The 68,458-nt window shown below is 58.1% G+C and overlaps 2 protein-coding genes and 2 long non-coding RNA genes across 4 annotated transcripts; 2 read left to right on the top strand and 2 right to left on the bottom strand.

Annotated features, from left to right (window-relative positions):
• Positions 1-15,732: 15,732 nt before the first annotated feature.
• LOC114233897 (uncharacterized) lies at positions 15,733-17,233 on the bottom strand. Its single transcript, XR_003620083.2, has 2 exons — positions 16,966-17,233; positions 15,733-16,148 (listed from the first exon to the last, which is right to left on the bottom strand). It is a non-coding gene; the product is annotated as an uncharacterized LOC114233897 (long non-coding RNA).
• A 174-nt stretch (positions 17,234-17,407) lies between these two features.
• LAPTM5 (lysosomal protein transmembrane 5) lies at positions 17,408-41,715 on the top strand. The gene is made up of 8 exons (XM_008147968.3): positions 17,408-17,565; positions 32,397-32,490; positions 33,141-33,217; positions 34,482-34,610; positions 35,556-35,678; positions 37,692-37,787; positions 39,482-39,574; positions 41,217-41,715. The coding sequence occupies exons 1-8, from the start codon at positions 17,482-17,484 to the stop codon at positions 41,304-41,306; spliced, it is 786 nt and encodes a 261-aa protein (XP_008146190.1). The 5' UTR covers positions 17,408-17,481; the 3' UTR covers positions 41,307-41,715.
• A 12,659-nt stretch (positions 41,716-54,374) lies between these two features.
• Positions 54,375-63,791, top strand: MATN1 (matrilin 1). Its single transcript, XM_008147969.3, has 8 exons — positions 54,375-54,468; positions 56,139-56,485; positions 58,832-59,054; positions 60,104-60,229; positions 60,649-61,065; positions 61,836-61,988; positions 62,843-62,923; positions 63,506-63,791. Exons 1-8 carry the CDS (start codon positions 54,375-54,377, stop codon positions 63,553-63,555), a joined length of 1,491 nt encoding a protein of 496 aa, XP_008146191.2. The 3' UTR covers positions 63,556-63,791.
• LOC129150238 (uncharacterized) lies at positions 56,818-58,775 on the bottom strand. Its single transcript, XR_008556967.1, has 3 exons — positions 58,578-58,775; positions 57,275-57,572; positions 56,818-56,867 (listed from the first exon to the last, which is right to left on the bottom strand). It is a non-coding gene; the product is annotated as an uncharacterized LOC129150238 (long non-coding RNA).
• Positions 63,792-68,458: the final 4,667 nt, after the last annotated feature.

The raw sequence follows: 68,458 nt of genomic DNA, 5'->3' as shown, positions 1-68,458 counted from the left end.
GCTCTGCCCCCATGGGCAGGTCACTCCCTGCTCTAGGACCCGCCATTCATATGCTGAAAACTAACCCCCAGGGGGATAGTATTTGGAGGCGGGGACCTTGGGAGGTGATTAAGTGGTGAGAACAGATGCCCTCATGGGACACGAGTGAGGACAGCTGTCTATGAGCAGGAAGCCGGTCCCACCAGGCACTGATCTTGGACTTCTCGCTTTCAGAACGGTGAGAAATGAATGTCTGTGGCTGTAAGTGACCAGTCTGTGGTGTTGGTTATAGCAGCCTGAACGGACTAAGACTCCTCCTCCTTGAGCCTCAGTTTTCCCGTTTGTACAACGGAGATAATGAACCCTGGATTACTCGGGATTCTCAGTCTGGGAAGCACGAGGACACAGCTGGTCTCCGGTAGCCTCTCTGTCTGCCAGTCACTCTGTCTGTCTTCGTGTGTCTCCTGGCTTCTCAGTCGCCTCTAGGCCTCTCTTGTCTCTGCTTGTCTCTAGGTGGTGGCCTCACTTTCTGCTACGGCCCATGGGCTTCCCCGATGCGGTGAGTGAGGACGGGAGGGCCAGGGAAACAGAGAGTCTCGCCCAACACCCAAATGTAAAATCCCGGGGAAAGAGTCTGATTGGCTGGGCCAATTACTGTGGCCAATTGGAGATGAGATATTCTGATTGGCCAGGTCCAGGTCACATGTCCACCCTTATGCTTGGGAAGACTGTCCTGTGATTAACAGCCTCACCAGAGCCACTTGGGGTGGGATCAGGGCAATGAGCACCTTAAAGGAGCAAATTCATTGAACTCTCACCACAGTGACCCCGTTTTGCAGGAGAGGAAGTGAGGTGGGAGGCACACAGCTGTGAGCGGGGTGGCTGGCCTTCGCACTCAGTCTGGTTCCAGAGCTCCGGCTCTTCGTTCCCTAAGGAACCGCCCTCAGGGTGGAGGGAAGGGCTGTTGGGCAGACAGAGGCCTTCGTGTCCCTTCTGCCACCGTGGGACCCTTTGCTGACGCAGTAGGCGCCCGGCCCCGGGCGTGGCGTGCAGCGGCCATTTGGGATGGGAGGTCTCCTTCCCTTTCTTTGGAGAATCAGGGCCAACCTGCTTCATCCCCGAGGAACCAGGTCGGTGTGCCCAGCTGATGGGCTGTGTGGATGTCACCCCAGTCTGTAAAGCTCCGGACCACTGGCCCCTCCCCCTGCCCCCCACCACCCAGGAGAGAGGTCTCTCTCTCAGTGCACAGGGAGCCCCCCACGAGGGGCCTGGGGTCGGGTCGGGTTTGGAATCTGAGGACACCAGGCTCTCCTGGGGCACCATGCCCCCTCCCGGGCATCGCCTGCCTTCCCCCTGTGTTATCCTTGGAGCCTTCGGGTCGTGGGCTCGCTAGGGCTGGGGTGGGCCCCTGCTGGGTACACAAACACCAGCCCGCCACCCCGTGGCCCTGTGAACAAGGGGAGCCCTCAGCAGGACTCGATAAGGTTTCCAAAAACAAGAGAGGGCCCCTCTCACGCTGCATTCCTCCCTCCTGCTGGCAGCTGCTAATTTATGCTAATCAGATGCATGAAAACCCCAAGTCCCCAGTGGGTCCAAGGGGACAGGGAGGATCCAGCGGGCTGAGCAGAGGATGAAGGGGACCTGTGTTCCCCGGGCTGCCTGGCCCTGCCCTTCCCTGAGCCCCCAAGCGGCCCGGTTCTGGACGCCCCTGCCCTGCAGCCAGAGGGCCTGAGCTTTGTCCTTGGTGCCGGGGCCCCTGGGGAAGGCCACAGGGAAGAGGCCTTCGGGGCATGTAGGCTGCCTGGTGGGAAAGCCGGGTCCCTGACAGGCATCGGCTCATGGACTCCTCTCCCGACCACCCTCCCGCCTCCCACTTCCGGACAGGAGTCGCCGTGAGGATGGGGGCCAGGAGGGGCCTAGCGGCTTGTTAGAAATGGCAGCAGCTGGGGACAACTCCAGTGTCAGACCACCTGGGCTGAGCTCCTGGACTGGCCCCTGAGTACTGTGTGGCTTGAGCACGTTGCTTCTCTTCTGTGCCTCAGTCCCTTCATCTGTGAAATGGGGAGGCTCCAGTGCTCCCTGCAGGGTGCGGGGGGCGGTGAGGGGGGGGGCGGTACCAGGGTGGGAAGAGCCCAGCGGCGTTGACCATGACCGTTAGCAAACCCTATAGCGGATCCATCTGTCTGACTCTGAAGTCTAAGCTCATTCCAAGGCCCAGGCCTTTTCCCCCTCAGGGGTCTGGGGCCGAGAAAATCCCCGAGGCCCAGATCCGGTCCATCCCAGGCCTTTACCTCATATTATAGGCCCAAGTGCAGGGTGCTGGGTCCCTGAGGCTGACTCCTGGCTCCATTCTCCCCCCCCCCCCCCCCCCCCCCCCGCAGTGGGGAGCCCCAGGCCGTGGGAAGGGCACGCCATTCAGGATCAGGGACAGGGCTCCAGCGCCTGCTCCTGCCTCTTTGCCATCCTGTGGCCCGAGGGCGGCCTTCTGACTGTGAGATGGACCTGCACTTGGGGTGCTCTGTGGTCCCCACAGGGGTACATGGGCACTGTGTTCCCGCCTCTCTGCTTTGCCTCTACCGCCGGGACCGTTCTCCCTCCTCTCCTGCTTCCCGGGCATAGACCGGTCCGCCTGGCCCCCAAGGCCCATCTCCTCTGCCAAGCCTCCTTGGCCTTCTGGGCAGCCCTCATTCTACTCTTATTTTATTCATCCTCCCCGCCCCCACGTCACCCCCGCCCCCCATTCACTCAGTTGTCCTCCGAGTAGCACAGTGCCTGGCGCCTACAAGGCCTGGACAAACCTCCCTTCTTCTCTATGCTTTTATTTTTCCTTCTCTGGCCTCAGTTTCCCCATCTGCACGATGCTGGAAGGGGTGCCATCCTGAGGGTCACCCTTCTTTTATCAGGACCTCTGGCTGCATGCGGGGGCCCAGAGACGGGCTGGCGTCCTTGGGGTTCTGGAGCAGCAGAGCCACAGCGATCAGGTGACTCCGGGTGGCCCATCTGGGGGCCTGGGCCGCACCGCCGTGGAGAATTCATTTAAAATTTCCACGGAGGGATGGGCTCCAAGCCCTGGCCACGTGAGTTATTTTGGGACACTCTGACCAGTGCTGTCTGCTCTCACCAAACAAACCGGTCCCAACCGGCGGGGCCTGGAATCTCCCTCCCCCTCCTTTACGACCCTGCTGCGCTCCGTGGCCGGAATCTGGTGTGTGCCTTGGATTCCTTAAGCCCGGGCTGGGCGGAGTGGGCACAGGACCCTACCCTGTCCTGACTATTAATGGCGCTGTGGTCTCTGGGCTGGGCCAGGGCATCCTGAACCAGAGGAAAATAAAAATAAAGCAAACATAAACAATCCCGGTGTCACCCCTTTGTGAGGCCCCGGTGCGGGGCAGGCGTGCGATACAGCCCAGACCAGCAAGAAAACCACTTTCCTGTCAGCTGATGGCAAACACAGACACAGCACGAGAGGGGGAGACGCTCTGCAACTTTCCCACTAAGAGCGCTCAGCCCTTCCGAAGCTGGCTACGCTTGAGTGTCTGGGTGTCCTGGGGTCCCTCTCCCTCTTTGTCATCACTCTGCCCCCCCCGGCCAGGGCCTTGTACCTGCTGCTGGCTCTGTGTGGCCTTCCTAGCTGGCCTGGGAGAGCCAGAGAGGCCCCTCTGTCCTCCAAGTAGACCGGGGTCCCTGCAAACCTCCCAGCTCAGCATCTGAAAGACAAAGCTTTATTGGGGCCTTTGGTGTGTGTGTGTGTGTGGGTGGGGGGGGGGTAGGGGCGGGGGGGGGGTGTACAGTCCCTTCGCATAGGACAGCTCTGTGACTCGCAGGGCTAGATCCCCTGCATCCTGACCCCAGCAGTGAGGCAGGAGGAGGACGGCTCGGGGGGCTCAGACCTCCTTGCCTTTCTGTTAGGGCAGCAGCCACCGCGTCCTGAGCACCTGCGAAGTGCCAGGCCTGGTGCCCAGCGCTCTGCACAGTCTCGCGTCATGCCTACGACAACCCCGTGGGGGAGAGTGTTCAATTCAGGGGAGTGCCGGGAAACAGGCTCTCTGAAAAAGGAAACAAAACTAACGACAGCTGCTACTGACTGGCAGTGCTTGCCAATTTCCATGGTGTAAATACTTCTAGTGTGACCGATAAGGTCACTGAACGCAGTGAGGACATCTGTGCAGAGCGGCCTGCTCCAAGCTGCTGGTCTATTCTTATTCCTGGTTCACACATGGCGAGTAGCAATCATGATGTGCAAACTCGGGCGTGCGAGGACAGCAGCTTGCTATTTCCTGGACTGACCTGGATTTGCATCCGACGCCTTCACCCCATCAGGGATGGAGACACGGTCATCCTGCCATTCTTGGTCGTCCGGCCCCCCCGCAGGGTTGTCGGAGGTCTGGGGGTGTAGGGGGCGCTGGGACCCTGGGGAGGAGGGGCACAGTAGACCCTGGCGCTGTCATCCCCAGGCTTGTCCCTGTTCTATCTAGTCCTTGCAGGGCACTCTGAGTCCTCCCTCATTCCTGATCACAGCGTCCCTCAGAGCCACCAGCTCCCTGGGGCCATGTTGGTGCCCTGTGGGTACAGGGGCGGCATTTTACTACCCCTCTGGGCACTCGCCGTGGTGGGAGGCCTCCGGCCGCTGGCTCCGCCCCCTGGAAGGGCCATGTCCCTGGCCCCATGCCAGGAGGGACTCTGCTCTGACTTGGGTCCAGAGTCGTCCAAGAGCCGTCACCCCAGCCGGGCTAGGACCCCAGCCCCCCAGCTCTCTCCACTGCTCCTTTCGTCCCTCTCGCCCCAGCCCCCGAATCTTCCTGGTCTCCGGGGCTGGGAGGGCTTCTCTGGTTCCACATTTCCCGTACCCCGAAACTCAAAAGCAGCGCATTTGACTCCAGGTACCTGCGCTCTTCTAGGTTATTCCTTAGGACAGCAGCCTGCTCAGCGGGGGGCCGGGGCAGGGGGGCTGGGGGCAGGGGGGCTGGGAGGGAGAGAAGGGGACAGAGGAAATTCTGGGGGAATATTTCATCGTGCTATCCTACCACATGCAGGGTGAGTGACCCGCCTCAGGCCGTCCCGCAGGCCCGAGACCCACTGGCGAACCCAAGTCCCCGGCTCGGCTCCCTCCCGAAGAGCAGCAGTGAGAGCATCAGCGGGGCCCAGCGGGTCCTCTTGCAGATGCAGATGGCGGCCTGGGGAGGGAAGACAGCCACCTGAGGCAGAGCGGGCGGAGCTCAGGGCCCGCTGGGACCAGCGGCTGCTCAGAATCCCCGCGAGGCCTCTGAGCACCCGAGGAAGGAGAGACACAGAGGGCACTGCGGTGCCTGCTGCCCCCTTCGCCTGTGGACTCAGGCAGGCCTGTGCCCTCCCGGTCGTCCTCTGCTGGAGGGACTTTTCGCTTCCGGGGAGCCGGCCCCTGCCAGGCAGCCCGCGTCTCCTCCTGGCTTCTTCGGGGCATCTGAGCTGGGAACCTAGCGATTCACGACCCCCCTCCCCTCTCACACACACGGCGCCCTCTTGTTTCCTAACGATCTCAAGCATGTAGAGTGAAGCTGCAGAGACAGCCGAAAACGGCTCCCCTCGGCCCTCCGAGGGGGGTCGCTGCCATGCTGAACCCCGCCTGCGTGTGTTAGTGCCTCTTCCCCACCCACAGGGGCACCGGCGTTGGCACCTCTGTGACCTTCCTCACGCTCCCTCTGAGTCCCCTTCGTCCCAGGATCGTCCTTGCCCTGAGCTGTGCTGTCCCTCCAGTCGTGCAGCCGGACGGTTAGTGCTGCCGTTCACGGCCCTGACCCCGTTGAAGGGCAGGCCAGCTGCTCCGGAGGCCCCTCATTTGGGGTTCGTTCCCTCTGATGAGCTCCGAGCTGGGCCTCTGCAGCTGAGCGGCCACAGAGGGGCTGGGTTCCGCCTGCATCCTCAGGGGCCCCTGCCTTTTTTTTTTTTTTTTAATTTCTTTATTGATTAAGGTATCACATATTTGTCCTCGTCCCCCCATTCCCATCCCACCCCCCTCCTCACACATGCCCCCACCCCCCCTGTTGTCCTTAGCCGCTGGTTAGGCTCATATGCCTGCACGCAAGTCCTTTGGTTGATCTCCCCCTTTACCCCCACCCTTCCCTACCCTCCCTCCGAGGCTCGACAGTCTGATCCATGCCTCCATGTTTCTGCGTCTGTTCTTGTTCATCAGTCTATGTTGTTCATTATTTCCCCTAGATGAGGGGCCCCTGCTTTGAATTTGCTCCCCCTCCTGGCAAAGTTCCCCGGGACCCCTGGCCTGGGCCGGCTGCCGGCTGCCCCGCCGTCCAGTGCCCCATCCCCCCTGGCCACGCGGAGGCATGGCAGGAGGCGCTGCGAGACAACGTGAGCAGTGCATTCCTCCGCAGACTTTTCTTCCATTTGCTCGCTTATTCGTGTCAACGTGGCCTCCCTGTGCCCTGTTTCAGTCAATGGCTGATAACGTGTGTTGTCATTTTTTATTTTGATGCTCAAAGGGGGCTGGCGGGAGCCCCTTCCTGCTGGGGCGTGTCCCCCCGTCATTCTTTGAGTATTGCCTTGTTTTGTGGTAGGAAAAACGGGTTCTGGGCTAATCTTGTTCGGTCCCCGGCCCAACCCTGGAATTGGCCATTTCTTAAAGGAAGGGCCTAATTTTAAGTTTGCCACGCGATTCCCAAATGAGGTAGAACATACAGTTATTGTACCGTGTGTGTGCATGTGCGTGCGTGTTATAGGTGTGTTGGAAGAGTTTATTTATGAAGTGCAACGTTAAAAAACACCCCAGACGTTTTATAACCGTGTTTGGGCAGCTCTTGTTTTGAAAAAAAAAAATACACTGGGCGCTTTAACAGCTGGGTGTGGGTGTCGTGGGATGTGCCCTGGGCAGCTGGCGGCGGCTGCCTCGCCCCCGGGCCCGCGAGGCTCGTGTCCTCCACCTGGCGCCTGCGCCCCGGCCAGAGCCAACACCGCCCCGCGCGCGGCCAAGGGCAACAGCCTGGGTCAATATTAGCTCGTGCAGAACAGGCCTGAGGAATGTGCGCTGGCCCGCGGCCTCTGGGCGGGGAGCGGCCTCAGGAGCTCACAGGAGCCTGATGCCACTGACCCAGCCGCCCCTGTGCAGACGGGGAAACCGAGGCTGGAGGGTCAGGGACTTGCCCTGGGTCCCAGTGTGAGTGGCAGGGCCAGCCATCATTTGTGTTTTCCTTTTATTTTCTTCGGGGGTCTGTGCTTTTGCCTGCGGCTCCGGGAGGCAGGCCAATGAGCACTGGCCTGGGAGTCGGGACCCCAGGTCCCAGGCCTGGTCCTGCCCAGTTCTGCGTGCAACTCGGGGATGTTACTGTCTGCCCCTGGGCCTCCTTCTTCCTTTATCTCAGGGATCCCCGCTCCTTGCCACTGTGCACCCCGGCCTCTGGTGCGCCTGAGCAGCCATTCAGGTCCTCACACTCCACAGTCGCCAGGGGCCAGGTGGAGAGGGCGCGTGTGAGGTGAGCCGAGCGGGATGGCAGGGAGAGTGAGGACTGTGGCGCGTTGGGGAGCGTGCCCGGCACGGCACGAAGGCATTCGAAGTGAAACAGCACCGAGCTCAGCGTACCATGTGGCCACAGGAAGCTCTGAGAGCTCGCAGGCCCAGCTGGCAGGAGGCAGAAAGACAGACCACTTGCCATTTCTCCTTGTCACGCTGTCTCCCACACCGGACCCCGGTGGAGTGGGGAGCCTGGCATCCAGGCCTAGGGGAACACCCCCAGGGTGCTCTGAGGTGCGGCCCAAGAAGCCGGGAGAGGGCCCAGGGGCACTAGGAGCCGCACGGTCCCTCTTCGAGCCGTGGTGCTGGTCCAGTGGAGGCTGCTTCTCAGGGACGTGTGCATCGCCCGCCCACCTCCTCATTATCTGTGGCTGCCGGCTTCCTATCGCCCAGCTCCAGCTGCTTCCCCTCCACGCCCCTGCCGCGACGGAGAGGTCACTGACCGCCAACCGCTGTCCACACCCTGACACCGCCTCCCCAAGGCCCTGCAGTTCTCAGAGAATCTGAGAACCAGCTCCTACTCACGCCAGGCCAGCACTTGAGTCCCAGCTCTGCCTATTCTTGGCTGTAGGATCCTGGGCAAATAACTCAGCCTCTCAAAGCCTCAGTTTTCCCACCTGTAAAATGGGAGAGGGAGGCAGTCCAGTCTTGCAGGGTCACTGGGTTGTTGTGAAGGTAAGAGGGTGTCCTACAAGGCAGGGGCTCTGTACACACCTCCCCTCTCACCCCCATCTCCCAGCTCCACCCAGCACGACACCTGGCTTCCTGGATCTGTACCCTTTCCCTTCCAGTAACCCAGGTGGCCTGTGGGCAGGTATCTCAGGGTAGCCACCCTGTGCCCAGCCTCGCCCCTGCTGGGTAAGTCTCCACTCCTGACCCAACACACAAGCAGGATGAAGAAACGGCGTAATCAGGGCCTGAAAAATGGTACAAACCAGGACACCTAAGTGTCCAGAAACAACAGCAGAAAAGTTCTAGAAAAAACATTGAGGAATATTTTTATAATCCAACATTTTAACAGATAGTATAACTTAAGATATCAATAAATTCAAGCACCTTTTTGAAAGGTACTTAAAAAAACAACAACCACCCAGCAAATCAAAGGCTAAACTGTGTGAAAATACTTACCACTTATAGTACTACCAAGAGGTTTACTTCTTTAATATGTAAAGAGCACCTTAAAATCAATAAGAAATACCTCACCAGCCAAAAGGGGAAAAAAATGGGCAAAGTTTGTAGAAGAGGAAATACAAATAGCTTCTAAACACATGAAAATATTCTTAACGTTGCTGGTAAGACGAATTAAACTGCAATGCAAGCCACTTTTCATCTATCGTACTGGTCAAGATAAAAAGGTTTGATAACTCAGAGTGTCGGTGAGGATGTGGGAAACAGACTCTCTAACAGGGCTGGTGGGAGTACATGCTGGGTACAACCTCTGTGAAGAGCAATTTGTCAGTAGTCTTTCACATGCTAGTAATTCCACCGTTAAGAAACTTATCTCACACGTGTACTCAGACGTGAGAGTGATGCACATACAATGAGATCAACTGCTGCTGTGTTTGTAATTGCAAAATTGGAGTTGGTCTAATACGCACTGGTTAAAATTCACTCAGTGATGAGATAGCCACTCCAAGGAAGGCTATGCAGCCATCACACAGCGGGGGAGCACTCTGTATGCACCCAAACGGGACAAGCTCCAAACTTGTGTAAGGTATGCTGGCGTTTTAAAAAAACGTATTTTTTTTTATTGGTTTCAGAGAGGAAGGGGAGGGAGAGAGAGAGATAGAAACATCAATGATGAGAGGGAATCATTGGTCAGCTGTCTCCTGCACGCCCCCTACTGGGGATTGAGCCAGCAATCTGGGCATGTGCCCTGACTGGGAATTGAACCGTGACCTCCTGGTTCATAGGCCGACGCTCCTCCACTGAGCAACACCGGCCTGGCTGTGCTACCGTTTTCGGTAATGATGGTATAACGATATGTGTGTGTATATGCGTCAAAACCTCGGGAAAGAAATACCAGCAGCCAGGTGTTAGTGTTGCCCCAGGGGAAGCTGTTGGACTGGGTTGGAACGATACCAGTTTTTCACTCTAGATCCTTTTGTGTAGTTTCAATTTTATACCAGGTGCAGTCGTTACCTATTCAAAACTAGCTGTAAAACATTGACTGGCAAGGGCACTGCTTCACCCACAGGAAGCAGGGCTGATGGGAGAGTCTCAGGCATCAGGGATGGAGGGGCGGAGAGGGCAGAGCAGGTCTGCACCCTGTACCTACCCCAGCATTGCTTTTCGGTCCGGAGCAGCGTCAGGAGGTCCTGTGGGGGGGGTGGAGACCATGGAGGCTTCAAGCCTGAACCCCAACTCGAAGTGGGCCAACCAATTCACCACTGGAAGCCTCAGTTCCTTGGTCTGTAAAATGGGGACACACCCAGTCCCATCACAGAGTTAAAATGAGACCGTGCCTGTGGAAGGCCAACCCTCCACGGGTGCTCTGCAACCCCTGGAGGTTCCCGGGGATGATGGGGGCCAGTGAAGCTGCCCCTTCCATTTCCCTGGACACCATCACTGCCCTCCGTCGTTCCTGGGAACCCCCTGGGGGGCAGGGCTCAGTCCCACCTCCTCGAAGGAGCACAGAGCCGCGTTGCTGAGCAAAGCCGCTGAGGGGTGCGGTGGAAAATGTCAACATCAGATTAGCCCGATGGGAAATAGCACACTTCGCCAACCACAAACACCCCCACGTTTCCCTCCAGCACAAGGGGGTTTTGGGGAACTGGAGTGGGCCTGAGGCTGGTGATACCAGCGACACCTTCAGGTCTAGTACCCCAAACCCTTTTGGCCAAGGTATTGGGGTGGGGGTGGATGGTGCCCCTGCAGGGCTCTGGGCTCGTGGCTGCCCCCCTACGTGGGACCCGGAAGATCTTAGAGAAGGTCTTGACGTCGATGGGGAGGGGCAGATGGTGCAGCCCCTGATCAGTGGTGCCCAAGAATGGACCCTGCAGGCTCTCCGGAGCCACGGGAAGTTCCTGAGCCAGCCAGGGCTCACTCAGAACCAGCCTTTAGCGGGTGAGGTTGGCAGGGGGAACGGTGATGAGCTGGGGAGAGTAGATACCTCAGAGGCCATGTACCCAGCGCCACATCTTCATCGTCTCACTCTTCACAGTAATTCTGCAAGAAAGGCCGACCTACTGTTACGCCCACTTTACAGATGAAAAAACTGAGGGAGCCGGTGAGACTGGCTCTCAGTCACACAGCTTGCCCTGGGCAAAGGTGGGGTGTGAACCCCGGGTCTGTCCCTGCCAGGGTCTGTGGACTTCCCCTACACCTGATTCCTGTCTCACGGAGGGGCCCACTATTTTTAGATCACCAGCTTCATTTCGATTATTCTTTTTACTAAGAGGCAGAATTGGTACCCCCGTCCCTGCGATGCTGTTACTAGTCTTGTGACTATTATTGGCTGCCGTCTTACCCAGCTGGGTTTTGGCCGGTCACTGGGGCTGCCACCTGCGGACCAGCCTTGCTCAGCCTCTAGGCCCCCCTGACTGTGCAGGAGGCCCCCGCCCAGACTTTTCTGAGTGGGGGCTGGGATCTAGCGGGCACCCCGCTCGAATGGCAGCCCTTTGCAGGCAGGATCTTGGTCTTGTTCCCCGCTCTATCCACACGGCCTCGCACGGGGCCTGAACCACGGTGGGGGCACAATAAATGCTAAACGGGGAAGTGAATGAGCAGCCACCTGTCAGATTAGCATGTCCACCCTCTACTCCCCGATGAGCACCCTGGAATCGACCCAGCTTCCCTTGACCATGAGACCAGGGACTGACCTGGGCCTGGGGCAAGGGGCAGCTGGGGTACCCGGAGCAGGGCTGGTGGCCCCGGGACAGCAGGAGGGTGCCGCCCAGCCTCGTGGCCCGGCTTCTCAACCTGCTCAGGGCCCTGCCCAGTGCTGGCAGGCAGAGCACTTGGCCACAATCGGGCTCTTCAGCCTGCAGCTGGCCAGGGACAGACCTTTCCGCGGTTGGTGGAGATTTATTGGCGGCGCTGAAAGGTTGCAGTCAGGAGGCCGGGCTGGCGGAGGGGCCGCCCGGCTGTTTACCCAGCGCGGAGGAATCTGAGGGCAGCAACGCCCCCGTCAGGCTGGAGGGGCTCCAGGCGCTGGGTGCAGCTGCTCAGGAGAAGTAACCTGCCTGGCCCGGGCCTGGCCCAGGGGACCACTCCCTGATGTTACAGACAGGGAAGCCGAGGGCGGAGTGCGGGCGTGCTTGTCCCCAGCCCTGCAGGGGGTCTGTTCTCCAGTCCAGGCCAGACCCGGCTGGAGGCGGCGTGGGAGCAGCGACTGGGAAGTGGCACTTGCTGACCTGCCCTTGTTCATGTGGGTCCTCGCTGACTGCCTCCCCCACCAGGATGCCCCCCGTGAGAACGGGGGCCTGTCCACCTTGCCCTCTGCCGTGTCCCACGCGGCTGACACGGTCCTCTTGCTGAATGGACGGATGAAGGCAGGAGCCTAGGTCCGGTTCCTTCTCTCACCTTGCACATGTCCCGAGGAAGGGGGTTCAGAGCCGGAGCAGAGGCTGCATGAGGCCATCAGCGCCCCCTCTCTGTCTGTCTCTCCCCGCTGGACCCCGAGGCTGTGGCTTTCGTCCTCATGCTTCCCCAGGGGCTGCCGCCTCCCCGGGCACTGTGCCTGCATTCCGGGCAGGAAGAGGGGCGTTAGGACAGAGGGTGTAGGCAGGCACCGCTGATCTGTCCATTGTCAATCCATCATCAGTGGGGGTCACCGTAGATTTCCTAGAAGTCCCCGGATAGTGCAGTAGTGGCGTGTTGCTTTCTTTCTTTTTCAAACCTCTCTCAGGGACAGGGTCCTCAGCAGGCCTCTCACGTTTGTTGTTCGGTTGTTGTTGTTTCTCGTTGGTTCAGTAAAAATCCCCGCTCCAGGGGAAATGCCCTGATGAGGTCATCCTGCCCGCGGTGCTCACGGCAGGTGTGCCGCTGCGGGGACCTGGATCTCAGGTTCTTTCCGAGGAGGGTTAGCAGCTGGCAGCAGGGAGGTGCTTCTGGTCCTTCTGGTCCTCGCAGCAGCCTGGGCAAGCATGGCAATGCCCGCTCCAGAGCGCCAGAGCCAGGCAGAGGCCGGGCGGGGCCGCAGCGGGAGGGGAGGGGCGTGCCCAGCTCCGGGGTCAGCGCTCTGCTCCCCACAGACAGCGCCCGTCCTAACAGGTGCCATCACTCTATGGCCTCCTGCCCAGGGGCCTCTGCCTTCATTTATTTATTTTTCTTTTTTAAAATATATTTTTATTGATTTCAGAGAGGAAGGGAGAGAAAGAGAGAGAGAGAAACATCAATGATGAGAGAGAATCATGAATCGGCTGACTCCTGCACGCCCCCACACTGGGAATCAAGCCCTCAACCCGGGCATGTGCCCTGACCCAGAATTGACCCATGACCTCCTGGTTTATGGGTTGACGCTCAACCACTGAGCCACGCCGACCAGGCGCCTCTGCCTTTAGAGCCACGACAGCATGGACAGCCCAGTATAAGGCACGATGTGGCCCTGGGGCAGCGGGTGACTGCTGAACACCTGGCCGAGAGGCGGCCTCCTTGATGGGGTGTCGGACAGACAGCCTTGGGGGCCCTGCCTGCCTGGTGACTGGCTGGTTACTGGAGGGCCTGCTGTCCCCAAGCCCAGGCCTGTGGGCCGTTCTTGCCAGGCTGACCCTCTGAGGGACGGGAGAGGAGGGGAGAGACCCCGAGGTTTCATGCTCAGGCTCCAGCCCCTGGTGGGCACACGAGGTTGGGGGCAGGATAAGGGCAGGGAGTGCGGTGGGATTCCTCATAGTTCCCAGGCCACAGCTCCAGACGTCAAAGGTGGGAGTGAGGCGGGGAGGGCGGCAGGAGGGAATGCCAGTGGTCTGGCGGGAAGCTGGACCTCCGGCCTGAGCAAGGTGCAGGGGCCCCCAGCAGCTCCAGAGGGGAGAGGCCCGGAGCTGCCGTGGCGGCCCCGCTCACACGCCTCCCCAGCAGCTGTCCCCGAGCAGGCCCCGCGGTCTCCTGCTGCTGCTGATCTGCCGTGTGCCCGCCCGGTGGCAGGTCACTGCCCTCCTGGCCCTGCCAGGCACAGCTCAGCACCTCGGGGCTGCCTTCTGGGCTGGGCTGGGGCAGTGGAGGCCCCGCTGAGCTGGGAGCTGGGACAGGGCTGAGCCGAGGGTCAGAAACAATCGCAGCAGCCGTCAGAATCACACGCTCCTGCTGCCGCGGCCCGACTCGGAGCCAGACCCCGCTCCGGGGAAGGACACAGGGCTGTCCAGCTCTTTGTTTAAACCTGAAACTTGGCCGAGTCGTGGGTTTATTTTTACCTCCAGGCATGTGGGTGAAGAGGGAAGTTCCGGGCATGCTCTGGCTTAACAAAGAAAACTTGTAACTTCCTTTGAGGCACAGAGCTGTCTGTGTACACGTGCATGCGCCACAGCGGCAAATCACCCAAGACAAACAGCCAGCATGATGGTCTGTCATGATTGAAGATGCTTTCTTGGGTATGCACATCACTCCTGAAGTCAGTGCGTTTTGAAAGCCTCCTTGGTCAGAAGCAACAGTTAGGAGGACAGATTCCTAAGCAATTCCGCTCCGTCTGGCTGTGACCTTGGAGATGGGGAACATTTCCTCCGAATTATCCTGAGGACGTCGGGAGGTCTGAAGTTTCCAAGGGTCCACCACTTAAGAAAGAGAGTTTAAAAAGTAGCCCTCAGGAGTTCAAGACGTGTCATTTGTCACGGAAGACGGCAGAACAGGAGTAAGGGGCATACATGGTGCTGTCCCCCTCCCGCCCCCCGCAAGGGCATTTTCTTATTGAATACTCACAGACCATGAGATGGTTTTATCCCCACCCTACAGAGGAGGAAGCTGAGGCTCAGAGAAGCCCACAACTTGTACAAGGTCACACAGTGAGGAGGTCAAGGGCTGTGCTTCTCAGGATGGGTGGGGACTGTGGCTTCCGTGGGGTGGGCTTGGGCTCTAGTGTCAGAGGGACCTGGGTTCCACTATGGATTCTGCTGAGGAGATGTATGAGTCTGCCGTTGCTGCTGTAACAAACTAGCCACAAATCAGTGGCTAGAAACAACACAAATGTATCATCTTATAGTTCTGGAGGTCAGAAACCCACAAGGGGACTCACTGGGCTAAAACCATGGTGTCAGCAAGGCTGCGATCCTTCGGACAGGGTAAACACCTGCCTTCCTTTTCCAGCTTCTACAGCTGCCTGTCTTCCTTGGCTGTGGGCCCCTTTCTCCCTCTTCAGAGCCAGCAGGTTCGCCTCTTCTGATCTCTATCTGACTCTGATGTTCCCACTTCCCTCTTACACGTACAGGGACCCTTTTGACTACATTGGGCCCACCTGGATATTCCAAGATAACCCCCCCCCCCCATCTCAAGATCCTTTAATCACACCTGCAAAGTCCTTTTGCCAGGTAAGGAAACATATATTCACAGGATCCAGCCATTTAGATGTGGGTATCTTTGGGGGGTTCTGTATTCTGCCCACCACACTGGTCTTGGTCAAGGGCCTGGCCTTTGGGATAACAGCGATTCCTTTCTCAGGAGGTTTGGAAGAGGTGAAAAAAGAGGACTGGGCTTCCGTCCTTAGAAAGCGATGGAGGTCGCCATCAAGGGACCAGCTGTTCTGGAGGCTGGTGACCCAGCAAGGAACAAGTGATCTGTCAGAACTGTGCTTCTGGGAGGGAGCCGGCCTGGGAGATGTCACTTGCTCAGGAAGAGGCTGTCCTCATGGTCACTGGCCCCTCCTGGAGGCGTGGCCTGGGACTGCATCAGGCCGATCTGGGTTTCAGTCCCAGCTCTACCTCCCTCAGCCTGAGGGGGGTTGGTGGGAGGGCAGGGAGGGGAGCCGGGTGGGCCAGGAAGGGAGGAAACAAACAAGCTGAGTTTGCACATGACCTCATTTCATTGTCACCAAGGTGGAGCTTCTGCCTCTGTTTTGCAGGTGTGGAAACAACAGCTCAGAGACATCAAGCATCTTGTCTGAGATCACACAGCGACCGCGAGGTTTCTCACCCACCAGGATCCCTACACCCGTGGTGCCCACTCCCCCTCCATGGCTGCTTGCCGCACCTGCCTGCCTCCTGGCCTACGGTGGCTGTGATATTTTTCTTTAAATCAATTTATTGCCCCCCCCTTTTTTTTTTTAAACTTAAATGCATCTATTTTAAAATGAGACCTTATATTACTCCCATACATGGAAAATCACGGAGTTCATGAACGGGGTATGTGTATTTTTAAGATGCACATTTAAACGAATCTGCCATCCCTAGGCCACATAAAACAATCTCACAGGCCAGCAGTGGGTGTTGACCTTCTCTTGGGGAACTGGCTCCAAACCTGCTCTGGTTTCACCAAATCCTAACATTACCAATGGCTATCATTTATGATGGCGTCCCACTGTCAAGGGGCTCTCCAGCACAATGGAATCCAGGCTTCTCAGCACGCCCTCTTTCCTCACTTCCAGGCGCTCTGGTCCCGGCTCTTGGGCAAAGTAGAACTTTCCTTGCTGCATCGGCTGCGCAGCCAGAAGGGGGCCAGGATGTGAACCTAGGCCGTGAACATTGGAGTCCAAGCGCTGAACCATTGCACTGCACCACCTTCCTACAATATCTCGTTTCAGCAGAGCCTACGATGAAAAATGTGCATCAAGTAGGGAAGGGATCTGCAGGAGCCCCGTGCTGGCCTCAGGGGCAAGCAGAACGTTTTGATCAAGTGCACCAGACAAGTTTTGTGGATCCAGCAGAGAAACTCCTGTCCAGGGAGGGAAGCTTAGAGATCTTTTATATATGACCTCTCCTGAGGCAGAAATGATGGGCGGCCGTAGTGGCCAATCCCAACTCCAAGATCTCATGTGTGGGCGGGACTTCATGGTAGGCCCTGCAGGGTTCTCCACCAGAAGCCTTACTTTGCAAGTGAGCTCAGCATCTGGGCAGAGCAGACTTCCTACAGGCATTTTGCAAGCGCCTCACATTCCCTTCCCTTATTGTAATATGGATCATTTATCACCCGAGAGGGAGTATAAATCCCAGTGCTGCTTGCCTAAAGTCATGCTTTATTAATTTCAACCTTTTCAAAGAGTCAGGTGGAAAAAAAAGCCCTGATTGCATGTGATCACTGGGGGCTTTGAGCCCACAAGGGAGGGGGGTTTCCCAAATTGCTGTGAGGCATTAATAACCCAGCCGTAGGAAGAGCCTAGCTCCAGGGCCTGACACACAATGGGTAGATTTGCTTAGTGATTATTCTTCTGTTGGGGCTTGGACATGGCTCAGGGAGAACATGCCTCTCTCTGAGGGTGCAGGGAGGCTGGAGGGGCGGCCTCTGGAACCGTGAGCTCTGGTCCAAGTCTCCATTCTGCCACGGGCTCCTGTGTGACTTTGGACAAATCCCTTCCCATCTCTGTGCCCCCCGGTTCTTCATCCGTAAAACAGGGACAATGACAGTACCTCCTTCAAAGTGTCGAGGTGAGGATGAAAGGGTTAATCCGGACGCATGCTTAGAAGCAGGCAGGAGTGAGTAGATAATAGTTATTTTTGCAGCCTTCCAGCCCTGGGTGTGGATTCTGCCACCAGCATGACCTGCTGTGTGACTTTAGGTGAATGCCTTGATCTCTTTGGACCTCTGTTTCTCTCTCTGGAAATGGGCTTGGTTACAATTCCTGCTTCTAAGGGTGGCGATGAGCATCCGGCCTGCGGGCCGGGTGAAGCTGCTTAAACAAGGTAAGGCAGGTGCAGGGTCTGCCCTTCCCGGGAAGCCCCCTCTGGGAGGGGCAGGGGCCAGCGGCCTCCCAGGCGGGCGGGGGCCCTCCCCAGTGGCCCCGCCCCATTGTGACGGCCTTGCCCCTGCCTGTCTGAGGGGCAGGAAGGAAGTGAGGAGGGCAGCGGCAGCTTCCCCTTTTCTGTCCTGCTCCCGGAGCTGGGCTTCTTCCCCCTCAGTGCCTCGGAGGAGGGGACAGCGGCACCATGGCCCCCAGCACGGCCGTCCGCCAGACTTGCTGCTGCTTCAACGTCCGCATTGCCACCACCGCCCTGGCCATCTACCATGTGGTGAGTGTGGGCGTGCCCGGGGGGCCCGAGGGAGTGTGTGTGTGAGCGAGAGAGGGGGGACCCCTGGTCTCCTGAGCCCCTCCAGCTGGACGGCCGCTGCTCTCCTCCTTTCTGTGGGCTCCTGCTGGGGTGTCAGCCTCCCTCCCTGTCCCCTGGGGGGAAGGGGACCCTGTAGCAGCCGCCTGAGCAGAACAATGGTGGAAGGAGGGGTCCTTGTTGCAAGATAACGTAGCTCACGTTCCCTCTGAAGCTCAGTTTCTCCCTCTGTAAAATGGGACAAGAAAGCAGCCACAAGGTCAACCGGATGCGCACGGAACCCCAGAAGGGAAAGTGCTCTGGGAGCCAGGACTCTTGGGCGAAGCGGGGCTGGGACGGCTGCCAGGAGGTGGGGCCAGGCACAGGCATGGCTCCCCTCTTCCCCGCCACCGGCCGGCTACCACGGGGCATCTCTCTCTGTGCTCCTCCTGGAGGAAGGAAGGAGTCCTCTAGTTTACAGTCGGCCAACCACTGCCTTCTCCTCAGGAAACCTTGAGGCTAATGGACAGGGGGCTTGCCTGGCTCCGTCTCTTGGGGGGCATCCCGAGGGGGGAGCAGGCCCAGCGGTTCCACTTTGGAGGCTGGTGTGCACCTGCCCGGTGTGGAGCCTTGACTCTGGGGGAGTCACAGCCCCTGGGGCCAGTGCTAAGGTCTGGGGCTCCCCCTCCCCCTCCTCCTCCCCACAACTCCGAGCCATGCCCGGCCCCCCAGGCCCAGGCGCCGTCCCCCCAGGGTGACTCATGGCCTGTGGGGAGCAGTTCTCTCAGGAGCCTTGGAAGGGCTTCCTCAAAACCAGCCCGAACCCATGGCTGTGGTGGCTGCGCTGAGCTCAGGCCTGGCTGCCTCCGCTTCCTGTCGAGGCTGGCAGGCCGGGCGGGTGCGGGAGCCCAGCCTGCGAGGGGTGGTGATGCTCTTTGGTGAGCACGGCCTCTGGATCCAGCGTCCTGGGTGCACGTCCTGCCCCCCCCCCCGCCCTCCCCCCTCCCCCCACTTCCTAGCTGTGCAGCCTTGGGCTTCTTGCTTAACCTCGTGGAACTTCAGCTCCCTCCCCTAAGGAAGGGCCATCACTTGTGAGGGGCACAGGTGTTACCTCCGGGGCAGTGCCTGACGCAGGCCGTGCCTCCTTGTGAGCAGGGTATCGGACGGGGAGTGTGCTGGCTTGGGGAGGCGCTCGGAGGCCGCCCTGCCTGGCTTCTGCCAATGACGCCAGAGTGATTCAGAGAGCAGTGCCAGGCAGCGTGGCTGTCCCCACACCAAGTCCCACGGCCCCGTCAGCTCTGAGGTGGCCCAACGTTCTCGGCAGATCAGTGTGGTTCCGCAGAGGGGGCCCCGTGGGGAGCAGGCCCCCCGGTCCCTTACCCCCGCTCTGCCACCAGCCGGCTGTGTGACTTGGACAAGCTTCGCTCCTGGGCCTCAGCTTCCCTTTGTAAAATGAAGGGGCCGGGGGTAGGGGGTGTGGACCGGCTCTGAGGTCTCAGACTCCAGCACCTCCGGGGGCCGGGCAGTCATGGGAGTGAGTGTCGTGGGGCAGCCGGACCTGCGGGGGCCTGGGGGCCTGTTCCGGGTCCGCTCTGGCAGCTGCTCGCCGTTTCCGCCCATTGTTGCCATGAAGGAATGTGGCCCTGGCAGGGGCTCTCCTGATGTTTAGAGAAGCAGGGAGCACGGGCTTTGATGTCTTATCTTAAAAACAACAACACCCCTGTGCAGGCCAAGCCGAACCCACCTGCCGGCCGCCTGGGCGGGAGGCTGCCCTACAAACTCTGGACTCTGTGATCTCAAGGTTTCTTCTGAGGTCCTCACCTGTACGCCACGTCAGTGCCGTGACACACATGACATAAGTAATATCAGTGCCTCCCCACAGAGCAGGACCGTCTGTGGGCAAACGATCAAGGGGACCTCTTGGAGGTGGTGTCCTGGGCAGGGGTATAGAGTTCCGTTGTGGGGGGTGTGGGTGGGGGAGAAGGGGTGTGCCGGGGTGTGGAGGCCGAAGGACAGAGGCTTGTGCAGGTGACACTACACAGACCCGCCTCGAAGCTTCAGGTTGGGGAGCAGGAGGTAGGAGGGGCTGGGAGTGACAAGCGAAAGAGCCTGGACTTTCACTGTTGATGTTTTGGGCTGGAGAACTCGTGGTTGTGGGGACTGAGCTGTCTGTTGTCAGATGTTTGGCAGTATCCATGGCCACTACCCACAGGATGCCGATAGCACCCTCCGGTTGTTAACCAAAAACATTTCCAGACATTGCCAGCGTCCTCTCCGTTGAGAAACACTTTATGGTGTGAGACACGGGAGACATGGGATGCTCGAGAGCAGGAGGTATGAGTTTAGAAGCCTGGAAACCGTCTGTCAGGCTCGAGCAGCCGTCTCTGGGCTGCGGTCCTTAGTTGATTCCAGTGGGGGGCGGGGGTCATCCTCCTGCCCCCTCTGTGACAGGGACTGGGGCTTCTCCTGTGGCAGATGTGCTGTCAGGGCCTTGAACATCTGGATGGAAAAAGAGAAGTCACCGCCCAGATGTGTCAACCACCAAGCTCGTCTTCATCTGGAGCCAGTCAAGGGTGACCGACCGCCCTGCGTATTGAGAGCTATTCGTGGACTTGGGCCTCTGGGGAGGGTTAAATCGGGCCCTTGGTGCCTTGGGTCGGCGTTACACCCTGTGGAGTCACAGGGAGCGTTATCCCTGGAGGCCCCTCTGGTGTCCGATGGCTGGAGGCCCTTCCTCAGGGTTTCGCTGGGTTTGGGTAGAAGATTCGCTGGGTCACAGATGATTTCTAACCCAAATTTGCGCAGGTAGGGGAGTGAGAGGACTTTCTTAAGGTGGCCACGTTGGTCCTGGCTTGTCTGGCAACCCCATGTACGCCCCAAGTCAATGGTAGGAGGTGGGGAGCCCTAGAAGGTCCTTCTGCCCAGATGTATTTCCCTCCCTGACCTTGAATTCCATTAGAAGTGCATCGCCTGGGGGAGAGCTCACACCTGCTGTGATTCCAACCCTGGAGCAACAGGATACGGGCAAGGAGGGGAGGACGCGCTGGCCCTGGTCGTCTCTGGGTGATAGGATTGTGAGCTGATTGTTCTCTGCTTTTCTCTATTCTCCACCTGGTTCCGTGGGCATGACTGCTTTTAAAAAGAACCTCTTTATTTGGAACGGTTTGGATTTACAGAGCAGTGTTGAACAGAGTATCGAGTTTGTGTACACTCCACACCAGGCTTCCCTTATTGCCAACATCTTGCATTAAGAAGGCACATGGGTCACAGTTGCTGAGTTGGTATCGCCCCCTATTATTAACTGAAGTCCGTCCTTCATTCAGATTCCGCCGCTGTCCCCCGATGCCCCTTTTCTGTCCCGGGAGCTCCTCAGGCTCCCTTGTCACATTGAGTCCTTAGGTGCCTCTCGGTTGAGGCGGTTTCTCAGGCTTTCCTCGTTTGCGATGACCTTGACAGTGGTGAGGGTACCGGTGATGCACGGTATCGAATATCCCTCAAAGGGGCTTGCCTGACAGTTTCCGTGTGGCTGGACTTGAGGGACGTGCTTTTGGGAGGAAGACCGCAGAGGTAAAGCGCCGTTCTCAGCTCATCATCACATCACATCACATCACATCACATCTCTGTTGACCTTGATCCTCTGGCTGAGAGCTGTCAACAGTCTTTTCCACGGTGCAGTTACTGTACCGCCCCCTCCCCCCTTAGTTCTCGTGGGAAGGAAGTCACTGTGCACAGCCCACACGTAAGGAAGGGGGAGGTGTGCTCCCTTCTCGAGGGCAGCGTCGCTGCATAAATTATTTTATTTAAAAAAAATATTTTATTGATTTTTTTACAGAGAGGAAGGGAGAGAGAGAGAGAGTTAGAAACATCGATGAGAGAGAAACATCAGTCGGCTGCCTCCTGCACATCCCCCTACTGGGGATGTGCCCGCAATCAAGGTACATGCCCTTGACCGGAATCGAACCTGGGACCCTTGAGTCCGGAGGCCGACGCTCTCTCCACTGAGCCAAACCAGTTAGGGCTACATAAATTATTTTAAATTCCTCATGGGACATTTGTTAGTTCTCCTCATTTATTATATAAATAAAGGGCTGATTTATGTTTTTATCAGCCCGGCCTCCTGCATATTTATTTTATACTTTGGGTTCTAATCCAATGCTGCTTTGTTTATTTGGCCGCTCGAGTGTACTACTTTTTAAATTGGAAAAAAAAAAAATAAAGCAAAGCGGCCTCTGTGATGTCAAGAGTCTCTAGTGAGTACAGATACATGTCTTCATTTCTCACGCTCGGCCCCAGGCCAGGGCCCAGGCCTGACTCATTCCTGGCCTCTGCCCTCCAGGGGTTCTTAGTCCGTAACTGTGACTGTGACTTTGATGGATGACAGCGCTGGTTATGGGGTGCAGAGGACGGGTCTTAACCCAGCCCCTGGTGGAGGGTGGGAATCAGGAAAGGCTTCTCGGAGGAGGCCTGAGGGCTCACTCTGAGCAGGACTTCGCTTGGGTCAGTTGGGGAAGAAAGGGCGTGCCAGGCGAGGGAACAGCATGAGCAAAGGCTTGGAGGTGGGGAGACCCTGTGACGCTGGGACGTTATCAAGCTGGGCTGGAGGAAGGGGGGGCTGTGAGGAGGGTGGGGGAAGCCGGAGAGGTGACCAGCGGTGGGACTGGACCAAGGCCCTCGCTTCTTCCAGGCTTCATAGCTAAAAGGGTGGACCTCTAGCCCAATTCTCACATTTCACAGAGGAGAAAACAGAGGTCCAGGAGGGTCCCCAACTTGTACCAGGCCCCCCGGAGGTGGAGGGGGGGTGAGCAGGGCCTTGCTCCAGGCTGTCACGACTGGCACACAGGTGTGGGGAGTAAGCCCGACAGTGAACAAATGAATTCTTTTCCTGGCTCACGGGCCGGGGGCGGCCAGGTATTTGGATGCCCTTCATTTCTTCTTGATGGTCCAGCTCACATGAAGCTTCCGCCTCCAGGAAGCCGCCCCTCCCACCCCCAGGTTTTTTTCTTCTTTGAATTCCAGGGGCTCCTCTCTCTGTTCCACTTTGAGACAGAAGAGATCACAGATGTGTCTCCATCACTTACTCTCCATGTGACCTTGAGCAGGCAGGCGTCTTTGCTGGCCGGGCCTCCGTTTCCTCATCCATTAAATGGGGCCAGTCGTCCCTGTCCCAAGGGTCACTGTTTCCAGGTATTACGCTGATGTGGCCGCAGGGGAGTGGGCGGCGGGAGCTGGCAGGCGAGCGCCCAGAGTTGGTCGTCAGAGCGGACCACAGGGGCCCCGCTCCTTTTCAAATCTCAGCTGTTTGGGGCCTTAAAATAGGCCCCAACGGTCAGACGGTGAAAGCCCCAGATGAGAAGCTGTTAGATTCTTTACCTTCACGCCCGATGCCCCCGTGTGGGGCGAGAGGCCTTCACGCCCGATGCCCCCGTGTGGGGCGCGAGGCCTGGCTCTGTGGGCCCTTCCTGCAGGGCTGGGGAGGCGGGGGGGGGGGGGGGAGTGGGGGGGGTGTCTGCCTCTCCCCAGCACCGTGGCTGAGGGAACGAGTTGTGCTCCTCACCTCAGGGGTGTGTGTCCCACCGTCTAACCCAGTGGTCGGCAAACTCATTCGTCCACAGAGCCAAATATCAACAGCACAACCCCTGAAATTTCTTTGGAGAGCCACATTTTTTTAAACGTAAACCTCTTCTAACGCCACTTCTTCAAAATAGACTCGCCCAGGCCGTGGTATTTTGTGGAAGAGCCACACTCAAGGGGCCGAAGAGCCGCATGTGGCTCGCGAGCCTCAGTTTGCCGACCACGGGTCCAGCTTATAAAACGTTGGCGGCCCACGAGGTGGCCGGACCCACGAGGCCAATGGGAGAGGCACGCGGGGCCCACTGAGGGCAGAGGGGGCTGTCCGTGCTGCCCCAGGTCTGCCGGGCTGAGCGACGACGGTCAGTCACCTGTGTGAGGGGAGCCAGGGTGCCCAGCCCCCAGCCTGGGCCTCACCCTCTCCCCGGCGACCTGGATCTCAGGCCCCAAGGAAGGGCAGGGAGAGCTTCTGGGAATGGCAGGCGGTGGTGGTCCCAGTCGTCGGGGTCGCCTTGGTTGGAGGGCCTCACGGCTGTCAGAGGGCCTCCGCTGGGGGAGGCACCAGCCTGGGGGAGGGCCCTCCTGACGCAGGGGCTGGGGCCTGCTCAGACTGGCCTGCGGCTGGAGGGCAGGGCCTGGGGGCCGAGGTTTCTCGGTCACCACCCTGTCCCCGAGCTCCCAGGAAGTGAGGCTGTCATTTGCAGCCAGGGCAGTGGTCTGGAACTAGGACTTGGCTCTGAGGTCACGGTGAGGCCTGTGTTGGTCTCCCAGGGGACCCTGCCTTGACAGAGGGGGAAGCGGGGTACAGAAGGCCTAATGAGGCGTGCAGCTGAAGAAGGAGCTGTGCAGAGTGGGGCCTGCTGGCTCCCTGCCCTTCCAGTCCTCAGCCCGCGGCGGGGCCAGTGTGTCCCTTCCAGCCTCAGTGTCCTCCCCTGTCAAATGGGGGTCAGCGACCATGACCTGCAGAGCTGCTCGGAGACTCCAAAAAAAGCAGGTGGCCGACACACCTGGCACCTAGTGAGCGCCCCACGAAAGGCAGCTGCCACCAGAGCCCCCACTCGACAGAGGAGGAAACTGAGGCTCAGAGCGGCCGGGCTCTTCTGCTGCTCCAGTCTGTGGTGGGGGAGGGTCAGGGGTGGGGGGAGCGTCGGCTGTAATATCCGGGAGCCTCGTCCCAATCGCTTTTTTCTGTTAAACCATCTTTGTTGAAGTGCAGCTGACATGCGCATTGCATCGGCTTCAGGCCCTGGGCGCAGTGATTCTGCGGGCCGTGCCTCAGGATGGGGCCACCGCGATGTGTCTCGCACCAGCGCTGTCACCGGGTGGAGTGATGCTGATGGTGCCCCCACCACATCCCCGCGGCTCGCTCCGTTTACAGCTGGGAGTTCGCACCTCTTGTTCGGGGAGCCTGGCTCTTATTAACACGGAGCCCTCATGGGAAGACAGGTCTCCATGTCCCCTGCAAAATGGGGCAAATAGTCCTGATAGCAGAACCTGCCTCCCAGGACGAGGCGAGGGTGGAAGGTGGGAGTCGGCGTTCCGAGGAGGACCTGTCCTCCCCGAAATGCTCAGCTGTGAGAGCAATGCTTATCATCATGGGGGCGGGGGCGGGTTTGCTCTGAATGGGAATAGGGAAGTCATGGTTCACCGGGACAGATTGCGGGGTGCGGGTCACTTCCCCAGAACCCGAAGAGGAGGAGGACAGGGGCTTAGGTCAGGCCCCTGAGTGGTGCCCATAGAAGGAGGTTTGATGACGTACACTCCGCCGCCCCCCCCCCCCCCCCCCCAGCATGCGGAGGCCCCTGGAAGTCATTGGGCAGGAACTTGATCCTCCACGCCTGCTCCTTGCCATTTTGCCTTCTTTCATCGGGGCAGGGCCGGAAGGGCAGAGGCCAGAGGGCAGAGGGCATGCCTCGCTGACCTGCAGCAGGCCCCGCACAGGCTGTCCCAGGAGGCCCTGGGCCAGAGCTGGCCGCTCCCTGTCCGAGTGCTTCTGTCCCTGTTCCCGGCTGCAGGTGGCGCACAGCGGTGAGCGTCGTCCACGCTGTGAGCTCTGCGGTCGGCGGGCCTTTGCACGAGCTGGCCTGCCGCCCGAGCGCTTCCCTCCTGTCGCTGCCCGCCCCGGAGTCACGCCTTCAGAAAACCCTGTGCCCCCCAGCATCTCCCACATCCTTCCACCGGCCCAGCCACACGGCAGCTACCGTTTCCTGGCCTACTGTGTGCCAGGCACATGGATCACCCCCAGTCACAGCTCCCCGAGGGAAACTTCTTGCAGTTTCCTGAACCCATCTCATCCGCGTTTGCTTTTCCTCCTGCCATGCCCTCTGCCTGGAGCACCTCCCCACGCCCTTTGGGAGAATCGTTAGGACTTACCACCTCTCAGAAGCTGAAGGCCCCGCTGTCCCTCGGATCCGAGCTCCCTGCACCCACCCCCTCCCAGGGCGGCTCGCGGCTGGAGGCTCAGCCCCAGGGTCTGACCCAGAGGAGGGGTCAGCCACTCTCTATTTTATTTTACTTTTGTAGACCTTTTATTGATGTGTCATTGACCTATCATCAGCACACATCTGGATGAACTTCAACAGAGTGAGCACACCCGTGCAACCTCTACCCAGATAGAGAAATAGGATAGGACCAGCACCCAGAGACCCCTAATTCTGCCGCCCCCACTACCCTGCCCCACTGACTCCCCCCAACACGCGAGGCTCTAGGCTACACAGGGATGAGATCGCACACACATGTGCAGCTCTTTTTCTCCGCAGTGTGTCTGCGAGCTTCCCCCGTGTTGCTGTGTGCAGCGAGCGGCTCATCCCCCTGCCCTCGCCCGTCAAGTACTTTGCTTCACGGACATAGAACAGTGCACTTGCCTGTTCTGTTGGGGGTGGGGATATGGGTTGTTGCCAGCTTGGGGCAGTTACCAATAGAGCGGCCACTGCACGGGGACCTCTACACACAAGTGCTTTTGCGGGCCAGTCCGTCCCCTGAATCTTCAACTTTGGGAACAGACCTATGTCACCTCACCCACCCTCACCACCGGTCTACTAGCCGGTGGAGCCTTCTCTCTGTTCTGCAGACCGGCAGGCGGAGGGGACAGAGATGGGAGGACAGTAGGCGGCAGCCCCAGCGAGGAGCGGGCTCTGGGCAGGTGGGATGGCCTGGCTGGGGCTGCAGCTGAGCCGCGGCTCTGGGAGGGGGCGTCGCGATGGTATCCGGGCTGCTGGGGATGTGGTTGGGGAGATAATGCTGCAGGGGAATGGCCCCCACCCGTGCCCCCTGATTAGCTGCGACAGGAAGTATGGGGTGGGGGCGGGGAGCTTCCTCTTGCCGCTGATGCGTCTGGTTCTCTTCTCCTCCTTCCAGAAAACTTGGGGGGTGGGGTGCACAGGGAAAACAGGGTGAGCCTGGGAGGTCGAGAAGACTGAGCTCCAGGCTGAGGTTGACAGTAGCAATGATGGTGGCCTCCGTGGGCAGGAGCCCTGCAGCCCCAGGCCCCCCAGCGGAGGGTCAGGCTGAGGACAGGAAAGGGTGTGTCCTGGGGGCCCGGTTTGCAGCCTGCGTTATCTGCGGGGGACAAGCCCCGCCTGACTCCAGCTCGACCTCTGAGAAGTCACACACAGGCCCCGCTCCCTTCGTGGGAAAGTGGGGGGCCATCGACCTCACAGACTTGTTAGGAGGCGGCAGAGAAGTTCACGGACGGATTTGTGCCCTCGCACCGCGGGCACATGGCGGGGGGCCCCCTGAGGGCTGTCTCTGTCAAGTGTAGCCCCTGAAATCTCAGAGGGGGGTGTCTCCGCCGGCTTCTGAAAGGCTGGATCCTGCACCCCAGGAGGTCCAAGAGAGTGGGCCCACCTTCTGGAGAGGGAAGTGGCAGTTGAACCCCAAATGAAGGGGTCCAGTATCCCCATCGTCTTCATCACCACCCCCATATCCTGATGTCACCACCCCCAGCAGCAGCAAGGCTGTGTGTGATCACGGCAGTTAATCGCCACTCACCGGCATCACCTTTATCGCCACCAGCGTGGCCACATCCACTGTCACCTCTGTAATCACCGCTCACATGATCGTAGCTGTTACCGCCACACCAAACCCAGCGACACGCAAGCCGTCCCCACCTCCCAGCCCGGCCACCACGGCCGGCCTCACCCGACCAGACTTCCTCCACTACATTCAGCTGTGGCATCGCGTCCCCATGGTCGAGGCCATATTCAGGAGTGCCCCGTCCCCCCGCAGCCCGATTTCCCTCTCCTCCCACGAGCCCCTGCCCCTGTTTTTCAGCTGAAGCTCTCGGTTGCTTCTCAGAGCCACCAGGAAGACAGACAAGCGTGCCCACTGGCCACTGGCCCGCTGCTCAGCTTGGGGAAGTTGTGCTGGCGATTGAGAAAGAAGGAGCAGGGTGGGGGTGGGAGTGGGAACAGAAACCAGGGAGAAGCAGAGAGAAGAGCTAAAAAGGGGAATGGAGAGCGGGGGTGGCAGGGAGGGCGGTTGGCCAAGGCCAGGACTGACTCAGTCACACAGTCTGAGCCCTGACGTGGCCCCGGGGGGAGGGAGGCTGGTCCTGGCTCTGCAGCAGACTTCCCTGCCATTGTGGGCTGCTTACTCCTTCTCTCTGAGCCCCGTCTCCCCACTGGGGACCACCTCAGGGAAGAGGCATTCCGCCCCAGTCCCTGGACCTGCACTGCCAGGCGCCAGGCCTTCGCACATGATATTCCCTCCTCCGGGAGTGCGTTTCTCTTTCCCTGTTGGGAAACTGCTCTTTGTCCGGCAGAAGCATCTCAAGCTTTTCCCGTTTGTGGAATCCTCCCTGAGGCTTCCAGACAGCGGGGATCGCTCCTTCATCAGGGACCCTAACGCCCTGTGTGTTCCTTGTCATGGCTCTGAACACACTGGTCACTTGTCAGTTTCCCCTGGGGACTGTGACACCTGCCCTCCAGGGTCGTGGCTTACCCAGGGCCTGGGCGTGGTCTGTGCTCAGAGAGTATTTACTGGAAGGGGAAGAATGAACACCCACACGGTTCACGAACACTGCCCCACAGTGCTGGTTCAGGGCGTGCTGGCTGTCTGTCTGACTCTGCGCCACCTGCCATTCGACCGGATAGTAACCTTATAGGGCAGGTCCGGTTATTACACCCATCTCCCAGATGAGGGGACTGAGGCTCAGAGAGGTTAGTGGTTCACTTAAGGGCCTAGAGCTCAGCTTAGGCCCAGGACCATCTGATTCTAGCACCCTGTTCTTAACCACATGATTTCACCATGTAGAATTAGGGACTAGTGAGAGGGAAGACGCTATAATGGAGGAACAGTGAGTGGGTGCGTGAGTGCTGTCTGCCTGGGCTTTGCAGGAGAGAATCCCTGTTCCAGGAGGGTGTGGGTCACGGCCCAGCCAGGCCCTCAGAGCTCAGGGAGAGGGCAGTGCTGTGTCCTGGTGGAAACCGGGTGAGGGTAGCAGGCATGGAGGGAGGTGAGCAGAACGGAGGGCCTGGGAAATCGGGGCTCCTGGGTTTTCCAGGCCTCTCCCAGCAAATGCTGTAGGTAAGCCAGGTACTTTTCCGAAACTGCAAATGACTTGGTTCCAGGCTTGGGTGGAGCAGCGAGGGCGGTCGGATGAGCAGGGTGCAGCTCGGGGCTGGAGCCTGGGTGCGATACACCACAATTTGCAGAAGTTCCACTCCCCTGACTCTCCTGTGCTCCATCGTCCCAGTGGCCTGGGTGCAAACGGGGTGACTCTGCTCGTTGACTCGGGGGGAACACTGAGGCCAGGGAGGAGGCAGGACCTGGCTAGGCTAGGACAGCAGTGAGGCTGTGGGGGAGGCCCCCCCGTCCTGCCGTAGCTGCTATGTCCTGAACTCTGAGTCTCTGGGGCTGGGCAAGGATGGGCAGAGGGTTGGTGGGCCCTGGGAGCACAGGTACCCGGGTTCAAATCCCAGCTGGGCTGCCTGACCCAGAGCATGCGATCCCTCTCCTCTGAGCCTCCACTTCCTCATCTGTAACTCTGGGAACACATTGCCCTTCTTGTAGCGTTTGGCAGTTTGTGGTGCGAACCTGTGAGTACTGATCTGAGCACACAGTCGTTGCTCCATGAATGCCGATTTCTCGCTATCCCACCTAGGTTGCGGAGTCTCCTCTCTTTCTCCTGGATTGGGGACGGGTGCCTGTGTGGAGGGTTAGGGGTCCGCGGAGGGTCCGAGGCAGGCCCTGAGGTTGCCTGGGTCTGTGACCTGGGGCTGGTGCTTGCCCTTTGGAGCCTCAGGGTTTTCACCTGGTGAAAGGGGACGGAATCATCTCCTCCCCGTACAGGAATGCCGAGGAGGTGAAATGGGTGAGGTTGGGGGGCTCCCAGGGTGCCCCGCTCTGGTGCTCGCTGCTGCCTCTTACGCAAGCTGCGGGAGGGACAGGGGACTCCAGAAGGAAGAGGACACGGGCATCCCTCTCTGACTCCACGGAGGCGCTGACATGAGAGAGGGGACGGGGAGCAGGCCTCACAGAGCCAGGAGGCTGGGGGATGCTGGGAGGACCGTGAGCGGGGGGTGAGAATCACCCTCTTCAGCCTCAGTTTGAATCCTGGCCCTACAGACTGCAGACCGGGGAGCCTGGGGCCTCTCTGAGCCTCACTGTCCCCATCTTTGAAGTGGGGGTGGGAGGATTAAGCATAGCCCCTTCGCTGGGCTGTGGGGGGACCATTGGCATGGTGTGGGTGGCCCACTGGCCCACAGTGGAGTCAGGTTGTACAAATGTCCCTCCCCTTCCTTCAGGAGGGGTGATGGGGTGCTCATGGCAGGACTGAGGCATGGTGGGAAGGCACCAGGACGGCACCGGGAGACTTGGACTTCGGTTCCATCTGTCCCCAACTTGCTGTGTGTCCTTGGGCAAGCCACCTAGCCTCTCTGAGTTCATAAAACAAGCAGAGGGAGCTTATAAAATAAGGGGACAAAGGCTCTTTCCCGCAACGGGAGGTTGAGGTCGTCTGACTCTGAGCTTCGTCCCAGATCTCGGACAAGCCTGGATTCTCGGGACTTCAAAACGCGTCTTGTGCTACACCTGGATGGGGGACGGGCGTCTCCGTGGAAAGTTAGGGGCCTTTCTGAGCCCGGCTGTGACTCATCTGTGCCCTGCCTGCACACTCCCGGGGACGGGGAGCTCCGCTGGCACCTCACCCCGCAGGGCCCTGTTCCCGGTTCGGTCCTAGACTGAGCTGTGGTCTGCCTCCCTTTCTCTTTCTTTCACTGAAGGTGAAACTGGGAGGAGAGGGGTTGAGGAAGCGTTTTTCTCTCAGGGCTGTTTCTTATGGGTGCCAGCCGCCGGCCCCACCACGTCTGCCTTCCGCTCTGGGCTGCTCTCACCTTCCTGGTGAAACAAAGCCTATTTGGTTACCCAGGTGGAGGGGGCAGCGAGAGCAAGCTCACGGCCAGCCCCTGGCACCTGCCCCTGGTGCTGCCCGACCAGCCCTTGTCAGCTCACATGCATCCCTTAGAAATGAGCCCAAAGCAGGTGATGCTTGCTGAGCCCCAATTGCCAGGCCCCAAGCTCAGTTCTTTGCAAACACAACCCAATGTCTTCCTTACTGGATCCGGTGATTGCCATGTGCCGATGAGAAAACGGAGAGGCGAAGTGACTTGCCCAAGGTCACACAGTGACCCGGATTCAAACCGGTCTCTGCCTCACTCTGGAGTCCAGCCCTGCATTACTCCTCTGTGTTGCCCCTTTCTGCCCCACTGAACAGGATGTAATGTGGCAGAAAGACCCACCGAGACCTGCGTCTGAGCTAAAATAACCACAGTCTGCAGGGGGGAAGCAGATGGTGGTGTTGCGTTGCCTGTCAGCTGAGCATGAGTTACCAGGGCAGGGCTGCCTAGAAGCCAATCTAAACATAAGCCGTATTAATAGAGGTAGGGCACCTACTTCGAGGGAGGAGATAGTCTTGTTCTCAGCGTGGGTGGATGGTGCCCAGAGAATTGTGTGTGACGGAGGAAGGGCAGAAGCCTGCACAAGGACACAGACAGAATATTCTGAGTTCCCGTGGCTGGAAGCGTTTGAATAGAGGCTGCATGGCCAGGATTCCTGCATTGGAAGGCGGAGGGCATGGACAAGGTGCCCCCTAAGTCCTTTCATTTTTTAAAATATGTTTTTATTGATTTTTACAGAGAGGAAGAGAGAGGGATAGAGAGTTAGAAACATTGATGAGAGAGAAACATCGATCAGCTGCCTCCTGCACACCCACTACTGGGGATGTGCCCGCAACCAAGGTACATGCCCTTGACCGGAATCGAACCTGGGACCCTTCAGTCCGCAGGCCGATGCTCTATCCACTGAGCCAAACCGGCTAGGGCCCCCAAGTCCTTTCAAACTGCAGTTTTGTGGCTGGACTTCGTCAGTTGCTTGGGCCACCTCAATACTCACGCCCATCAGATGTGCCCCTTCTCCATTATTCTCTGCCGGGGTCCCCTGAGGGGATGGAGTTCATTAGTCTGTCCATCCATCCATCCATCCATCCATCCATCCATCCTGTCATCCATCCATTTATTCACCAAATAAAACCGCCAGAGCAGTGAACAAAGAGACACAGAAGCCTATAGGCCAATGGGGATAACCGTAGTAATGATAGAAAACAGACTGAGTGCTTATGATCCACCAGCACTGTGAGTGAATTCCATCCCATTGGCCCCCCTGCAGCCCTGGGGGGCAGGGATTGTTATTGTCCTCATCTGGCAGGTGGGCCAGGAGGGGCGGGTTGTGGAGGGCACCCCAGGGGACTCGTGGGTCAGATGCTCCCAGCCCTGTGCTGATGACTCTGTGAACTTGAAGCTCTCTCCTGCTCAGCTGTCGTGACTAAGATCCCATGATGACCAGGGCCTGTTGTTAGAAAAGACCCAGTCTCAGCCCCCACCTTCTCTCCCAGGCTGCCCTTCAGCAGTCCCAGTTACCCCTTTAGTGAGAACATGGGTCTGAGGGCTCTGCGGGGATGTTCTCAGTTACTCCTCATAAGAGCCTCCTAAGGTGGCTGCTCCAGTACCCTCCTTTTCCAGAGGGGGAAGCTGAGGCCCAGAGAGGTCACTACCTTGCCCAAGTCACTCAAGAGGAAGAACCTGGATCATGAGCTTGCACAGGCCGCACTTTTAGTCAGGATGCTCTTCTGACCTAACCCTTCCATCTCCTCCAGGACCCTCCTCACAGGCCCCGGCTGGCCCTTGGGGAGGGAGAGGGCTGGTGGGGGAGCGTGCAGACCCCGGCTGACTCCTGCTCTGTTCTGCCCCCAGATCATGAGTGTCTTGCTGTTCATCGAGCACTCCGTGGAGGTGGCCCACGGCAAAGCCTCTTGCAAATTCTCCCAGACAGGCTACCTCAGGATTGGTAGGTCCCGGGAAGAAGGGGAGCAGGGAAGGAGAGGGGATGGGGCCCCGGCTGGGGGCAGACTGGCTGAGGTTTGAGGTCCTGCCACTTCCCCTCTATGAGCCTCAGATCTTTCATCTGCAAATGGGACGATTCCACCTGCCTGGCCCAGGTGTGGGAGCGGACAGGATGGCGCTTTGCAAACCTAACCAGCTTAGAAAGGTGACAGCAGGACTCCCCTGCCTACACCGCCGATGGCTGCCCATCGCACTAGAAGAAAGTCGTGAAACGCAGCCCCTGCCGACCTGCTGGCCACAGGGGTCCTCGAATCTCCCTCTCGGCTTCCTCCGGGCTGGGCCCCTGCCTGGACGCCTTGTCACTCAGCTCGCAGGCTGCCCCCTCAGAGGCCTTCCCAGTCCTCGTCCTAGTGAAGGCAGACCCCAGCCTGCCCTCCCCCACCTCAGCCGGGACCCCGTGTCATACCCTCTGTGTCACCCGAAATGCTATGTTTGCATCATTGTAGCCTCTTAAGACTGAGAACTACTGAGGGTAGGGCCTGGGCTTTCTTGTTCCCTGGGCTCCCACACCAGTGGTTCCCAAAGTGTGGCCCTTGGAGCCCGGCAGGGTTCCCCGGGCACCTCTGGTCCCTCACTGCTCTCCTTGCCTTTCAGCTGACCTGATCTCCAGCTTCCTGCTCATCACCATGCTCTTTGTCATCAGTGTGAGCCTGCTGGTCGGTGTGGTCAAGGTGAGAGCCCTGAGGGGGAAGAGGCATGGTGGGGGGGCAGGACTTGGGGAGCCCCAGCTGCCCTCCTACCCCCTCCTACTCACACCCACTGGATGGGCAGAACTGGCTGCTGAGACGGTGGAAGGTGGGTATTTTGGGAGACCCCACCTATACCCTAGAAGTCATCCCTGGTGACCCACATCCTTTTATAATGCAAATGGAGGCAGGGCATTTCGGTAGAGGAAGAGCAGTTTGGAGGAGTGAGGAGCGGGGAGAATGCAGCTGTGTAAACCAGAGAGGAGCCAAGGCAGAGGGGAGAGTGTAGACGCGGCCAGCTCAGTTCCATCAGTGAGCAGATGAGACAGCGAGGCTGTGGCTCAACCTCCTGCAAAGAGGAACCACCTGCCCCTCGGCCCCAGGGAGGCGGAAGCCAGGACCGGAAGCAAGGCCTTTCTGGGCAGACAGTGGCCTGGCACCCTCAGGGCCGGGACAGGGAGCCCCGGGTGTGGTGCCAGGTTGGAATGCTTCCACCTTGCACGAAATGTCACCCTCGCCCCCTGGCTAATGCCAGCTCCCAGCCCTGCCCCCAGGGATGGGCTCCCCCTGGTTCAGGGTGGCGCCCGGGTGCTTATGCAGAAACGCAAAGGGCCCAGCGACAAAAAGGAACCAGGCTGTCCCCGGAGGCTCTGAGACCAGCCTGGGTTGTTTTGGCCACCTCCGGAGTGATTTTAGACAACCACACGAGAAACCAAAAAACCACCCTTTCTGTGATCTGGTCCCACCTGTGGCTTCCGAGGCGGTCCAGGCCCCACAGAGGTCACTGCTTTCGGTTGAAGGAGAGGGAGCTCAGCGCCAGCCTCTCCCCGCTCAGGGCCTTCGCACTGCTGGCTCGTCTGCCTCCAGTACCCTCCCCCTTCCCATCCTTCCACATCTACCCGGTGCCCCCACCTCCAGGAAGTCCTCTCGGATCCCTTCTCATCTGTACAATGGCCCATCCTGGTTGAGCTCCTGAAAGGGAATCGAGTCGATCCTGCTCCTAGAGCACTTCCCTGTGTAGATGGGGACTGTTCTGTGTCTCCGGGACACCAAGGCTCCTGGCATTCAGGGCCAGGGTCTTGCCGTCTCCCCGTCCCCAGAGCCTCACTCAGGGGACGGCATGTGGAGTCACGTGGGATGGGAGAACTTGGGCTGGGAGGGAGCTGCCGGCGAGTGGGCGCAGGGGGACATCAGGCTGCACGGGCAAGTGTGCCAGGGACGCCCTGACCGGGCCGGGCCTGCCTTTCAGAACCGAGAGAAGTACCTGCTGCCCTTCATGTCCCTGCAAATCATGGACTACCTGCTGTGCCTGTTCACCTTGCTGGGCTCCTACGTGGAGCTGCCTGCCTACCTCAAGTTTGTTTCCCGGAGCCGGGCTGTGAGTACCCAGCCCCAACCTCGGCCCACCCAGCCTGGGGCGGTGGGAAGGGCTTAGGCAGAGCCAGGGAGCCCCCGGAGCCCCTTCCTAGTTGGTGACCTTCAGCAAGTCCCTGGGTAAAGCGTCCCAGAGTTCCTTGTTCTGTGAAATGGACCTGGGATTCCCACCTGCTCACTGAGCCCCGGCAGCACTGACCGAGGACAGGGCGCAGAGGTGCTCACACACGGGAAGCACGCAGCGCGTGCCCGCCGGGGTGAGTCCACAGCAGGGGGAAGGGCGCAGGCCCCCCTCCAGCCCGCCCTGCCTCGTCCCTCCTTGTAACCGAGTTCTAAAGAGAGAGGAAGACGGGTAAAGCCACGCTGAGCGCACACCGTGGGATGCCCTTGATGGCTGGCACCACTCGCTGACGTGGCCCCCCAAAGCTGCTTTCCACACTTTCCCCACAACACGGGGGAGCTGGACTGTGGAAGGGCCCTGGAAAGGGGGCCAGGACCCTGGCTCTGGTCCCAGGGTCTGCCACCCGCCCTTGGCGTGAACCTCTGAGCCATGGGCATCCATTTTTTAAAAAAAATATATTTTATTGATTTTTTACAGAGAGGAAGGGAGAGGGATAGAGAGCTAGAAACATCGATGAGAGAGAATCATCGACCAGCTGCCTCCTGCACACCCCCCACCAGGGATGTGCCCGCAGCTAATGTACATGCCCTTGACCGGAATCGAACCTGGGACCCTTCAGTCCGCAGACTGACGCTCTATCCATTGAGCCAAACCGGTTTCGGCCATGGGCATCCATTTCTTTCTGGGTACAGTGGACTAGAGGGCTGCTGGACTCGGTCGCCGAGACAGTCTCTCAGGCCGAGGGCCCTCCACGTGCCCCAGAGTCCCGGGGCCGCCGGTTGGGGGTTAACTGTGGCCTGTCTCCCTCCTTGTCTCTGTCCTCCTAAGCACTCCTCCAAGGTCCCAGTGATCACCCTGCAGCTGCTGGACTTCTGCCTGAGCATCCTGACCCTCTGCAGCTCCTACATGGAAGTGCCCACCTATCTCAACTTCAACTCCATGAACCACATGGTAAGTCTGGGCCCAGGGCCCACTCCCGTCGCTGGCCGTGTGGCCGTGAGCACGTGGCTTCCCCTCTCTGTGCCTCAGTGCTTAGGCTGGGCTGGAGTGGAGCGTGGGAGGAGGATTCTTTTATGAGTGAGTTATTGAGGGGTAGTGCTCAGGAAGAACCTAGAAAACGGGGAGGGAGGCAGGTTAGACACAGGGAAGCAGCCAGGCAGACATGTGGCTTTCGGGGTAGCCCTGCCCCGTCCCAGAGGGAGCCCTGCCGTGTGAATTGCACCACAGAAATAATACTATCTTCTTGTTATTGCCTGGCCAAGTCTCCCCAAACAGAGTGACTTAAAGCCATAGCCGATCGTTCTCTCACACAGCTGCTGGAGAGCAGGACTTTGGGAGCGGCTTAGCTGGGTTGTTCAGATTCAGGGTCTCTCATGAGGTCCCAACCGAGATGGGGTGGGGCTGAGGGCTTGGCTAGGTCTGAAGGACCCCCCCCCCCCAAATATGGCTTACTCATGGGTCTGTCAGCCCTTTACCTCAACCCCGCAGCCTGTGTACCTTTGATAAGGAGCTTGAGCTTCCTCATGGCATGGCTGCTGGCTCTCTCTCCCCAGTGAGTGTCTGAGGGGCGAGCAAGGAGAAAACCGCTGTCTCGGAGGTCACACTCACCTCCGCCACCTCTGTTATCCAAGAGACGCGAGGCCCTAGGTCTGGCCCACACTCGAGGGAGGGAAGTGAGCTCCGCGTTTTGAAGGGGGGAGTGTCAATGAATGTGTGCTCACGTGTGCACATGCCAGAGAGCAAGCATGTCAAACTCAAAGGCTAACGGGGTCAGATAAACAAGGTGTAAGTTTAGGTGGGCCGCAAAAAATACAAAGGCTTCGATTTTCATAGAAACGTAAGTTTATTTCGATGGAGACATGCTGAACACAAAGGGCTGAAATAAGTAAGTAATCGTTAACATAAAACAATAGAACATTTTTTAAAAATATATTTTTATTGACTTCAGAAAGGAAAGGAGAGGGAGAGAGAGAGAGAAACATCAATGATGAGAGAGAATCATGGATCGGCTGCCTCCTGCACACCCCCTACTGGGGATCAAGCCCGAAACCCAGGCATGTGCCCTTGACCGGAATCGAACCTGGGACCCTTCAGTCCACAGGCCAATGCTCTATCCACTGAGCCAAACCAGCTAGGGCAAAACAATAGCACATTTTAATAAAAATTAATATTTTTTCTTGGACATTAACTTACCAGACATGGAATAACGGCACAAATTAATAAGTGTAACGCAAATAAACGTATTTTTCTTGTTCTCCAAAAGCGAAATATTTCCTGTTGCACACACCAAACAAATCAGTACAAGACTAACGACGTGGCAATCGGCTGCTAAAATATTCACCCTAGTGTTAATGGAGAGAAATGTGCGCCTGCGAGGAAGGTGCGGAAGGGAAATGAATGCAGCACGATTACGGCAATCAGTCATTAGCGAACAATGTAGTTCGTTATTAATCATTATGTATAACAGGATGTTGTAAAAATTAAGTTATGGCATTTTTATTAAAACGTTTCTTACATACCGTTATATTGGCTGGGCCTCGAAAATACTCGTAGTGGGCCGCGGGTTTGACATGCTCACCGTAGAGGCCATCCCACTGTGAGCAGTGACCTGGCACCCCTGAGCCCTGCTGTGAGCTGCCCCTGGGGGAGGGGCCATTCCCAAGTGTTCAGGACCAGGTGGTTCTATCAGCCAAGCCTGCTCTGGAGGAGGGCCTGCCCACCGCCAGCAGGGGTGGGGGCCCCGCCAGGTAAGGGCCATCGGGCCGGCAGGGGCTGCATCTGCTTCTCTTGGTTTGCTCCCCGTCACAGGGGGCTGATGGTAAGTAGCACCTGCCTCCCGGGGCCCTTGCAGGATCAGCCAGGGCAATGGCTGTGCCACACGTGTTCCTGCGTGTGCGGCAAGCAGGTATGTCGTTCTTCCACGTGTGGCCAGAGGCACTGACATGGCCCCCGAATCTGTTGCAGAATTACCTCCCCAGCCAGGAGGAAATGGCTTACAACCAGTTCGTCAAGATGATGATCATCTTCTCCATCGCCTTCATCACCGTCCTCGTCCTGAAGGTGAGCGGCGCCTGCTCCGGGGCTCTGGGAGGGGCGGTGAGGCGGGTGGACTGTTTGGAGGCGGGAGGGAAGTTGTCTTATTCTTCTCTGGGGTGGTCAGACCCAGGGGACAGAGTCCAGTTCAGGTCCCAGTCCCTAGAGAGATGGTGACAAACAGGAGGATGGAGAGGCAAGAAAACTCTGCCATCCGAGGGGGACACGGGAACCAGGGCGATTTCCTGGGAGAAGAGGTGGCTCCAGGGGCACACGATCACAGTCCCCAGATTCTGAAAGGACCCTCGCCGGCGGGGGCTCTAGAGGCCGCACTGTGGCCCGAAGCCCCGGGGAGGCTGACGTTGGCTCAGCGGAGGAAAGGGCTTTCAGAAAGCTTCTGATCGGACGGTGAAAGCAGCACACACTCAGTGAAGGACCCTGGAAGCTGCAGAGGAGCAGGAAGAAGGCGAGCGGCCCCTCCTCGCCGCTCGGGGCCAGCCCTGCGAGGCCGGCACTTCCTCCCTGCGTTTGCTGCGGGCGGGTGTGAGCAGGCGCCGCTGCCTCCTGTCATCAGAGGCCCTGAGCGTCTCGGGCCTCACCTAACCCACCTGGAGACAGAACCGCTCTCCTCGTCACCTTTCCTCAAAGTCCACGCGCGTTAGTGAGGAGCACCGAGAACCTTCCGGAAGGCTCGGAGGAACCAGTGTGGCGGTTTACAACTTCCCAGCCCCCACCATACAACCCCGTCCCCCGCCCCTCTCCTCCTTGGATGGGGGTTCTCTCTGGGCCCCCTCACTCTGCCTCACTGGCCACCCTCCACCTATGTGATTTTTCCCTGGCCCTTCATACTTCATTTTTTTTTTTTTTTCCATTGATACTTTTTAAGAGAGAGTGGAAGGGAGGGAGGGAGGCGGGTAGAGAGAAGCATCGATGTGAGAGAGGTACATTGATTGGTTGCCTCCCGCACACTCTCTGACCAGGGCCAGGGCGTACATACTTCATTCTTTTAGAATTCATTTCATTGATTTGTGCCTCCTCTAAGTCCCCATCATGAGACTCCAGGAAGCAAGCGACCTCCCAGCGGACAGGACCCGCTCTTCCTCCTCAGGAGGCAGAGAGGGAACTGCGGGCGACTGTGCCTTGCGTATGCCCCTGGGACTTCACGCCCCACCCCGGGAGTCATCTCCCCAGTTCTTACTTCAACTGCCAAGAGGAAGCAGCTGCTTACAACACCTGACAGGGTACACATCTGTACATACAGGTTTTGGGCACTCACAAACATGGCATACTGCTGCTCCCACTGGGTTGTCATCTGCTTTAAAAAACAACATGTCATTAGCAATTTTCAAACAGACCTTTCCCGTGTGAGCTCTGTCTCAAGACGAGTGAGGCCATCTCAGGAGGTAGTGAGCTCCCCGGCCCCCGGGGTGAACAAGTGGGGTCTGCAGGACTATTGGCAGGGGGCTGGAGGGTGGCCCAGCAGCTTCCAACAGCCCCTTCCTGTGCTGAGTCTGTGGGGTAGTAACAAGGGGGATACCTGGAGTACGTAGGACTGGCAGGTGAGGCCCCCCTCAACCAGAAGAGGGGTCTGAGCAGCAGCAGCAGGATGCTGCCTTCCTGGGGTGAGCTGGGGCTCCCCAGGAAGCGCCAGCACCTGTCTCAGGGCTGCTGGGGCAGTGAGGAGGGTCAGCATCGCACAGCCTGACCTGGGCCTTTTCCAGGTCTACATGTTCAAGTGCGTGTGGAGATGCTACAGACTCATCAAGTGCATGAACTCAGCCGAGGAGAAGAGCAGCTCCAAGATGCTGCCGAAGGTGAGCCTGGGGGGTTTCGGGGAGCGTTGGCTCTGCCCCTCACTATGTCATTTGGGGAAGTCTCTCTCCCTTGCCGTGCCTCAGTTTCTCCACTTGTAAGATGAGGGCTGGACCAGAGAAACTCTGAAGATCTCTGAGAATCTAGGGTTCTTTCGTGCAGGCATGCATCCAGTACTTCCTGCCTCTCACTCTCTGTTGGCCTCATTTCCAACCCTGGGGTGTAAAGAAAACGAAGATGCCAGCCCGTTCTAGAGGAGGGTGTAGACACACGTTCCAGAGTGAATCAGACACAGACATCTGCTCACAGCTCAGTGTGCTGGGCAGGGGCAATGGGAGCAGAGGAGGTGGCTGGTCTCATCTGGGGTGTCAGGGAAGCTCCCTGGAGGAGGTGACATTTGACCAAGTCTTACCCTGTCGGCTGGTCGAGGTTAGCTGGGAAAGGTGCACTTACAACAGCTGGTGTGAGAAGGGATGGGGAAAGGGCAGCTGGCTTAAATGGCTCGTGGCTCACTGTCCTCATCGGTGAGATGGGCATTGTATTAGTCATGACTTTTCTGGTTGCCAGTGGCAGAAAGCCAGCATAATTCGACTTAAAAAAGAAAACGGATTGGTTCACAGAACTCGAAAGTCCGGCATATGTCTGGCCCCGGGCTGGCTGAGTCCAGACATCCAGATGTGACCGCATCCTTTCCATCTTTTGAACCCCCTTTCCTCAGTGCGGGCTCCATTTCCAGCAGCCCTTTCCTCATGGTGGCAAAATCGCTGCCAAAACCCCGGGGCTGACATCCCACCCTGTCAGCAGCCCCAGCAGAAAGGCAGTCCCAGAAGCAGGTTCGATTGGACCCGGTTGGGTCACCAGCCTCTGTCCAAACCAACGATTATGGATAGCCGGGGGGATGGAATTCGACTCTGAGGGGCCCCGTCCAGGTCATCTGTCGACCCCAGTGGTCGGCAAACCGCGGCTCGCGAGCCACTTGTGGCTCTTTGGCCCCTTGAGTGTGGCTCTTCCACAAAATACCACGGCCTGGGCGAGTCTATTTTGAAGAAGTGGCATTAGAAGAAGTTTAACCCTTTGCTCTCGCTTGCTTTTTTTCTCGATTCCTTTATTCTACTCGGGATTTAATTTTTTAAATACCCCAGATTTTACAAAGCACGGCAATAGAATAAAAAACTGGAGTTTCTTTTCATACAAACTTATTTATTTGGATTTTTTTTATATTTCATATTATTGATACATTCAAAGAGTAATTTTAATCTCGACATCCGAGTGCAAAAGGTTAAGTTTAAAAAATTTGGCTCTCAAAAGAAATTTCAATCGTTGTACTGTTGATATTTGGCTCTGTTGACTAATGAGTTTGCCGACCACTGGTCTACCCCCTCCATCTGAGGGATGGGACCAATTCTTCCGGAAGCAGATGGATTGAGAATGTTTTCCCAGGGAAAATGTGTGTTGTTTGTCAAACACGCAGGGGGCTTGATGCAGAGACAAGCCTGTTCACTTACAGGAGCAGAAACCGCACCTGTGTGGTGCATGCCATGCCCGGCACATAGTAGGTACACAGGCGTGCCAGCCATGGCATCCTTTTGTCAGAGGTGCGGTTCCTTCTGGCCAGTCCTCAGCCCTCATCTTTGTCCCTCCCAGGTGGTCCTGCCGTCCTACGAGGAAGCTGTGTCTCTGCCATCCAAGACGCCGGAGGGGGACCCAGCGCCTCCCCCATACTCCGAGGTGTGACAGCGCCAGGCCCCAGTCCCGGTGCCGGGAGGGGCGGGGCTGCCTCGCAATCCACGTCTTCTTCGCTTTGGTGGCCCCCGTGGCCTGGGAGAGCCACCCAGCCGACGTCAGGACAATCTGCTTGTGTACCCCTCGCTGGCCTGCTTTTCCTGTGGGGCCCGGGAGACGCTCACCGCTCACCGTTGGGTCAACCCTTTAGGCTAAAGGACTCCTTGGGTCTCTCGAAGATTCGCTCTAACAACACGTGGCTTATTTTGATCAGCTTTGATGTTTGTTTAAACAATTGGTCATTCTCAATTCGTTGAGTTTGGTTAAATAACTTTCAGCTTGGCCAGCTTAACCAAGTGGCTGACAAATTAAAACACACACTCACTTGTCAGTTCAGTAAAATAATTTGGTCAAACAACAACAGTCCGTCGCACTGATTTGTAAGTAGTTGTCAGTTCACACAGCAAGTTCCTGAAGTAATCATCAATGACTCCCCCCGCCCACAAAAAAAAATCCATATATTCAATTTCTTCAAATAGCTTGCTTAAATAATGACTGAGTCAGCTAACCCAGTCAATTTAGAATAGGGAATAACTTCAATAATAAGATGTCAGATAATTCAATCCAGTCCAATAACTGGCTGCCCACTCTGGCCAATTCAGTACTTCCGAGTGGCTGAATAATTGTTAATTCAAATGAAAATTCAGGCAGTTGCCAAACCATCACTCAATAGCTAGTTCCAGGGAATAGCAGTCACTTTGGTCATCAGACAGTCCTTCGAACACACGTTGTTTTGCTTAAGAGTTGTCATTGTCAACGCTCAGCCACATGTGGCTGGAACAGTCATGCGTGGTCAGGGCAGTCACACAGCAGTGGACTCCGTGAAATGGGTCGCCTCGACCACGGTCTCCTCGAGTAACCAGCCACCAGTCCATTCCTCAGCTCAGTCCCTCCAACGCCAATTTGTTTGTAAGTGACCCGGTTCTGCCCGATGCTTGTGGTCAAGCAGAAATTCAGCCTTGAAATCAGGCAAGTCCATTTGTTGGACTAAATCCACAGGTTAGTTCAGTCAAAACGGGCAAACCCTTGTGGGTGCAGACCGTGGCCTGGGGGCTGGTGGTGGTGCTGTACGGAAGGTTTTGGCCCCAACACCCCTTCTTTTGCTTGCTTCCCTGAGGACGGGGGTTCCCGAGGGAGCTGACCCAAAGGTGGAGATAGAGCCACAGGGGCAGGTTCTCGGGGTGTGTTGGGGGGTACAGAAGAAGAGGGCTGTGCAAGAGGCTCCAGGCCAACACCTCACCAAATTGTTCTGTGTATGACAGGGAAGAAGTTCCTGTAAAGCAGCAACATGCTTCTCTTGGGCTGATGTGCTTCCTCACATATGGAGTAGGCGGGGCTCCATCACCCTCAACACACACACACACACACATACACACACACACACACACACACACACACACCCCTGTTTGTTCCAGGGGAGCATGTCCAGCTGGGGAGTGTCATGACTTGGCACTGTTTCTGATTACAAATCATGGACCCTGTAAACACCATGATGTCTCCCAGGTAAGGTGGGAACTCCACTCACCTGGAGAGCACCCACCCCAATCCAGGTGCTCACTGGGGGTGTTGCGATGGGTCAGACTTGCCTCCAGTTACCCACAGTGTAGGGTAGATGACGACAGACCCGTAACTAATGATAATCGTTCGAGGAACAGCCCACACCGTGACAGGGAAAGTCTGAGGGGCGTCAGGCAGTCAGAGAAGGCTTCCTGGAGGAAGTGTCACCAAGTTGAGTGAAGAACGAGTGGGCAGCAGTAAGCAAAGTGGGGCAGGATGTTCTAGGCAAAAGTAGCAGGATACCGATGGCCTCTGTGGATGTGGGGGAGGGGAGCTGGGGTCCGGAGCCCAGTTTGGCTGCTAGTGAGGAGGTGCTGGAGGGGAGGCTGGTGGCCTCTGGGGCCTGGATCAGCTGCATCAGGAGGAGCCTTTGGGGACCTTAGGGTTCTTTGGCTGCAAGCCCACCTTGTCTAACTTTAGCCAAGAAGGACACTATAGGAAGGAGATGGTTGCAGAAACCTTCGTGAGCTACGTTTATTTTTTAGGAAAAGGTGGTCACGGTACTCCTTGGTTCACATAGGAAAAGCCCCGGCACTCCTGGCTTTAGGAGTGGTCGGACCGAGGAATCAAATTCTCCCATCATGCTTTTCTCTCTCTCCACCTCTTGCCTTCTTCCTCCCGGCCGAGCCGCTTCGGGCCTGCCTGAGCGTGAAGTCGGCAGGGAGCCCGAGGCAGTGTGAGTTGGGCACCCTCACTGGTATCCAGAGACCTAACAGAGCCTTGAATGTCACACCCAGAAGTGTGGACTTATCCCGGGACAGGGGGTCTTTGAAGGGTTTGGGGCAGTGGAGTCCCAGGGCCAGGTTTGGGTTTGGGTTTTAGGAAGGAAGAGCCCCAATGCAGGGACCCGTAGGAGGCTGGTGGAGGTGACCTTGGGAAGAAGGGAAGGGGATGGACTTGAGAGGCCTGTCAGCTCTCCTCGGGGGGTAGCAGGTTTCTTCAAGGGTTTCAAATGCTCTATCAGATCCCCAAGCAACTGATAAAGCGAGGCTGTGACAGAGATGGACAGCGAGCTCCCATCCACACGTGAGGGCACTGGGGCCCAGAGACATCAAGTAACTTTCCTGAGGCCACACAGCAGTTAGAGATTAGATCAAGTGCCCACCCCCCACCCCCCGCAAATGGAGGCTGTTAAGAGGGGTTGGGGTCCCAGCCTGTGTGAGCTCTTGCTTCTTGTGCAGGTCCATATGAAGAGGCCCCCCGCCCCCAAGCCCCCACCAAGGGCAGAGGTTACAGGAGGAAGGGACTGGCCTTGTCCCCAGCCTCGCATCCTCATTAAGAGGACACCACTCGGCCGTGGCTGTGTGCCCCCAGGAATAGCTGAGGTGATGCCGCCACCCCCATCCCTGGCCTGGAGCCAAGAAACAGGCGGGATGTATAGTTGGATTGTGCCAGTGGGCAGGCGGCTGGGAGGGGGCCGGCCCGAGGAACAGGAAATAGCTGGGTTTGGGGAAGTCGCGTGGACCGGCCAAGCCAAGCCAGCCCGCGATCCGCTGGGCAGCTCTCACCACGGCCATCAATGCCCCGTTTGAGGCGCACACAGGGGTCCTTTGACGGGCCAGGCGGGGCCACTGTTTCAGCCACTGAGAGGGCCTGTTTGCGCTCGCGGCCTGGAGGGGGCTGGCCCAGGACAGCGGGGCTGCGCAGGCTGGGCAGGTGAGGGCCACCCGGGCGGCTGTCCCTTGGGGAGAAGGAGAGCCTGCAGAATCAAACCCGGGTGCCAAGCACGAGCACCTCGGGCCTCAGGCGGGGATGGTGGCAGGAATGGTCCCCGCAATTGAGTGGACTCTTCAGTGTCATCTCCCACTGGCCTCACGCGGCAGGTGCCGAGGGATGGTTATTCCTGGGCTTGGGGTTGGCCAGCCATTGCCCAAGGTCACAGTCAGTTGAGGGGCAGAGCTGGCAGAGCTGTGATGGGGGGCGGGGTCCAGTGTGGGTGCCGGGCCCAGACAGAAGGAGGTGGCCCAGCGGAGGAGTGACCGTGGGGCTGGGTACATTCAAGAGGCATTTGGGAGGCAGGACCTGCAGGGCCTGGACAGAGAAGGGAAGAAGAGGGGGGTCAAGGTGCCCAGGTGTGGAGAGAATTTGGGGTGGTGGTGCCCAGCTCTGAACTAGGGACACAGGGCGGGAACAAAAGATGTGTTCCGCTTTGCTTACACTTGAGCTGCCGGGGGTGTGTGTGGGGGACACACGCTCAGGAGACGGCTGTGTCTATAGGTCTGGCGTTCAGGACAGTGAGCAAGGAGGGAGGGGGATGTGAGTGTCCTCCGCGGACACGAGGGGGTGATGTCACCAAGGTTCATGGAGGATAACACATCAGCCGGACACGAAGCCGACATGCCCTATGATCAGAGCACAGGCCTCCGTGCCCTGTCCGGCCTCTGGCTTCCCGCGCCTGACCACCTCCAGGGCCTGAGACCAACACAGCACCTGTGAGGTGTGACGAACCACCTGAGACACACACATGGGGGCTGTGGCCCGCAGGGCCCTGTGCAGACGGGCGGCCCGGGGACACAGCAGCAGCGTGGCGGTGGGGCGCGTGCCCACTGCGCAGACGAGGAAACCTGCGCTGAAGGGCAGGTTCTCCACTTGTGGGGTCTCTGCTGACTGTTGGGGAGACCGGAGACTCATACGCAAGCAGGCACCCCGGGACTGCCTCCGGTTTGCGATGAAATCGTTGTAAGTGCGAGGAGAGCAGTTCCCAGGTTAAAGGCAGTGGTGGGGGACCCACCCTGGGCCCACCTGGGGTTTCTGGGTGGCATCTGAGAAGCAGCTACTGTGGGTGTCTGTGGCCACGGGCCCCTGCCCACCACCTGCCCGATGCCCTCTGGGAGCCAGTGTGCGCAGCCCGGTCTCTCTCCTGGGGCGCCCGGAGGAAGCCTGGCTAATTAGCCACCGAGTGTCCGGCAGGCAGTGGGCTTGGCAGAGAGCGGTCGGCACAGGGAGCTACCGCCCTCAATAAACAGAGTCCGCCCGGGAAACAGTTCTGCTGCCACCTCGGGGGCCCCGGTGCTCAAGCAGGGCACCGGCCTTGCAGCTCCCTCTGCCCACCTGCTGGGGGCACAGTCCAGGCCGGGAGACAGCCCGGGCAAAGGCCTGGGGACGGACCGCATGTCACAGGGCCACTGCAGCCTGGGAGCCTCCCTGCTGGTAACTCACAACTTCCAATTCCAAAGCGTGTTCAGCCTTGACCTTGACGGGGCCACGCTGCTGGAAGTTCACACGTGGGTGGAGCTGAATTCCCACCTGAGGCTTTGGGAGGGCGGAAGGTCTCATTCTGCAGCACCTCAGGTGGGACAGTGGAAGGAACGGACGTGCCAGGCGTGTGGGAGGGAAGGTGTACGTGTTTCTGGGGTTGGACATCACATGGACACACTAACAGTCAACAGGGCCAGGCCGTGCTCCCCAGTCACCAAACTCCACGGGCTGCGTTCCCACCCGCTTCATGGCGGAAGCACCGGAGGGAAGGGCCTGCAGACTGGGCCAGAGAGCATCCCGAGAGCTGGAGTTCGGTACGTTATTTAGCAACTCCTCCTTCCCATCTGACCTTGAGGCAACTTCCCCCCGAACTGAAAAAGGCTTTATTTCCTTGTCAATCCCCTGCCCTCTTCCCTTGTTCTATGCCCAGACATACCACCCGAGGTAGGCAGGATTCTAAGATGCCCTCCAATGACCTATGACCTTGTCTGGTCTTCTCCCTTCTTGAGTGGGGGTGGGGCTGGTGACTCTGACAGGACAGTCGCTCTTGGGACCGGGTTATGTTACACGGCACAGTTAACGTTCAGAGAGGGACATGATCTGGGGTGAGCCTGGCCTAATCAGGTGGTCCCTTAAAAGGGACCCGGCTCTTCCTGAAGAGGGGAGCTCAGCATAGGAGAGAGGTGAAGCACGAGGAGGCCTTGGAACAGACCACATGGCAGGGAACTGTGGGTGGCCTCCAGGAACGAGGGAGGCCTGGCTAACAGCCAGCAAGGGGATGGGGGCGGGGAGGAACTGAATTCTGCCCAGCACTGTGTGAGCTTGAAAGCGGATCTGAGCCCCAGAAAAGAACACAGCCCAGCCAACATCTGTATTTCAGCCTGAGAGGCGCCGAGCGGAGAGCCCCGTTTAGTTGTACCCAGACTTCAGACCTATGGGAACGCCGAGGTAACACATTTGAGCTGTTCCAAGCTGCTAAGTTTGCGGTAATTTGTTACATACCAATAGAAAGCGAGAGTACCACCTCCTCCCAATTGGGAGGAAGTTTTGTTTTACTTATATATTTTTAAAATATGTTTTTATTGATTTTTTTAGAGAGAGAGGAAGGAAGAGGGACAGAGAGAGAAGAACATCGAATTGGCTGCCTCCTGCATGTGTCCTGACCGGGAATCGAACCAGCGGTCTCTTGGTTCCCGGGTCGACGCTCAACCACTGAGCTACACCAGCCGGGAAGGAAGTTTTCTTTCTTTCCTCCTTAAACTTTTAAGTGGCGGCAACAGCAATCATCCTGAAGGTCTGAAATCTTGGTGGGTGTAGATCCAACGTTTTGAAATTGAAGGATGAAAGAGGCAAGCGGAACGCTGTTCACATATCGTCATGGCTCTCAGGTCTCCAGAGGCTCTGTTGTGAGGCGGAGGGGACACAGCAGGGATTTTAGGCAGCACGAGTTGAGGTTAGGTAATTTGGAAAATGGGGGAGGAAATGTATTCTGTCCCGCTAACTGGAGGATTACATTAAATTCAGAGCCCGAATCTTTCAGAAGGAAAGAGACAAATTGAACTGCCACCGGGAGCTGGCACCAGGCTGCTGAAAAGGATGTTTGTAAGAAACAAGGATGTTTTCATTAGGGAGGAATCAGCTCAGTGGAGACGTGACCGTGACCTTCAGGTCACTGAACATGGTATACCAGCAGGCGTGCTCGCTTCAGAGTTGATGGAATACTCGTTGGGGGATAGCAAGCTCCCTATCCAAGAGGTGTTCCCAAGACAGAGAGAGAATTTGTTTCATTTGGGAGGCTGGACGAAATGGGTGGTTTAGTTACATCAGAACCACCTGGAGAGCTTAGAAATACAGATTTGCTGGGTCTGGGATGGGGCCCGAGAACCTGCTTTTTTATAAACTGATGAACAAAAATAGATCCAGAGACTAAGAAACACTGATCAGACTGTCCAACCTCAGAGAGAAGCGGGGAGGGAGGTAAGAGATCAACCAAAGGACTTGTATGCATGCATATTAGCATCACTAGTGGACACGGACACTGGGGCGGTGGGGGCTTGTCCTGGAGGGCTGGAGTGGTGGTGGTGATGGGGGTGGTTAATTGGAGAAAAAGGAGACATATGTAATACTTTAAACAATTAAAAAAACAACAACAACAACAACAAAAAGCAAACCTTTACCAAACTTGTTGCCGGGTTGGGGTAACTGAAGGAGGGATAAAACAGAGAATAATGCAGCTGATCTAGATGAGGATGCTTATGCTGTTTAGCATGAGTGACAGTGGGAGTCCTTCCCCACAGGAACCTCTGACAGCTGCCCCCCCCCCCCCCCCGCTGGCCACAGGGTCCTGTGCAGACACCTCCCTTTCTGCCTTCACCTGTCAGGGCTGATCTCCCCTAGGAGAGCCCCAAACACGGCCCGTCTGGGACTCTACCTGGAGAGAGCTTTGCCTTAGCTTCGTATAAATGCCTCCAAAGCTGATCCTGAGACAAAGGCTTGGGCGCAGATCATTTATTTGGGAGGCGGTCCCAGGAAACACAGTGGGAGGGGAGGGGAGGCCGGGAAGGGATAAAAGCCAGTAAAAAGTGCATTAACAGGTCCCTCTTGTGGGCAATTGGGGCTCACTTCCGTTGGGGGGACCCTCCCCCCCGCCCCCCAGGGACCGTGAGGAGCACATCTCAGCACTGTCCAGCAGGGGGCAGTGGGAAGCTGGGGTATTGGTTCACAGTGCCCATCCCCCGCCGGTTGAGGGTTGCCCTCCAGATGTGAAATGCCCAGGCTGCCTTGCTCACTGTCAGGGTAATGGGCCCAGGCCTGCTGCAGCTGTAGGTGAACCCAGAGGTGGGCTGAAGGGCCATGGGGAGGGGGGTCCACTGGGCCCAGGGCTGCTGCAGTTCCCAGTGCTAACCCGAAGCCCTCCCTCCACACGACTGACGGACTGACCGCAGGAGTCCTTCCCCACGGGAACCTCGGACAGCTGCCCCCAGGGCTGTGGGCTGACCCTCCGGCCACAGAAGGCATCCGGCACGGGTGGACTCTGTGTTTTTAACCAGCTCTCCAGAAGGAGCATGAAGGGGGGCAGGCTGTCTGAGTTTCCTTCAGAGCCTGCGATTCAAGGTTTTATATTTCCCCCAGACAAGATGAGTCACTGAGGGCAACTTCTGAAAATGGCTGGTGCAAAAGGCAGTCTCTGCCTGCGCGGCGCTCAGGGCCCCTGGGGTGGGAGTCCCTAAACCCAGTAAGTCAAATCTGAAAATGCATCTGCTGCAATTAAGGCAAAAAAAAAAAAAAGTGCGAAAACCAAGGAGAGTGTGACTCACTGTGTGGCAGAGAACAGAGGGCGATGGGGGAGGGGGGCGAGAGAGGCTGGCACGGCCGGGGAAAGCTTGTGAAGTGCCCTAAATGCCAGCTAAGCTTGAATGTTCAGGGAGAGGGAATACAGTGCCCACAGAAGCTTTTTTCCACTGGGGAGCGGTCACTGCCCACTAAACACCCACGTCCCACCCCTGGCCTTTGTAGGCAGTCAGGTGGTGTGCACTCCATGTCTGAGGCAGTGAGAGAGGCACTTGCTGTCCCTCTCTCATCCGTGTGGCCGGAGATGAAGGGCTTGGACACGATGGGACAGAAAGACAGAGGCAGCCTGGAGAGCCTGTGCAGAGAGCCGACTGTCTAACGTCGACCCGTGTCACGAGACAGAAACACGCCCTTGTGTCAACGCCGTTGTGACGGAGGGCTTGTTTGTTACTGCAGCTTACCCTGTTCTCCCCTGACCACCACAGAAGACACGGTGAACACAGCACGGACGCAGCGTTCACTGCATTTCCTTCTCAACCACCGGCGCCACTGCCATAGAGACCCCAACTCACAGGCGAGACACCCAAGAGCAGAAAAGTGAAGGGAGTCACCTGACGTCAACGCCGCTGGCAGGTGGCAGAATCAAACTCAGCTCTGCCTGGTCCCAAAGTGGTTTCGCCTCACAGGATGCCTCCGAGTCTGGCCTGCGTGCCGCTGGCAGGACGCAAGATAATGTTTGGCACTAAGTGGATGAAAAGGTTACATTGAACTTGTTTCTAATTTGTTTAAGGGCATATCGGAACAAACATATCTCTATATATAAAAGCCTAAGCAACCGAATGGCTGAACGACTGGTCGACCGGTTGCTATGACACACACTGACCACCAGGGGGCAGACGCTCAATGCAGGAGCTGCCCCCCTGGTGGTCAGTGCACTCCCACAGCCAACCTCTCGTGGTCCCTCCCTGCAGCCGACTGGCCCCCGCATCAGCCCTGATGGGGGAGGCCGGCCAGCCAACCTCCCGCAGGTCCTCCCCCTGGCTGGCCCCCTCAATCGGCCCCGATCGCTGGCCAGGCTGAAGGACCCCACTTGTGCACGAATTTGTGCACTGGGCCTCTAGTAAACAGTATCAAACCAGTGATTTCATGGCTGTTACTTCTTAGGAGGAGGAGACATTTTTTCACCCAGTAAGTGGATTTGGATTTCAAGAGAAAGATGAAATAAACTGTTCTCTTAACCTGGGGCAAAGGGGATGGTCAAGGTTTGTGTGGATGCAGCCACCCTGTGACGACGGTGGGGGGAGGGGGAAGGGGACATGCTGCCCTAGACAGGGTTGCATTCTTGACTTGGGAGCTCGGGGTGACCAGGTTTGCTCTTTCGGAGAGAAACTGAGCCTTGAGGCCAGAGCGGGAGCCCCGTGCGCTTTCCACTGAGCCACACTGCCGAGGGGCCCCTCACTTGATCACAAATGCTCTCTCTCTCTGGGATAAAACACTAAAGGCTTTAAGTTTCTGGCAACCCGAGGTGTGTGAAAACAGGGAGCGGGAACAGCAGGAGTCCTGACTGGGGAGCAGCCTGGAGGACGGCCCCTCGACGCATTTTTTTCCTCTGGCCAATACCGGACCCACTGTTCCCAGTTTTGATTCCTGGGGAGAAATGTTTCACATTTTTAAAACACAAATATTTATTTTCTTTCCTCAATGTATATGCTGAACTTCCAGGTCTCCTTCCCCGCAGCCCTGCTCTCGCTCTGGAATGTAAAGCTGCCCCCTTTTTGGGGCGGCTCCGTCTCTGCTCCTGAAAGCTTACCTGCCGCATATTTCTGTGGCTCCGCTAATGCGCGGAGAGGTGGCCCAGAAAAGGCGGCTGTGTTCCTCCCAGGCGTCCATAGACCGGCCATTCAGAGCCCGAGCTGAAAGGGCTGTTTCATGGGCCCGCTGCCACCCCGGCCAACAGCGCTGTGCCCTGAGCCCTGGACACAGCCCTGTCCACGGGGGGAGGGGACTCTGGGCGAGGGGCCCCAGCTCACGTTCTCCTCGTCCACCTTCCCGGGGCCATGCGGGGAGCGCTCTGCCTCTGTCACCGCCGGCCCCCTTTGCTGACTCCAGTCTGACCCTTCATCATTAGTTTTTTCTTTAAAAAATAAAAAAAAGATAAAAAAATATAAATATATATATATATATATATTCATTGATTTCAGGGAGGAAGGGAAAGGGAGAGAGAGAGAGAAACATCAATGATGAGAGCGAATCATTGATCGCTGCCTCCTGCATATCCCCCCACGGGTATTGAGCCCACAACCCGGGCATGTGCCCTAACTGGGAATCGAACCCTGATCTCCTGGTTCATAGGTTGATGCTCAACCACTGAGCCACGCCAGTCGGGCAGTTCTTTCTTTTAATGCATTTCTTCATTTGCACACCAGCTACCCTGCTCCAGGCACCATGCTGAGTCCCGGAGATTCAGTGGTGAGTGAGACAGGCCAGACCCCTGCTCCAGGGGAGCTGACACACTCGGGGCGGGCACAGTAACACATTCATAACACAATTGGGGGAAGCGATAAGTACACGGCCATCATGCCTGCACTGTCTCTGGAGAAGACAATTAGGCTTACAAGTTGCAGAGGGAAAAGAAACCGGCAGCATCCCGGTTTTGGAAATTGGGGAGGGCTATGAATTATATGAATAAATGAAACTTAAATGGAAAAAGTCAGAGGAAAATGCTTTTAACCCTTTGCACTCGCTTGCTTTTTTCTCGATTCCTTTATTCTACTCGGGATTTAATTTTTTAAATACCCCAGATTTTACAAAGCACGGCAGTAGAATAAAAAACTGGAGTTTCTTTTCATACAAACTTATTTATTTGGATTTTTTTATATTTCAAATTATTGATACATTCAAAGAGTAATTTTAATCTTGACATCCGAGTGCAAAAGGTTAACTTCCTAGTTCCAGGCTTGATTCTGCCTCTAACTGGTTGGGTGGCTTCAGGCAAGCCATGAACTTCTCTGGGCCTCAGTTTCCTCATCTGACAAATGGGCTAATATACTCGGACCTGCTGGCATCGAAGGTTTGCTGGGAGAACAAAGAAGTACAGTGACAGAGTGAGCGACTGTACATTATTGATGAAGATGGTGAGAATGTCGGTTGGGTCAGCTGTGCCCGGCAATCATTGTTAGGATAATGTTTGTACATTTCCTTTTATGAAGGTACAATTTACATGGAGTGAATTGCACAGGTCTTAAGTGTTAATGATTCTACCGCTGGGGAAGATAATACTTCTTTGGCCCCCATCTCCACTTCTGTCCTCTCACTGCCTCCTCCCATGGTCCTGTGAGGCGGGCAGGCCAAGTCCTGCCATCCCCACTGCATGATAACAAGCCAAGGCTCAGAGAGGTTAAGGCAGCAGCTCCAGGGCACACAGGACAACAGCAGAGGTGGATCTGAATCTGGGTCTCTCCGGTGGCCAAGCCCATGCTCTTTCACTTTACCCCATCGACTACTGGCCCTGGATGCAATGGTAGGGACCATTCCTGATTATGTTCCTTTATTTTTTAATTTTTAAAAATTCTTTTTGATTTTTAGAGAGAGAGAAAGGGAGCGGGGGAGAGAAGAGAATCATCGATGTGAGAGTGAAACACTGACTGGCTGCTTCCTGTATGCACCCCAACTAGGGATGGAACCTGCAACCCAGGCATGTGATCTAACTGGGAATCAACTGGCGACCCTTCGAGGCACGGGGCGACCAACCGAGCCACACCGGCCAGGGTTATGCTCCTTTATTTACAAACCTTTATTTTTGCCTCCTCCATGCAGACCCTGGGCTGGGCCTGGCTGCAGAAATGAATCAACCAGACTCTTGCCTACTCATGGATGAGACAGACAATGCGCAGAAGCCCAGGGAGGAGGTGGGCATGGAGAGGGCACCTCCACCACACTACACCTGAGAAAGCAGGCGGCTGAGAACACCGGCCTGGGCACTGTCCTGGCAGGGACACTTCTCAGCTGTGTGACTTCAGACAAGTTACTTCACCTCTCTGTTTTTCAGTTCCTCTTCTGGGAAATGAGGGTCGTAATAGTAGCTGCCTCACAGGATTGTCAAGAGAATGAAATGAGATCGTTCATATAACTCTGCTCCTCTAATCAACTCTAGGAGGTAGGCACTGTTCGCATCCGGTTTCCAGGCGAGGAATTGGAGGCACAGAGAGGTGAAGCAATTTGCCCACGGTCACACAGGTAGTATATCGCAAATCCAGCTCATCTGGCCCCAAGTCTGTGCTCTTGGCCGTCTTCTCTGCGGCCTGGCACATACCGAGTACGGATGTACACGTGAGTCCGGTTATGATCTTGGAAGGGCCTGTCTGGCAGGGGGGGGGTGGGAGGAAGGACAGTCTGGGCAGATGGCCCTGCGAGTGCCAAGCCTTGGAGAGAGCTCCGAGAACCCAGGTGCAGCTGGAGAGCAGGGCTCATGTGGAGAGGCAGGGGCTAGTCGAGGCCGGAGAGGGGAAGTGTGTTTAACGAGAAAGTTGGGGTTGAAATGGCAGGTGAGAGAAGCATCGGGGTGTGGGGTAGGCCGCAGGGCCGGGCTGGGGTGTGAGGCCCAGGACTCGGGTCTCCCTGGCCTTGGAGTCGCAGCCTCAGGTCAGCGCAGGCTCCAGCCCCGGGAGGAGACGAGGGGCCGCCCTCCACCCACCTGAGACTTCCTGCACTGCAGCTGCAGCGCTGGCTGCTCCTGGAGGCAAAGGAGGCCTTGTGGTTACAGGGGCCTCTCCAGCCCTCTCCCGGCTTCCTCCCTTCCCTCTCTGGAGGGAGGGAAGCACACCACACACAGCCCCTTTTAGCCGGCCCCTCCCCTCCAGGAGGCAAGGGGCAGGGCAGGGCCTCCTGGCGGGGAGGCTGGGCGGCAAGGTTGATAAGACCCCGAGCCTCCTGGCCTCCACAGCTGTGCTGGCTGCTGCCCGCGCTGCCAGGACCATGAGGGTCATCTCCGGCGCCGTCCTCGTGCCCTGCCTCCTGCTGCTGCTGCACCTGGCCCCACGCACGCATGGCCTCGCCCCCCAACCCAGAGGTGAGGGGGCCTATGTGAGGTGGGGGGCATTGGACGACTGGCCCCTGACCAACAGCCTAGGACTGGGCACTGAGATGGGCAGAGAGCAAATGGGATCCAAGATGAGGAGAGGGCGGGGAGGCAGGGTGGCCGGCCCGGGAGCAGACAGAGATGGGGACGCGCCTGAGGGCCAGGGCTGGAGTGACCCTCCGCCTGTCCTGTCAAGGGCCACGAGTGGGTTTCTCCCCGGAGCCTTTTGTCTTTCCTGGTTCATGCTGCAGGGACTGCTGTCTCTTGGGTCCCTGAGGGCAGAAGCGACGCAGAGAGCAGCCGCGGACGCCTGGGGCCGCGCCGTGCCCAGGGCCGAGCGCATGGCTCTGTGAGGAGTGCACCTCTGGGGGTGGGGGTGGGGGGCTCCATTTCTGGTCACCAGCCCTTTCAGCACATCCTGGATTGGGCTCCATGCATGCTGTACCCTTTCCGGAGTTTCAGCCGTGGCCCCCGAATCCTCGAATACCCAACTCTTCCATTACAGATGGGGAAACTGAGGCTGCCCAGGGGAGGACCCACGACCACACAGTGAGAGAGCCCCAGAGCCTTCTGGGTCTTGATCCATTGCTCTATGCTGTGGCCATTTCGCTCTCCCTCTCCGCCTCAGTTTACCCATTGTTGTGCCATTAGCTAGAGGGGACCAGGGAGGGGCTGCGAGGCCATTTCTAAGGCCCTTGGGGAACGCTGATCCCTGGGCAGGGTACTGGGGCTGGGAGCTGGGGCCTGGGGCCGCCGAGAGCACGCTCCCATTCCTGAACCTTCCTGCAACCTTATTTGGGAGAAGCTGGGCTCAGTCTGGACTCCCTGTGGGTGGAGAGGGAACAGCCTTTGCCCTGAGCCCCGCTGGCTGCAGGCCGCGGCCAGTGACCTCATCGAGCAGTAGCCGTTCTCCCCACGGCAGAGGAAACAGCAGCTCCTAGAGCTGCCTCCCGGGGGGGCTGGAGAGACATCCCTCCTTGGGGGGGTGTCCCTGGGGCCCACCTGGTCAGGCCGCCAAGGCGGCTACTAGACATTTCTGCCCCTTCCCCTGCCCTTGGACACCAGCCAGCAGGCCGCGCCAGGGCGGGAAACTGGGTCCGCTTGGTGATTTGCTCTGATGTTCAGATGAAAGAGCCCATGTTGACAGGGCCTCAAGGCCGCGTCCACCCCGGAGGGCCCACCCTCGGTGTCCTGCGGCCCAGCTCCGAGAAACAGCTGCTCCTTGTTCATGGAGCCTCTCTGGGCACAAACCTGGGAAGCAGGTCTTAAAGGGCAGCCGGCCTTCGCCGCTCCCTGAACACGCACTGCAGGCCCAGCCCCGGGCTGGCACCCGATGTGCACTTCTGCTGGTCCTCAAAGGATCCTGTAAGGGAGGGATGATCAGCCCATTGCACAGATGAGGAAACGGAGGCTCAGAGAGGTGACGTGAGTTACCCGAGGCCAGAATCTGAGCCGCTTTCCCAGGAGCTGAGCTGTGAGGCAGAGTGTCCACATGTTGGTCAAGGCTCAAGGCAGCCTGGCTCCAGGGCGGTCCCCGCTGCCTGCGGCCTCCGGTCGGGGTCTAAGCAGCCCCCGATGCTCTGCCCCGTTGCCTGAGTGCCTCGTCCAGCCTTCTGACCTCTGCCCCTTGCTCTTTGCCACCTCCCTCCTTCTCCTCCCAGGGCACCTCTGCCGGACCCGGCCCACGGACCTGGTGTTCGTTGTCGATAGCTCGCGCAGCGTAAGGCCCGTGGAGTTTGAGAAGGTGAAGGTGTTCCTGTCCCAGGTCATCGAGTCGCTGAACGTGGGGCCCAATGCCACCCGAGTGGGCGTGGTCAACTATGCCAGCTCCGTGAAGCAGGAGTTCCCGCTGCGCGCCCACCTGTCCAAGGCCGCGCTGCTCCAGGCCGTGGGCCGCATCCGGCCGCTGTCCACGGGCACCATGACCGGCCTGGCCATCCAGTTCGCCATCACCCAGGCCCTGAGTGATGCCGAGGGCGGTCGCGCCAAGTCCCCGGGCATCAGCAAGGTACACGCCCCCTGCCCCCCGCCCTGCTGGGGCCCCCCAGTTTGCAGGCTGAGAGCTTTGCCCGCGTACACTTGAATTCTCCCAACACCCCTTCGAGGTGGCCATTTGCAGGTGGGGAGCAGGCCCCACCAAGAGAAGTGGCAGAGCCGAACCCACCTTTCCCACCCTTCGGACCCCAGGGATGTGCTGGATTATTTCCGTTTAGTTGACCTTGGCTTCCCAGCCAGTTTGGGCTCCTTGAAGGCAGAGTGAGGCAGTTCAGATGTTTACGTGATGGTCAAGGGCATGGACATCACCACCAGCCTGTCTGGGTTCAAGTCCCTGCTCCACCACACTAGCCTCTGAGCGAGTTACTTCATCTCACGTGCCTCAGTTTCCTCACCTGTAAAATGGGAGTCACATTCGCCTTCTCAGGGGGCTCCTAGGAGGACTAAACGAGTTCATAAGCACCAAGTGAGCCCCACTGCGCGTTAGCTAATTGTTTATTTCATACGCCTTAGAGGGCAGGGGCTCAGACACACGAGGCGATGTCCCCCGGGCCGCACAGTCAGCGAGGGCTCCGGGCACAGTGCTGGGTGTTCCATAGACCTTGGAAATGGTGTGATTTTTTTTTCCCCAGGACTCAGCCCAGGGCCTGCGAGTCCAGTCAGGTGTCCTCCGCCCCCCCCCCCCCCCGCCCCGCCTCTGGTTCTGCCCAGGCTCCCGAACCTCCCCATCGCTGTCCTGTTGGACGGAAGACTTGCCACTTACCTGCCCAGGGCCCCAGCCCAGGGAAGCATTCTTTCTCACCCCCTTCTGTACCCCACTCTCCGGGACGCAGTGCACGCCTGAGACATGCGTGTCGAGTGAATACAGTCCTGCCTGGAGGTGGTGTCTCCATTTTACGGATGAGGAAGCTGAGGCACAGGGAGCTTGCGCAGCTTGCCCAGCTCCAAAGTGGTAGAAATATTCCCAGACAGCAGCATAGAGCCCCAAAGAAACGACACCTCGGGCAGGCTGTTGGTCTTATTTTGTGGGGGCCGCTGACAAGTTCTGACATGAGGCTGATGGTCAAGGTGACTGGGAGGATGTGGTAGCCCGGGCGATCCTGATGGAGAGAGGTGAAGGGGAGGGTGGTGACACCTGTAGTTGTCACATCTCCAGAGTGAACCGCTTCACCCCGGCTCAGGCCAGCGGCCTGGGGTGGGCACGTGAGGAGAGGCCCTCCATTAGTTGAGACAGAGACAGAGTTCCGGGGAGCCGGCACCAGAATTAGACGTTCTGCCTGGAATTCACCTGTGGGAAGTCCTACAAGGTGGATGGAAAGTCCCAAAACTGGATGGAAGGGAACTCAAGGAGACAGTGGGCCTCCGAGGAAGGCCTGGGGCCATGAATAGTCTCGGCTAGCTTTTCAGAGCCAGGAGCCCAGGCCTCCAGCCGGGAGGAGATCGTGCAAGCTCACTCCCCACGGGACCCAGGGCAGTGATGCTACAAATAACAGTCCCCCTTCCTGGCTTCTGACCCCGAATCTGCTCACCACAACCTCCTTTTGCAGATGAAGAAACGGAGGCTCAGAGGTGAGCTGTGACGTGTGGGGGTGAGGGAGCTGCATTTCTAACCCCTGTCCAAACCACTCTACTACAGGTCACAAGGCGGGGGGTGGGCACCCGGGCCAGGGGTGGGGACCCAGGAATCAGGAGCAGATCCAGGTCAGAAGCTGAGAAGCAGCAAAGGGGGCTGGATGCCCAGTCCCAGACTCTGGCAGAGCTGTGAGGACCCAGCTTCAGGGCAGGCTCTGGCAGGGGGAGGTGAGGGCCTGCCTGGCTCGGTGCCAGGGTCCCCTCTGTCTCCCTTGCCAGGTGCAGAACAGAGGAGCCTTGTGGGAGGACAGCAGACAGCCTTGCCCTCTGTGGAAAGGACATCTAGCACCTGGGAAGGGAGGGAGAAAAGGTGGCATCCTCCTTTCCTCTGATGGGCATCTAGGTGGGACAGGCCCCTCCCTCTGCCGCCCTCTGGTGGCCAAAAGGCAGAACGGCACGCTGTTGGGCACACTTGTTGGGCCTCCTGAGAGGGCCCAGTCTGGGCGGTGAGGGTGGGGAGACCCGGTCCCGACCTCTGTCTGCCTGACGCGGGAGACATCAGACACCCCAGTCAGACGGGAGGAACCTCAGCCTGGTCTCTTTCCGTCAGAGGACACCCGTCTTGTCCTCTAGCCTCGTTCTCTTCCCCGGGGCAGAGCCCTGGCGGGGAATTGGATCCACCTGCAACCGGCTAGGCTCCGTCTCCTCTCCGCCAGCGGCCCGGGGTTTGCAGGGGGGCCAAGCGCCCAGCCCGGCCTAGCGCCTCACAATGTCCCGCGTGTCGCAGGTGGTCATCGTGGTGACGGACGGGAGGCCCCAGGACAGCGTGCGGGACGTGTCTGCGCGAGCCCGGGCCAGCGGCGTCGAGCTTTTCGCCATTGGCGTGGGCCGCGTGGACAAGGCCACGCTGCGCCAGATCGCCAGCGAGCCGCAGGAGGAGCACGTGGACTACGTGGAGAGCTACAACGTCATCGAGAAGCTGTCCAAGAAGTTCCAGGAGGCCTTCTGCTGTGCGTGCGGCGGGGCGGGGAGCGGGGCTCTATAAGGGCAGGACTGAGATGGAGCCAGCCTCTGGGGCGGGGCCAGGGCTGGGGCGGGGCCAGGGCTGAGGTGGAGCCAGCCTCTGGGGCGGGGCCAGGGCTGGGGCGGAGCCAGCCTCTGGGGCGGAGCCAGGGTCTGGGCGGGGCCAGGGCTGGGGCGTGGCCAGGGCTGGGGCGGAGCCAGCATCTGGGGCGGGGCCAGCATCTGGGGCGGGGCCAGGGCTGGGGCGGGGCCAGGGCTGGGGCGGAGCCAGCATCTGGGGCGGGGCCAGGGCTGGGGCGGAGGTGCTGATCTGGGGGCGGGTCCTCAGCCCCGGCAGAAGGTTAGCTGGAGAGAGGCCGTCCAAGAACCCTTTTATGTGGCAGGTCCTGGTGGGGACAAGGAGGGGCGGGGATCCAGTGAAGAGAGGGCCTCAAAAGCCTGTGCGTGATGCCGGCGGGTTTGGGTGCCCGTGCTCTGCGATGCGGGAGGATCAGAGCGGCGTGGGCACTAGGCGTTTAGTCCTTCAAAGAGGGGAGGTGGGTTTGGGACTTGACCCGTCGTAAGGGGCGGGGTCTCGAGTAGGATGGGCAGGGCCAGGGCGAGGACCTCCCCATTTGGAAAATGAGTCCAAGAAAAACAGGCACCTGAGTGTGAGGAGCCAATGAGAGGACGCCTGGTGCAGCGCTCCCTGGTGGCGTGTGACCAGTGTGGGTCGGGCGTCTGGTCCACGCTGCGTTCTCCGCTGCGTGTGCTCTTCTCGGCACGTGGGATACAGCGGTGAGCAAAACAGGGCAAAGCGCACCCTGGTCCCTGTGGCCTTTACCTTTTCAGCAGGAAGTTTTGGTTTTATAATCAGCATTATCACCTTCTTCGGGGATGTCAGCCCTGGTGCAGTGATTCCGGCCCTGGGCTGAGCTCTGGGGCTGGACCCCACCCGGCAGGGGCCTCAGTTTCCCTGAGTGTGTGAGGGCCCACCCTGGCTGAGATATTCAGGCCCCGTGACCGTGAGATTCCGAGGCCCCTCTTGTCCCCGCAGTGGTGTCAGACCTGTGCGCCACGGGAGACCATGACTGTGAGCAGGTGTGCGTCAGCTCCCCGGGCTCCTACACCTGCGCCTGCCGCGAGGGCTTCACCCTGAACAGCGACGGCAAGACCTGCAATGGTCAGTGGGCTGGCCCCGGGCAGCCCTGGGGAGGGGGCTAAGGAAGGGACGGGGTCTCGGCCACTTCTCAGTCCACCTGAGCCTTCCCACACGTTGCCTCTGGACCAATCTGCAGAGGTGATAGGTTCCTTCTAGAGTTTGCTGTCAGCCGGACATTCCCTCCTGAGGTCCTCTTTTTCACACCATGGCTGGTGGTTTGGTGTGGTGGAAGGAGTCACTCATCTTGAGTTCATGTCTTGGTGCTACTACCTCTGAGCTTATGATGTTCCAGCTGTAAACTTTGGCTTTAGAGAGAGAGAGTGAGAGGACAAGATGGGATGACCCTCAGCACAGAGCGTGGTGTGTGTTGGGTGCCTGGCCAGCGGTCGGATGGATGACGGCCTTTCAGCTTCATCTCCTTGCCTGTCCACACTCCCCAGTCTGCAGTGGCGGCGGAAGCAGTTCGGCCATTGACCTGGTCTTCCTCATCGATGGGTCCAAGAGTGTGCGGCCGGAGAATTTCGAGCTGGTGAAGAAGTTCATCAACCAGATCGTGGACACGCTGGACGTGTCAGACAAGCTGGCCCAGGTGGGGCTGGTGCAGTACTCGAGCTCCGTGCGCCAGGAGTTCCCGCTGGGCCGCTACCGCACCAAGAAGGACATCAAGGCAGCCGTGCGCAACATGTCCTACATGGAAAAGGGCACCATGACCGGGGCCGCCCTCAAGTACCTCATCGACAACTCCTTCACTGTGTCCAGTGGCGCCAGGCCCGGGGCCCAGAAGGTGGGCATCGTCTTCACCGATGGCCGGAGCCAGGACTACATCAACGATGCCGCCAAGAAGGCCAAGGACCTTGGTAGGTGCGCCCTCCTGGGCCCCGAACACCGTGATGGCCGGGGGTGCAGGGCACAACCCACCTGTAATTTATCTCAGTGTCTATTCTGATGCGTGCCCAAACCCCGGTTCTATGTGAATGAGGAAGGACTGGTTCATCCATGTCTTTCTTACACTGCTGACAAGACTGAGGCCCCAGATGAGTAAGTGGCTTGCTTCTGACGGTCCTTCAGTGGGAGGGGTTTGGAACTGTTCCAGTTGAATGTTCCCCAGAACATACCCATGGCTGAAAGGCAGCCCACTTTGGGACAAACCTGAGCCTTGTTCTATTGCCTATGGAGTGAGGATAATGATAACCACCAGATGATGGTTATGAGAGTTAAATGAGGTTACAAAGGACAGGGAGTCAGTACAGGCCTGGCATATAGTAGAATCTCAGTAAATGTTTATTTCTTCAATGTCTTTGTCCCAGGCATCGTGCCTGCACTTCCAGCAGCTGCCACCAGGAGGTGTCTGGAGTTGATTTCCTAGGCCAGTGGTCTGCAAACTGTGGCTTGAGTTTTTAGCAAAGGCCGGCTTAGGAGTACCCTAATTAAGTGAATAACAATGTACCTACCTATATAGTTTAAGTTTTAAAAATTTGGCTCTCAGAAGAAATTTCAATCGTTGTACTGTTGATATTTGGCTCTGTTGACTAATGAGTTTGCCGACCACTGGCCTAGGCATCCTCCCAGAGGCTCAGCCCCCGCTGCTGCCCCACGGCCACCCTTACCGGTCGTGTCCCTCTTGCAGGCTTTAAGATGTTTGCCGTGGGCGTGGGCAACGCCGTGGAGGACGAGCTGAGGGAGATCGCCTCGGAGCCCGTGGCGGAGCACTACTTCTACACGGCGGACTTCAGGACCATCAGCCAGATTGGCATGAAGCTGCAGAAGAAGATCTGCGTGGGTGAGTGAGGCCCGCGCTGGCCTGGATGGGAGGGGCAGGTGGGCTCTGGGGTGGCCATGGAGCCACCCTGCAGCTGGATGTGGGTGGGGAGAAGCAGGAGATGGGGTGGCACCAAGAGCTGGCAGACCCAGGAGGTGGGCTGGCCAGTCTAACTCTTGCTACCAGCGAACATACACTTATTGAAAGCTCATCACATGAGTGACACTGTCCTCAGTGTCCTCCAGATATTAAATCATTCACTTCTATTCGGTAGGGATATTTTTACCCCCACTTTACTGGTAGGAAAACCAAGGCCAGAGGGCTCAAACAATTGTTAATAACTGGAGGAGCCGGGATTTGAATCCTGCCACCTCCCCTGACCCTGCCTGGTGACCTTGCCAGCTGGTCCCCAGGGCCAGAGTGTGGACTCCAGGGCCAGACGTGCCTGCGTTTGCATCTTTGCTTTGACACTGACTACCTGTTCACCATGGACAAGCGGTTTCACTTCTCAGGTTCTTCCTTTGTACACGGAGTTAATGATTTTAAACACAAAGGATGGGGGCGAGGAGTCACCATGATGACAGAAAGGCTCCTGACGGCAGTGCCCTGCACACAGTAGGTGCTCAGTGCAGTGATGCTGTTACTGGAGTTCTTTATCAGGGCTCTGGGGGGTCAGGAAGACATTCAGGGTTCACCCTCCATCACTCCTGGGGGCTCTGTCTCAAGAATTCTACGTATCTCTGCCCCCTCAGAAGTCCTGGACCACACATTCCGCCAAGACTCCCTAGTCCTGGCCCTGGGCAGTGACTACCCCACCTCCCTGCCTGGCAACCCCTCACATCCCCTTGTCTTTCTCTACTTCCTGTCCATTCCAGAGGAAGATCCCTGCGAATGTGAGTCCATTGTGAAATTCCAGGCCAAAGTGGAGGGGCTGCTGCAGGCCTTGACCAGGAAACATATCCTTCCCAGAGGCTGGTGCAGGGAAGGGGAGGGGCGGGGACAGGAGGCGGGGTAGGGGTTTGGGGGAGCAGGGGCCAGGCATGGTGGGGAGGGGAGCTGTGATGGGGTTGGGGCGGGCTCCTCCTTGCCTGCTCCCTGCTGAAGGCAGGCTCGATTCTGGCCAGATAGGCGGACACCAGCTTTGATACTGACCCCATCAGAAGCAGAGGGTCCTAGAGGGTAGACAGAGAAACCGAGGCACAGGTCAGGATCTAGAGATGGACACACACAGAGGCCTGGCACACTCAGGGACACACGGTGCCCGGGGACACCGCTTCTCAGGCTCCTGGTGACGTGACCAACACCAGCTCCCACTCAGATGGGCTGGGCCTCGAGCAGCTCCCCTGGCTGGGCGTGCGGGGCTCGTGGTTGGCTGTGTTTGGAGAACGCCATTCTGAGGTCAGTGGATGGTAAATTTCGGGGGGTGAAAGTGCTGGAAGAGGGGTACTCTGCAGGACCAGGAAGTGGGGGTCCGGAGTTCGGGTCCCACGTGACTGCCCCACGCTGGTCCACGTGCACCTCTCCTTGACTCCGCCCACTGGAAGCTGTGAGTAAGCGGCTGGCCATCATGGAGAACAGGATCGTCTAAGGCCCTTGTCCCTGCTGTGGCTTCTCCATCTTCCCGCCCCGACTCGGCCCACAGAGTCCGGGGTGTCCCCTAGAGCCCCGAGTTTAGTCTAGCTTTGTCACTTAGCGAGGGGATTTGGGAGGGGGGATGGCAGCAGGCCTCTCCCTCGTCCACCAGCCTTGGAGCCCTGCCAGGGGGTGTGTGTGTGAGTGGGAGTGCTGGAGCGCAGGAGTTTGGGGCGTGCGTGCGTGCGTGTGTATGTGCGTGTGTGTGTGTGTGTGTGTATGTGCGTGTGTGTATGTGTGTATGTGTGTGCATATGTGTGTGTGTGTGTATGTGCATATGTGTGTGTGTGTGTGCGTGTGTGCGTGTGTGTGTGTGTGTATGTATGTGTGTGTGTGCGTGTGTGTGTGTGTCTGGGAGCAATGCATGAGTGAGAACACAAGGGCAAGTGTAACTGGGACTGCGTTTGCATTTTTTAACCGAAAGCTTAATATATTCCTGTTGTTAGTTCCCCTCCCTGACTGTGAGTGCTGTGAATCTCTCTGACTTCTCCATTCCTTTCCGAAAAACAATTAAATGTGATTTAACTTAAGGGCTGAATGGGCCCGAGGCAGTGTGGTTATTTGGGGAGCAGGAGGAAGGGTGGCTGGTGATAGGGCGATGGCGGGCGGTGACAGAGGTGGTAACAGTGATGACAGCGCCTGCGCTAAAGCCCGACACCCGCTCACATTTGTCCTGACTTTTCAGTTTCACATTCATTTCCGTGATCTCATCTCGTCCTCCCAGTGACTCTACCCAGAACAGACTCGAGGCATCCCATTTCACAGCTGGGAAAGCCGAGTGTCTGAGGTGAAGTGACCGGCTCAGCACGGGGTCTGTTGGAGAGGCAGGACTTGCACCCAGGACTCCAGGACAGCAAAAGAAGGGCACAGAGAAGGGCGGTGGCTCCCGATCAAACTCGTTCGTTTGTTCGTTCATTCATGCATTCATTCATGCAGACAAAAACACTTACAGAGCATAGGCCCCATGTCAGACAGTGGGGAGATGTGGCCTATGAAACAGTCCCTGCTCTTAAGGGACTTACCGTGGATCAGGGTGCCCTGCCACCCCCAGATCGCTGGAGGAAAGAGAGTGGGTTCAGGTTGTACATGAGGTGAGTGTGTGTGTGAGAGAGGTGATGGGGAGGGTCCCGGCCTAGGCTGGCTGGCCCAGGTGACCCTGGGCGTCCTCTCTGTTGGTTCCTTGTGCTTCAGAAGCTTCACCCCGACCCTCAACACAGACAGCTGCACCCCCACCTCAGGGGCAGCACAAGGGAAAGACTGTTGACTCCCAAACCCACCCCCCCCGACCCCACCCGGGGTCTGCCGGCCTCCCCCAGGCCCCCCTGGATCAGTGTCCCTCTGAAAATTCAACTCCTCGCCTCCCAGAGGGAGCTGAGCTGATGTTCTGAACTCATTCTTGTTTAATGGAGCGTTTTTAGTGCTGCTACCAGATTCACAGGAAGCTCAGAGCATCCTGGAAGGTCTTCCTTAGAGGCAGTTCAGGAGGCAGAATAACCCCCAGCAGCACCCACGAGCCACATCACACAGCACCCCACCTCACGGGCCGCCCTGGGACAGGACCCGGCCACCCAGGCTGAGCCCTTGCTTTGTGCCTGGCCCCGGGCTAGGGGGTTTCTGCTGTCCAAGGAGGCTCCTCGTCACACACCCTCAGCCCACACTTCCCTTCTGAGATCTTCTCCCCTTCCCCACCCCACAGCTCCTGCCTTGGGACCCAGCTGATTGGTCGATGGGTTTGGACATGGGGACCAGCGACCTGGCCGCTGGCCCTGGAGCTGGGGGGCCTATATCTTCTTCGGGTGCATGGAGACTGGGGCCACCGTCCTCAGGAAAGAGGAAAGCAGCATTTGCTGGGCTGCCGATAGCTCTCCAGTCCAGGGGTGTCTCAGTTATCTGCTGCTGGGTCACCCACCGCCCCAAACTCGGTGACTCAGAGCACCCCTCTGTTATTGTCTTGGTTCTGTGGGTTGGCTGGGCCCAGCGCCCACCCACTGGCAATTGTTTGGGTCTCAGCCAGGTGGGAGCCTCCAGCATGGCCACTCAGGTGACTGTGGCTTTCAGAGAGCCAGCTGCAAGGCCCTCTCCTCTCCTCTCCTCCCCTCTCCTCCCCTCCCCTCTCCTCCCCTCTCCTCTCCTCCCCCCCCCTCTTCTTCCCTCTCCCCCTCCCTCCTCCCCTCCCCTTCCCTCCTCTCTCTCTCTCTCTCTCTCTCTCTCTCTCTCTCTCTCCCTTTCTCTCATCAATAAATAGAAATTAAGAAAAAAATAAATGGGGCTCATGTTTTCCCACAAACACTCGGATGGGGTGTGAGGCAGGCTGTGCAGAGGCCTCGGCTGGGATGGGCAGGGGTCCCCCATCCATGTCACAGCTGAGGAAGGTGTGGTGACTTGGAGGCTGGCCCTGCTGGGTCCTGCGCCGGATGGCCGGCCTGCTGTTGGGGTGGAGCAGCGAGTCCCTGGCTGGGATCACGTCCTCATTTGCAGGGAGAGTTGAGAAGCCGATGGTGGCGCTGAGGCCCTGGCGAATCCTGCCAGGGACCCTCGGCACTAGCAGTGGTGTCACCCATTTGCGAGTGCTGGGACTGCCCGAGTGAGTGAGGAGCTGGATTCCCAGGTTTACTAACGCCAAGGCCTTCCTCAACAGCAGCAGGAAGCCAGCATTGCTGCCCGTGGTCATGCATGTCCAGCCCCGGGCACACAGTAGGTGCTCAGCAGGTCCCAGTGGCCTCTCTCTTCCCCCTCCTCCCGGCAGTCAGCAGGCTCACAGCTCAGCAGAGGGCGGACCAGGTCCTGGAGGAGCCTGGAGCTGCATCCAGGTGCCCGAGGGCAGAGGGGCAGGGTTGGACCCCAAAGGGGGGCAGGTGGGGGCCGGGCAGGGAGTGAGGGCCCCACCCAGCAAGCGGGGGCCAGGGAGGGGCCCACGGAGCAAAGGCTGCCAGAGGCCACAGCCCAGAAGCTTAGAACTGGTGGACCGGGGGCTGCTGCTGTGTCAGGCCCAGCTCAGTCCCCCGTCCAGGCTGAGCTGAGGTGAGTGGGGACCTGGAGTCTCTGGGGCTGAGCCTCAGGATGGTCCAGGAGAGCAACAAATGGAGGGGACCTGGGCCCAGGATTGTCATGTGATGAGGGGAGGGCTGCTTCCTGCCTGCAATGTTCCTGCTCCAGCAGGGAGAGTGCACGGCAGCTGGTGGGAGACGCAGCGAAAGCAGCCATGCGGGGACTGGACCCCAGGCACCTGGGCCAGAACGGCGAGTTAGGGCTCCTGGTTAAAGTGACAGAAAGTCCACACCAACCAGCTCAAGCACAAGAAGGGGGCTGATGGGACCCCACGAAGGTGCCGGAGGAGGTGCAGGCTCAGCAGTGTTGTTAGCCCTCGGTTTCTCTGTCCTCTTGCCTCTGGTCTCCACCAGGACCTCACACCCAGGCAGGCCCCCTGGACGGCCCCCAGCCCCACGCTCAGCCCCGCCAGCTCCGAGTTCACAGAATTCAGCCTCCTGGGCTCAGCGGGTCCTGTGCCCGGCCAGGCTGGGATCAGGCACAGGACCCTGAGGATGGAGAAGGCTCAGCAGGGGTTCCTCAAGGAGGGGGAGGGGTTGTCATCAGATGCCAGGGCCTGGGCGCTGGTGGACAGGACCCACAGGTGTCCCCAAGGGTGGGGTCGGGGTCGGGCTGGAAGCCCTGCCTGGACTAGATCCCAGCATCTCCCTGGTCCCTGTGTCTGGGGTGGGGAGCCAGCTCTTCCAGGGTCATGTTGCCAGGCTCCGAGGAAGGTGGAGCCCGCATCTGAGGGTCTTTCAGGCCCAGACTCCTGCCCTAACTCATCATAATTCTCCCCACAGCTACTCCGGGTCCCCACCGCAATCCACCCTCTCCACCCCATTCCCTTGTCTCCCTGCTCTCGGCTGGATTAACAGACGGTCATAAGCAAATCCCAGCAAGCAGGAGAGCCGGCATCTCCCAGGGCAGCCGGTTTATCGCAGACGGTGCGTTACTTTGTAACCAATATTTTTTGTTGGTTTTTATTTCTTATTTTAAAAAATATAGATAAACAGGACTAGACTAATTAGGATTTTTTTAAATTTCCTTACATCTTGGATAACAATGGGAGTCTCTTGGCCCCCCAGGGAATTGGTTACCAGGTTTCAATAAGAGGTTTTGTCTTTGCAATTATAGTTCATTAATGGATTTACAAGCAAGGGAAGATGGCGAAGTCCACTAAGGGAATTGTTCTGCATTCTCCTCTTTTAATTACACGATTTTCTCGTAGACCAGTGCTCTGTGAAAAATGGGGTGCAGGGGGAGGCCCAGCATGCCATCTGTTCCAGGTGCAAATGCAATCAATAGGGGAGAGATAGGAGCGGCTGGAGGCCTCCTGCTGCCTGGGGCTGGGCCTGCCTCCTCTCAGAGCTGCTGCGGGCTGGAGGCTCGGCCACCAGAGCTCCGGTGGGCATATTGACATGGGGCAGACCAGCTCTGCTCATGGGGACGCGGCAACCTTTGAGTATTTGGGGTCAGAATCAGAGTGAGGTCCCTGCTGTGTTACCGTTTTTGGACCATCCTTTAGGTGCTAGGGAGTAGGTACCATTTCTAAGTCAGACTTCTCAGTGATGCATTTGATAAGTTGGTTTCACAAAAGGGGAAACCAAGGCCGCCAGTGGTGAAGGGTCGCACAGCCAGCAAGTGGCAGGCAGGGCTGGGAGTCGAACCCTGGAATCCTGGCTCTGAAGTCAGGCTTCTTTCCAGAACATGGCCTCTCTGAGCTTCAGTCATTATGTTGAAAGGAATTCTAGCCCTTTTCCCACAGGTGGGGCGACAGCAGGTTCACCGGCCTTCCTGCCCGTTCTTTAATCCATTATGCACATTGGTCC

Source organism: Eptesicus fuscus, chromosome 9 (assembly GCF_027574615.1).
Source record: "Eptesicus fuscus isolate TK198812 chromosome 9, DD_ASM_mEF_20220401, whole genome shotgun sequence".
NCBI classification, from domain to species: Eukaryota; Metazoa; Chordata; class Mammalia; order Chiroptera; family Vespertilionidae; genus Eptesicus; species Eptesicus fuscus.
This window is presented reverse-complemented; position numbering and strand designations above follow the sequence as displayed.

Bases quoted from the DNA above. Each gene is read 5' to 3' on its own strand.
- LAPTM5 (XM_008147968.3), top strand. From the start codon at position 17,482: ATGGCCCCCAGCACGGCCGTCCGCCAGACTTGCTGCTGCTTCAACGTC. The intron at 33,218-34,481 runs GTGAGAGCCCTG...CCTGCCTTTCAG, and splicing joins TGCTGGTCGGTGTGGTCAAG to AACCGAGAGAAGTACCTGCT. The intron at 37,788-39,481 runs GTGAGCGGCGCC...GGCCTTTTCCAG, and splicing joins TCACCGTCCTCGTCCTGAAG to GTCTACATGTTCAAGTGCGT.
- MATN1 (XM_008147969.3), top strand. From the start codon at position 54,375: ATGAGGGTCATCTCCGGCGCCGTCCTCGTGCCCTGCCTCCTGCTGCTG. The intron at 61,066-61,835 runs GTAGGTGCGCCC...TCCCTCTTGCAG, and splicing joins CAAGAAGGCCAAGGACCTTG to GCTTTAAGATGTTTGCCGTG. The intron at 61,989-62,842 runs GTGAGTGAGGCC...TGTCCATTCCAG, and splicing joins GCAGAAGAAGATCTGCGTGG to AGGAAGATCCCTGCGAATGT.